The sequence below is a fragment of the Lytechinus variegatus genome, chromosome 2, assembly GCF_018143015.1.
Source record: "Lytechinus variegatus isolate NC3 chromosome 2, Lvar_3.0, whole genome shotgun sequence".
Classification (NCBI taxonomy): Eukaryota; Metazoa; Echinodermata; class Echinoidea; order Temnopleuroida; family Toxopneustidae; genus Lytechinus; species Lytechinus variegatus.
The window spans coordinates 33183410-33240063 of NC_054741.1; the positions used below are offsets into that span (position 1 = coordinate 33183410).

The window sequence follows — 56654 nt, forward strand, 5'->3', positions numbered from 1 at the left end:
TCTCTGTACCATTACAAAGAGTTTGAAATTAAGCATTTTTATTCCCCCTTGTTTATATCCCAGATACAATGTGTTTCTTTTAATTTTATCTTTTCCTCGCCATAAAAAGTCGAAACAAATTTCTTCAATTTCTTTAAAAGCCCATTCCGGCATAGGCGTTAAAGAACTTACATAAATCAATTTAGAAAAAGCATAAGTTTTAAGCAGATGAATCTTTCCAAACAAAGTTAGATCTCTTTGTTTCCACCAATTTAATAACTTCTTAATTTTGCTTAATATTTCTTTATAATTCATTTCTTCAGCAACGTCAGGATTTAATGAAAAGACAATACCTAGAATTTTAACCATATCAACTTGTCTCCCAAAAGGGAAAGGGTGAGTAAGGCTAACAGAGGGTCCTAGAGGCAAAATAAACGTTTTATTTTTGTTCATCCTAAGTCCAGATGTCTTCCTAAATTTTTCAAGAATTAATTCTAATCTATATACTGAATCCAAGTCTTCTACGAATATAGTCATATCATCAGCATAGAGTATTTGTTTAATTTCCGTTTCACCAAATCGAATACCCTTTACTTGATTATCATTACGAATACAGTGCGTTAAACATTCTATACAAAGTATAAAAAGGTAAGGGGAGAGGGGATCCCCTTGTCTTAGCCCCCTCTCGATTGCAAAATAACCGGTCGATTTCCCCCCATTAAAGACACAACTCAGCGAGTTGGTGTAAAGAACGTTAACCCAGTTACTAAAAATTGGCCCAAAACCAAACGATTTAAGCACCCTTTGGAGGAAGGAATGTGAAATTGAGTCGAACGCCTTTTCAAAATCGATTGCAACTAAGTATCCTGGTTTATTAAAATTTGATGTATGAAAAATCATATCGTTTATTATTCTTACAGCATCGCCAATATTCCTATTATTTAAGTAACCTACTTGGTCGCCAGACACAATATTATCCAAAATGGTCTTAATTCTTTTCGAAAGTATTTTGGTTAGGATTTTATAATCAACATTCAGCAAGGAAATTGGTCTATAATTGCTAATAAACATCGGATCTTTACCTTCCTTATGTATAATTGTAATTATTGCTTGTTTTTGTGACGGTGACAATTCTTTATATTTCATAGCATCATTAAAAGCATTTAAGACTAGGTCACCTATTACCTGCCAAAATGTAATATAAAACTCGACATTTAAACCGTCATTTCCTGGTGATTTATTTAGTTGCATTTCTTTTAAAATTTCAATACAATCCCCCTGGTTTATTTTCACTTCGCAATGATTCTTTTGGTTTTCGCTTAATTTTGGTAAGTTACTAGGAAAAAAATAATCACCAGGTTCTACCTCTCCTTTAGAATATAAAGAAGAATAAAATTCTTTGATTTCTTTTAAAATACCAGTTTCGTCCTTAATTACATTTCCATTAACTTTAAGTTCTTTAATAAAACCCTTCCGACCATTATAATCTACCAGTTGTTTAAAATACGCAGTTTCTCGTTCTCCACTTTCAAACCATGGGGCTCGAGATCTGATTTTTATACCGTCATTTAAGTACGCATAAATTGTTTTTAGCTCACTTCTTTTTCTTGCCAAAAGATCAATCAAAATATCATTTGTGTTCGATGGTGTTTGCTGTAATTGAACCTCCTCTTCCAATTTTATAATATCCTTTTCTAACTTCTCAACCTTCTCTTTTCTTTCTTTAGCTTTTTTCTTAGAATATTTTCTCGTAAAATTTCGAATTTCCATCTTAACATAATCCCACAGTATTCTATTATCCATAATTTCTTCAGACAACCGAAGTTTTAGACGAGTTATTTCCTCTTTCATTCCTTTAACATATTCTTCATCGTAACATAGGCTATTGTTGAATTTCCAGTATCCTGTCTTTATAACAGGATGAGTAACGGCAAAATTAACATTTAATTCTATTGCAGAATGATCAGGCGACAGAGCCGGTATTATTTCACATTTTGATACTTTTTCAACAAAAATGTCTGATATCACCCAATAATCTAATCTGCTCTGCATGTAAGGATTTTGTTGATGATAAGTATACTGCATCTTATCGATATTTCTAAATCGCCATATATCTATTGCCTTATGATTATCCAAAAAACTTTCAAAATCAATACTAAGCCTAGATTGTCTTTTATTAATGCTACTTCCTTTGTAATCTAAAAGTACATTCCTCATCATATTAAAATCCCCTCCTATAATAAAAGGTTTATTTTTAAATTCTTTCTCCTTCAAAATCTGGGAAATATTTTGCAAAAAATCTAGTTGCTCCTGTTCTTTACTTCCTACAGGAAAATAAACATTTCCCAGTACAACCTGCTGATTCTGTAATAGACCGATTATGAAAATATATCTGCCATTTGGGTCAATAATTGTATGTTTTATCTTTATGTTGACCCCTCTAGCAATAAGTATCATGACTCCTTTACCATGATTTGTACCATGGCTATAAATGCAATTCCCCTCCCACGATGAGCTCCAGTTCCTAACTATTTCTTGAGTACTAAAAGTTTCCTGTAAAAAGATTATATGCCCATTTTTGTCCTTACACCATTTGAAAATACTTTGTCGCTTATTTTTCTCCCGAATCCCCCTCACATTTAAAGAAATGAAATTACAAACAAACTTATTCATTTAAGGATATGTTGAAAAGATACTACACAGGATGAGAAATGGATGGCTCCCTCCACGGCCTACCCCACCCGAAGTCGATCATGATCAAAGTGTCACTGCAAACTGACCTTAAGAAAGAGAAAGAAAAGAAACAAGCAACAAAAAAGACAAACGACACAAACGAAAACTGACCACGAAAAGACGTACCTAACTCAAACATAGGACACTCTAAGTGTGTAACGCCCTCCCCTCCCTATACCTTAACACCCGATGCTCTTGGTTATTTATCGTAAATACTTAAACAATACACCAGATTCATTCTTATCAGCCTAACAAAAAAGGCATAATCTGATATGAAAAGGAAATATATTATTTTCTGGGAAAAAAAAAACGACTTCACCGCAGCCAAACCATTCAAAAAGATCTACAAATCAACAAGAGGAAGACGAAAAATAGCACCTAAACTAACTTGAGCTGTTGAAATCAACAGAGGAAAAGAGAGATTAACTATCAATAAGGCTCCTGCACAGACCATCAAGGCGCAATATTTTGTTGTTTTACGTAATCTTGAATGCGCAAAATTCCTTTTCTTTTTTTTTTAGAAAAAAAAAGGGAAAAAACAAATAAAATAAAATTTAAAAAAAAAGTTCCAAGCTGCACGACAATATGTCAAATTCCGTCTCTCTATCTATTCCTCTTTCTTTTCCCAAGTTAGCATTTGGAGTTATTGTACAACAATTTAAGGGGTTTCCACCTCTTATTGATTCCATGTACAAAAGCTTGTACGGTGAACTGTACTAAAAACCATTACAATTCATACCAAAAAGATTTGATTGAAACAAATAACTTGGTATGTCAAGTAGCAAGTTTACTGAGGCAAGTTACAACAACTACTTTGCATTCCATCAGATCAATTAAAGTGGGACTCAGTGAACGTTTAAAACCTTTCTATTACTGGTTGATCAGTGAAACATAATGATTTAAACGAAACTGAATGAAATGGATTCTTGTCTAAAATAGATTCAACTATTTCACAAAGGATTTGAATATTTGTATCTTAGTATTGACGTATAACTTTGGTTGTACACAAACGAAATATTCCGTTCAGTATTTTGCAATAGATGCAAGCACACACAATAACCTTTTTTCAAAGAAATGAATGTGCTACATTATCTAATTATACCTTCTTGTTAAGTTAAAGGGAAGAAAAAAAACAACCCCGCTCGTTTGTTTAGCATTATGCAAACCACTTGAAAGCCAGCATGTGACGTGCGAAATAACATCGAGATTACAATAGTAATGTTGATTCTTACAAATATAGAGCCTTGATTGATTCCATGTACAAAAGCTTGTCCAGTGAACCATTACAATACATTCCAAAAACATTTGATTGAAACAAATAACTTGGTATGTCAAATTGCAAGTTTACTGAGGCAAGTTACAACAACTACCTTGCATACCATCACATCAATTAAAGTAGGAGTCAGTGAACGTTTAAAACATTTCTATAACTGGTTGAGCAGTGAAATATAATGACGTATATTTTAAATAGTTTCAGCTTCTTACTTTAGAACCATCGATTTCTTATTGGATTTTTGCATCTCAGTATTCGAATTATAACCGAGCATCCACATATTCTTGTATGGATTTAACAATAGACATACACACAGAAAAAAAATAGGTTCTTAGAGAGGGGAAAAAAAGAGAGGTAATTATCCTTAATAGACGTAGAGCATATGTCTAAATCTATTCTGAGAAATGTTGCCACGCCCAGTTGTTAAACGTTAAAATTTCAATGCAGCTTTCATTACTGGAGACATGCAAATTAAGTCAACGTTACCCTTGCAAGGTTGATTCTCACCAATGCCTCCTTTACATGCTAATTGAAAATTCAAATTAATTCAGTGAACGTTTAAGACATTTCCATGGCTCGTTAAATAATGAATGATGGCGAAGTTGAACTATATGCATAGCAAGCGTAACAAAACCCCATCATGTCAAAGAATAAATTGTTTCTTTCAACTTGGTTAAAGAGAGAGAAAAAAAAGTTTGACTCCACCTCTCATTCATATGTACTTTGCATATCAAAGAGAAAAAAAAATAGGGCATGTCAACCCTCCCCAACATTCAGAGTTTGTCAATATTCATTTCCAGCGTGTTTATGAATCGATTTACATACAATCCCGTGCATGCAATAAATATGGGATTCTAAAACTTAGCCGTTCTGTTTTTTTTTCAAGGATAACCGACCACATTGTTTTGATATGAAATTACCTTAAAGATCTGTAATATAAAAAAAAAACACTTTCTATGTTTCTATAATCAGAATATGCGGGAAAAAAACACCAATGTTTAATGAATCCGCAAACTTAAACGATTACTTGTTACTCAGTACACACTCATGTTCACTGCACACCGGTAGCAATCTTTTGTGAGTTTTACTTAACGACCATTCTTTTTTCCAAAGCTTTCATCGATGATAATTCGTTAAATTAGATCTTTACAAGATATCAAATTCTCTAATGGTCAACAGACGGTTATCCAAACAGATCAAAATACTGTCAGATTCTCCGACCTAATCAAATCTTTTCTTTTCCTTTCCAAAACCAGTAAAAACAAATTTGATAGGCCTGTATATTATCTCTTTTTGTTTTGCGAATTAATATCAACAATCTTTAAAACATCATGTACTTAATATAGGCTTTTCAAAATTATCAACTCTACTATGCAGTGAGATTTTACAAAATAACTTCTGCTCATTTTCTAATCTCATCATCGCTTGAAATAACAATAAAAAAAATTTTTAAAAAAGTTGTTAAACACTAATCATCTTCCAAACAGATCAAAATACTGTCAGATTCCCCGACAGAATCAATTCTTCTCATCCTTTTTTTTCTTTCAAGACCTGTACAAAAAACATCTATGTTGTATATTCTCGATATGCATGTGATAACTGAAAAGGAAAAAATAACATAGATTATTACAATCTGATTTCTCCTGGTGTTCCTCTTTATTTTTTTGTTTAGTAAATTAATTTTAATAATCTCTAAAACACCACTTCTCTCTTTTTTTCCCTTTCCAAAGTTATCAACTCTACTATCATTCTCTTCAGTAAGATTTGCAAAATAACTTCTGCTCACCGGTAGCAGATATTCAAAATAGTTATTACCTAATTTCATCATCGCTTGAATTAATTTTGATTGATTTTTTTGACGTTAAAACTGTTTAAAACAAAAAAAAGAAAAAAAGAAAAAACATTAATCACCTTCCAAACAGATCAAATACTGTCAGAATCCTGGACAAAATCTTTTTTTTTCCAAATTCAAAGACAAACATTCTTCTTGTATATACTCAATAGTCCTGCGTTATCTGAGAAAATTATAAATTACAGATTTTTAGATTCTGAACATTCTCCTGACATGCCTATATAAGTTTCTCCGTATCTCTTTTGTTTTGCGAATTGATGTTAACAATCTCTCTATAAAAAAAAAAAACACACCTGCACTTCTCATTTTTTTTTCTCTAAAGTTGACAAAACTATCAATCTTTTCCTTGAGATTGCAAAATAACTTCTGTTCATTGTCAATACATATTCAAAATAGTAAGTACCATCTATTCCTCCAAATCAGAAACGAATTCTTTTCATCCAGCAGGTTATCAAAAATCATTTCATACATTTATATAATCATCGACGTAAATGTTATTATTCTTAATCTTCTATTGACGTATATAAAGCATTCTCTTTACCTGTTTCTTTACTCGCCGAGTTGGTTAATCACTTCATTCCATCACGATCAAATCCTCCGTGTTTTGGTTCACTTTCATTGTTATTTTCTTTCCTTGATCTTCCTCTGCGATATGATTCATATTCACATTTTCCATTGCTCTCATTCCTTCCTCCGTTAATTGCTTAACATTACCTCGATTATGTCGAGAATCCTTTTCCGTGTTGGTATTCCTGCTTCTATCTCTCGTCGCATTCCTTCCCTCGTCCTCCCTCTCGATGATGACCAGCTTCCACGGTTCTGCTCTTGAGAAGAACGCAATTTTCCCTTCTTCTTTAGCGGCTCGTAGAGCTGGGAGTTGGCGGCTACGCTCCATGCGGACTCTCTTCGGAAGATCGTCTAAGATGTAGAAGGACGTGCCTTTCAGTAGACGGCCATTCTGCTGAACTTTAACTTTATCACTGTATCGTAGAAAGCGCACTTTGATAGGGCGTGGCTTTGTCACTGCAGGTACTCGATGCACTCTCTGATGCTCTATTTCTCGTATCACTCCTTCTTCCATTTTCAGGCTTCTCCGATAGAATTCTCTTACCACTTTGTCTGTATCCTCCTTCTCTGTGAGCTCTGGGATCCCCATTATAACAAGATTCTCCCTGCAAATGTAAGATGAAATTCTGTCTATCTCCTTTTCCCGATTCAGTCTTTCTTCTTCCATTTTGTTTTGGATTCTGTGTATTTCTACCTTTTTCACTTCTTCAATCTCTTTGGAAAGGAAGTTTAAGGACTCCGCAAAGCTATCCAGCTTACTTTCTATCTGCGACACCTTCGTAGCTATTCTGCTTTCTAGAATATCGAAACGACTGTTCAGTTTATCAATCTTTGCATCCAGTAGTTTCTCTATTGCAGGTAGCAGATCCCCTGAGCTTTCCGGTACGGTAGGGCTGGTGGGCGTAACTGGCCTACGCCGTTTAGAACCGGCTTGTCCCTTGTTCATTCTTGCGTTTTTCACTGTCCAATTTTATTCCGTGTTAAGTGTATAGGGATCGGAGCGGAGCATTTATTCGTGTCGTCTTGTGGCCGTCATGGTATGAATGAACAATCGATATCAGTGCGAAGCGCAAGCTGAAAAATGTGATATTTCGATCTGAAAAAATGACAGCTTAGTGGACGTTTTAAATAAAGAACAAGATTTATGTATACTTCTATCCTTGTATAGAGTGTTCGATGCCCTTCACAGGAAGAGCTTTGGAGGTTCATCAAATTTAATTGCAACTCGGAGTTTCACGCAACCTACGTGAGGTGCGATCTTCGGGCAACTGAATATAGGGCGCCATTTTGATGTTAGCGCTTCGTGCTCGCATCGATTAATTAGATGACCATCCTGTTCATGATAACAGAAAGTGCTTTGGATGTCAAAATTTTAAAGAAGATTCTTAAAAATTTTCAGCTCGCGCTTCGCGCTCGCATCAATTGCTAAGTTAGATGACCATCCTGTACTTGATTACCAAAAGTCCTTAGAATGTCAAAATTTTATTTTTTGGCTTGCGTTTCGCACTCGTACAATTATTGTTTAAATGGATACCCATCCTCTTCATTGTCGTACAATAAATGGATACCCGTTCTCTTTATTGTTGAAAAGATGTTTAGAAGGTCTAGTTTTGGGTCAGAAATTCAAAAATTAATTGTCAGCTCGCGATTCGTACTTGCGTAAAATGTTGGGATAGATAATGATGATCCTCTTCATGGTTAGATAAAGTGCTTATATGTCCAACTTTGGGTCGGAACATTAACAATTTGAAGTTCGTGCTTTGCGCTCGCATAAAACGATTTGTTAGATACCAATCCTGTTCATATGATTACCAATATTGCTTAGAATGTCAAAATTTTAGGTCAGAATATCAAAAAATTTCAGCTCGCGCTCTGCTCTCACATCATTTGTTTAGATAGATACCTATCCTGTTCATGGTTACAAAAATGCTGAGAATGTCCAGTTTTGGGTCGGAAATTCAAAATTTGTCAGCTTGCGCTTCGCTCTCACATAAAATGATACCCAGCATCCTATTGTTGATTTCCAAAAGTACTTTAAGATTTTCCTAATTTTGAGGTCAGAATTTCAAAACATTTCAGCTCGCGTTTCGCTCTCTAATCAATATTGTTTAGATATACCCATGAAGTTTAGTGGTTGCAAAAAGTTCTTAGAATGTCCGATCGGGAAACATAATAGATGGAAAGCCCCCCCCCCCTTGGCGAAAGCTGGATCCGCCCCTGGTAAAGAATTACAGCTCCCGCACACATAATGAGAAATTACTCTAAATTGAAACCCAAAGTGCTTAAAATGCAACGATTTCTGGTCGCATGTATTCTTTTCAAAAGGTGGTATTACTACACTATTAATGTATATTTTTTTTCATGAATACATTAAAACAAAAGAGTGGTCTTCTATTGGCCTATTCACGTGATTATGAAATAAGATTATTCATCATGCATATAAGGCCCCTATGATTGCCTCATTTTCCGAAAAGTTCACAGGGGCGCCAAAATTAGGTCGCCCCCCTTAGTGCAAAATCCTAGATACGCGCCTGCATATAGACTTAAAAACGGGATATAAAGCCCCTTGTTTCATTTATTTAAGAAAATAATAATTTCCTCCTCTCCTCTCCCTTTTGGCTGTTGTCAAGCGGTGGTTCCGAAGAACCCAGGGCGTTGTTACGGGCCTAACAAATTAAAAAAAATCAGACAAACAAATCACTGAATATATAATCGAACTAGGAATAACAAAAAATATGACATTCTAATGTTTTTGCATTATATGTCGGCGAAAAATGCATTTCTTCGTGAATAGCAATGAGCAAGACTATATTTATGATGACATAATTCCTTTGCATTATATTATATGGAATTATATCGTTCAGTTTTATTCCTCAAAGAATAAACAATTGAAATTGGATTGAAAAATGATTTAGTGTGTAAGATAATCATTACTTCAACTTATTTTGTTTAAAGGAAGACATATCATACACACATTGTATTAAAATATGTCATAATTATGATTTCCTGTAATAACACAAGAAAAGGGAAAGTGATGGACTTGATCATCAACCCGCCTATATAGCCATGATTGCGTACTAAGTGTTTTCAAAAAATATTGCTAAACTTTAACATTCAATTACCTTGTAATTTCTTTTCAGATTTTGATCAAAATAATTTTAGCACTTTGCTTTGTGAATTCCATGCTTCAAATCTGTCGAGGACGATTCATCTTTTGGAATTTTACCCTGAGAATGAAATGACAAAAACAAAGAAGAAAAACGCCATTCTGGAACATAAGGAGCGAGAAACATTTTTTTTTCAAAGTATAACACTCCCCTTCCCCATCCGTGAAGTGCCGTATACAGTGAAGTTAAATCATAAATTTGTCTATTTTGGTTAAGCGCTCTGATAATTTGCCATTCTTTTAATGAATTCCGGTCTCTTATTGTAATGCAGGAGCGGCGGAGCGAAGTGAACGTGTGTGTGTGTGTGGGGGGGGGGGGCGGGCACATGGAAAAGGGCACTATCTTAAAACAAAGAAAAAAAGACGTATCTACAGAGGCGAAATGGGCCAACATTTTTAGGGGGCTAGATATATTTGACATATCAATCACGAAAATCCACTTATGTGATAGAATTTGACAACAAATATTCAAAAAATAATGTTAGATTTTACCATTCTCCCTTTCTCTTTTTTTTCTTGGTCATGAAAAATTTGGGGAGGGGCAAGAACCCCCCATCTATACACCTCTGCTTATCTACCCCACTCACATGACTCGTAAAGCTTTACATAATCAAGGCACGTAATATGTTACAAGTTTTGTAGTAACATATACAAATGAGAATATTGTTTTCTTGTTTCAAAGGGTCCCTTGTTAACACATAAACTAGGTCTTTCTGAGGTGAAAGGGGCATAGAACACGTTTGTGCGAGGAGGAACTTTCAGTAGAAATTGGCAATGATATACAAGAAATGAAACTTGCTAACATTATAAACCGGGTCCTTCTGATGAGGTGAAAGGGGCACAGAACACGTTCGAGTGCAGGGGGCATTTTCGCCAAATAGCACTTACATAGGCTATACGCGAAAGGGCACTTGGTATCACCTAAAACGGGTCCTCCTCATGTTAAAGGGACACTTTTTTAGTGCTTCACGAAGTGGGGGGGGGGGGGGGATGCCCCCAGGATCGCCGCCCCTGTTGTAATGCATTTGATACTAATATGACTACAAAACCCTATATTGTTTCGACTTTCCACTACTGTATGCAGGGCGGAAATCCATGATTATCAAAGTTCAGGAATTGTTCCAGGTCTACACTTAATTGGAGGATAATGAATTCTGAATTACACTATATATTTTTTTAATCGGGCACCAAATTCTTTTGTAATTTTTAAAGGAGACGGAGAGGTGCCATTGATTGACGTTAAAACACACAATTTCATGTTTCTCTGCAATATGCTACTGTACTTTTTTAAAAATGAAGCTAAAAACTAAGTTTCTGAAATAGCTTGCGAAATAAAGAAAATTTTCTCGCACGATCGCATATAATTCCTGGAGAAATTAACAATACAAACCCCCATCCTGATTGCCAGTTATCGTGAAACGAAATACCATCCCCCAATGGGTGAACTAAATGATTTTGAAATACAATTTATTGTTTCTTCTTTTTTGCTCGGTCGCTACGCTCTCGGCGTTACAATTGGAAATCATTTTTCGCGGGGGGGGGGAGCAAACACCAATTCCTGCTTGGTCCGTATACTGCTATGACAGGCCATTTACCTGTAGCGATAGGGTTACACCGAAACCGAATCAGCTGCGAAGTCTTAAAGAATGGGAAAAGTTAATATATTGCTACACAATTTACATAATATTATAGCCATTTCATAATTATGATCCCGGGGGGGGGCCACTTCCATTCACGAGTGGATACCATGCGCGACCATGGGGTCTCGAAAAGCACCCTAAACACGTAATTTCCATTTTCTGAAAATGCACCCCTTAACAAGTATTGGCGTGTGAAACCCTACCCTTAACAAGTATGGGAAACAAAACGATACTCTTGGCAAATATTCCCTGAAATGAACCCCTAAACAAGTACAGGAATGTTTTATTGTTACGGGTCCTTCGGTCGTCGCGGCTTTACCTTATTTGGTTTAGTACGACCCCACCTTCTACACCTCGCGCAAATCGGACTCTAAACACGAAGTTTTGGGGCAAAATGGACATCCTTTATAAAACATTTAATTTTGTTTTATCATCCCCGCATATTCGACCCTAAACACGTAATTTTCCTAGCGAAATAGATACCCTTTTTTCATTATTTTTGTGTTTTTGACACCCTTATCACGTTACGTACGTAACGTGCCCTATCGTGAAAAAGACATCCTTTTTACGTGTTTTTTTTTGGTCGCGCAAGGTATCTACTCGCCAATGTAAGTGGCCCCCCCCGGATTATGATAAGTTTCCCAATTTTGATCGCAAAAAGCATTTGATCGATGACGTAATAGGGCTGCGATATATCGCGCATGCGCAATGGTCTCACGATCACGAATTGACCTAGCAACAACAACACAGGAAGAAGAAATATGGTGAGAAATGTTGTTTTTATTATATATTTCATGTATTTTCATAGTATTATAGAGTGAAGGTCATTATTCAAATTCGTTCAACAATTCATAAAACACGGTAAATCTGTTATGACGATAGGTGTGGTAGTAAAGTAAAGGAATAACTTAGATGTCGGTTTTGTGTGTGCGTTCGTTTCGCTGTGCAACTCCAGTCCAGTCTCCAACCGGGAGCTCAGCTCCACCGCCGAAGCAACCCCGTCCCTAGACAGCTGGCAGCCGTCTGTTTCAAGGAGTTTTTAACTTTTTTAAAAATTTCTCCTCGTACACAGACGGCTCGCTATCGTGCAGCCACCATCATTAGGGGACTTGCAATGCAAAATCCCCCCGTCGGGGCTCTTCAGTTTTTGTCTTTAATGAATAAAAATTTTGAAAATAAATGCGACCAAAAATAAAAAATGCAAATTAATATTCCCTCTGCCTCTTGGCATTAATTGCCAAAAAACAGAGAAAAATCAAGTTGAAAGGAACAAAAACAGTGACTTACCTCGGCTGTCGCGCAAATTTACTTCCCCGTTTTAACCGATCTTAAGTACATAAACATATGGCAATTAAGTCCCCTGTACAGATCGCGCTAGAACTTCGGTCTCTGTTTTTGGTGAGTGAAGCCAACGGAGTTCAGCTGAACAACCAAAATAACATAGACCAAAGCTTTTGGTCTAGCCCCGTCCCTTGCTGGGCCTTGGTCCCGCGTAGACATAGAGTGTAGCCTAAGTTAGAGCTTGGTGATTGATTTTGACGTGGCCGTGGGGTTGATTTTGTGACTTCAACTTTTTAATCTTAGTTTTACTCTCTATTCAAAATCTAACATTGTCAGCTGGCAGCCGTCTGTTTCGAGTAGTTTTTTAACATGGCCATTATGATTATCGTGGAATTTGTCACCGAGCGGACGAGGCGACACCACTCAGTCACAGTCCATTCACTGCCGTTTATTTCGTCATTAACGGCGGTGACTTCTTTCCACTCCCATTGACTTTGTACACAACGTACACATAAAGAGAGGTGACAAATTTCACGATAAGGCCTTTAACATTAAAAAAAAATTCTCGTACACAGACAGCTTGCGATCGTTTAACCTCGCCCTCGGGCGAAGTTCGGGCAGGCTCCACTTCACTGCCGCTACACTGCGCTCCACCTACCCGAACCTTGGGACGGTGAACTTGATTGGATATTCCAAGTGACAAAGGTGGGATGGAAATGTAATTTATTGTAAAAATTATAGAAAAAAATATAACAAGAAAGTAAAATAGCTTAGTTTCTTACTCTTCACCCGTATTTCACTCCGTGTCCATCCTCCGCTCATCCTCAAAATTGGTGATTTTGGGCCAGTATCTTTTTCCAGACAAAATGGACATGATGGAGCAGCAGCCCGAATAGCTCTTTGCATGTGTATGGTTATGTTGGTTTGATTCAGCAATTTCAATTTTTCATAATTTGGTTAATGCATGATTAAGGATTTTTTAAGAGAGAAACTTTACCAGACATTTACTCAATGTACACATGAAGTTCTAGTTGCACATATTAAATCAACAATCAGTCAAGAAAAAAGCACAAACTGATCACTTTTCATGTCAATAAACTGCATAATTGAAGTTGGAAATAAACTGCAGAATATCGTCCAGCAATTGATGAACTTGATGACACACTGTCATTAAATGATTGATTTGATAAAAATCCCCATTCATTTTCTATCGTCCTATGCCCATCAAGATTATCAATCAAAGGTAATTCATCCTCAGAAAGTCAAATGGATCTGTGACAGAATTGACACATACATGTAGTTTCAGTATAAATGAAACAGCAAATCATTTGATTGGAATTACTCAATTAATAAATTTGTTTTTATCGTGCAATTTTTGTCTCGCCTGCATAGCAGAGTGAGACTATAGGCGCCGCTTTTGCGACGGCGGCGTCAACATCAAATCTTAACCTGAGGTTAAGTTTTTGAAATGACATCATAACTTAGAAAGTATATGGACCTAGTTCATGAAACTTGGCCATAAGGTTAATCAAGTATTACTGAACATCCTATTAGAGTTTCATGTCACATGACCAAGGTCAAAGGTCATTTAGGGTCAATGAACTTAGACCATGTTGGAGAATCAACATCAAAATCTTAACCTGAGGTTAAGTTTTTGAAATGTCATCATAACTTAGAAAATATATGGACCTAGGTCATTAAACTTGGACATAAGGTTGATCAAGTATCACCAAACATCCTGCATGAGTTTCACCTCACATGACCAAGGTCAAAGGTCATTTGGGGTCAATGAACTTTGGCCAAATTGGGGGTATTTGTTGAATTACCATCATAACTTTGAAAGTATGTTGGTCTAGTTCATAAAACTTGGACATAAGAGTAATCAAGTATCACTGAACATCCTGTGCACATTTTAGGTCACGTGACCAAGGTCAAAGGTCAATGAACTTTGGCCATAATGGGGGCATCTGTTGAATTACCATCATAACTTTGCAAGTTTATTGATCTGACTTTTGAAACTTGGACATAAGAGTAATAAAGTATCACTGAATATCCTGTGCAAGTTTCAGGTCACATGATCAAAGTCAAAGGTCATGTGAGGTCAATGAATTTTGGCCACGTTGGGGGTATTTGTTGAATTACCATCCTATCTCTGTAAGTGTATTGGTCTAGTTCATAAAACGTGGAAATAAGAGTAACCAAGTATCACTGAACATCTTGTGCGAGTTATAGTAGTTTTCAAAGTCAGCAATGCTGCTATGTGGAATCGCGTGATGCAGGTGAGATGGCCAGGGGCATTCCTTGTTGTCTATTTTCAACTTATTGCAAAGTTGATAATGAAAATTTGTACAAAATCAATCAATGTTGCTCAAGAATGAATACATTTTTTTTCTTTGTACCAACAGACTTTGGTGCTATCTTTTTAGACTATCTGGCACCACTAACAAATCCAATCTTCTGAAATATACTTTTGATGTAGTTTTTAAAAATTATAATGTGTACATGAGGTTGTAGATTTTCCCCTTTTCTCATTTTTTCAATATAACTGAATTTCATTTACCGGTTATTTTCAATTTTGATTTCAGGCTGAAGTTGAAGATATAGTCAAGAGGTTAATGCAGCACCCTGGCGTGACTGGAGTTGTAATTGCCAGTTGTGAGGGTGAGTTAACTGCCACTATACTGGCTTCGATTTGGGTTTATTTCCTATTCGTCTAATACCAATACGTCCAATTGCCAATTCGTCTTCTAACATTTGGTCTATCATCAGTTTGTTTATTCACCACATGGTCTATTTTCATTTAGTCTAATGCCATAACGTCTAATAGCCAGTTGGTCCAATAGCCATTTAGTCCATATACCATTTGGTCTAATTAAACTAAAGTGTTAATTGTGCAAATGAATGGAAAGAAAATGTGTATTAGACCAACTGGTTATAAGACAAAATGGTAACAGATGAACTGTTAATTAGACAAAGTGATGATTGGACCAAATGGTTGTTAGACGTAATGCTGATGTACGATATGGCATTAGAATAAATGAAGGTAGACCATGTGGTGAGTGGACGAATTGGCAATTTGTACCCCCTTCATCATTTCTTAGTATTCTAAGATTCTCCTGGTTGAGGTTAGGTGAATATTTTTGCTCTTGTTACTCTTGTGAAAGTGTAAATATTAATTATCATGAATCAGTTCATCCTTTTTTCTAATTCTCAGAATATGCTCTTGCTAGATTTTGAAATACAGCACCAGTCTGATGGTTTTGTCCTGGACTTCCGATTATTTAGACCATTTTTTTTTGGGGGGGGGGTATTTTAAGGGTGTGTGAAATTTGCAACTTCTACAGTGCGTATCAAAAAAAGTTTATACTTTGAAAAAACCCTGGGAATTAAAAAATATATAACATGTGGGTAATTTTTTCAACAATAAATATGGGTTTGGGTCTCATCTATCCGATGAAAGTAAAAGTTTTGACAGAATGTTACACTTGAGTGAGCACTGCCCTTTTTTGTAAAGCTCGCAGAAATCTGTTTGCGCAGAAATGCTTGTTTTCACGCTGTGTCAAGGGGAAAGGGCGAAATCAAACTTACCCTGTAACACATTTCTCATACATTTTCTCTTGCACTTTTAGTCAATTGTAATAAAAGGCATACATTCAAGCCTTTTATGACAATTTTTGCCACCCAAATTGAAATTTTAACACTTAGTAAGCACAACCTTTACCCCTTTTGTGCCAGCTAAAGGACATAACTGAATCTGCACAAAATTTTATATCAGACTCCAGCATTTTTTCACTAAGTTTTTATCATTTAAAGTTGACTTACATTTCATTTTTCATTTAATACTTGTTTCTCCACACTTTTCCCAAGCTTGGCAATGATTAACAAAATGAAAATCAAGCCTAAGCCATTTCATGTAAATCACAGCTCAGTGTAAAGCAAATATCGTCACGATGGACTCGGTGTGTGGGGGAGTGGGGTGGGGCGCAATGCACTCTTCGAACTGTTTTGGGCAAGGAAACAAGTTTAAAAAGGTAAAAGATATCTTTAAATCAATTTAATAGCTAATTTCCACGTGTTCTTCATGATTAAGGTCTACTTTTATTCGCATAACTATTTTAAAGTTCTGTGCAAATCATTTTTCACTAACTTTTCAAAAGTAAGTGGTGCTCACTCAAGCGGAAATATTTTTCGACAGTTATATTGTCATTTGCTTAAATGGATCTGTACCAATGCTAAAATGTGGAAAAATCGTCAGGATATTACAAATATATAATTTTACATGATTTTTTTTAAGTGTAAACTTTTTTTGATAAGCACTGTATAAGGCACATCCCTATTCCAAGATTTACACATATGGGATAGGGAATGTTAGAAGCACAAATTTTTTAAAGGAAATTGAGACCAATTAAAAAAGACAATTGGATTGATTCAAACCCTGATTTGACCAATAGAGTCACAACAAACAGCAAAATTAATGTTTAAAGCTACTTCTAAAGAAGTATAAAAGAATACACAGATGCATTATATCCTCTGATGGTGATGGGTGATGCTCAGCTGCCATTTTTATTGGATAAATGAAAAGTGACTTGTGTTTAAAATGTGTTTGAAAAAAATAATTTGGAATATTACTGCTATTTCATTTTATCACAACATGAATATTAAACACATGAAAAAACATATACATGTGTCAGATCCTTATTGTGTCCTGAAATTTGGCAGAATGTGATGTGATAAGTTTTCAATCAGAATTTTTAAAATCTTCCACAAATTTCCAACATACTAAAATTGATGATGAGTTTGATGGAATATATTAATTTGTGATCTTGTGTTGTCAGAGAAAACCGCAATTCCTGATTATTAACTAGGCTACATGACACTGCCACTTGTTATCTAGTCATGAAGTTGCCATTTTCTAATTTACATAACATTGGTGATCTTGTTTTTCAAACATTCATAACTTTACTTTTCAAAATTTATCAAGCTATCAGCATTCCGTTTTTCACGAACTGTTTTTCTCCTTTCACGTACATGTATGTATCTCATAACATAGGTTACATTTTAAAATATTCTAAATATAGACTTTTTATTGATATGCCGTCGTCATGCTTCTCATTTCTAGGAATTCCCATCAGAACGACATTTAACAATGAAAAGGCGACACACTATGCAGCCCGATATGTGGATTTAATCAACAAGGCCAGGAGATGTGTCCAAGATACTGACCCTACAAATGATTTGTCATTCGTCAGAGTCCGTACCAAAGCTCACGAGATAATGGTCGCACCAGGTTTGTAATTATTTGATTTAGTTTGTGTCGTTGACACACCAGGGGGATGTTTCACAAAGATGAAAGTGCGACTTAGGTCGCACTTACATGTAAATGCGGATGCGTACATGATATGCGACGCGCAGTCTTATTGATCAATACGCAGTAGTGCGCATGCTCTTGACATGATCTCACCAACACTGTCATGTCTTTTACACCACGCGCAACTAAACATTTAATTGCGACTCCTATGGGGCGTTGCAAGAAACTTGCGATCAATTGCAAGTCAATTTTCATTCCCGAAACCAAGCATATGCCGTGCAATTAATTGCAAATTTGCGATTGATTGCTATTCTGCTCCATGAAACAAGGAGTGTAATCTGATTTGCCAAAGTTAAAGGTGATCAATCAAATGTAAAGTTGTAACAGAATATTAGTGATTGATTGCAAATATTTTCTTGCAACACCCCCTAAGTCATACTTATATCTTTGTGAAACAGCCCCCAGGGGATGCTTCATGAAGAGAATAGTGTGTGTATTCCAGCTATGTGTACCAAACTGAATGTGATACTTGCATTTCAAGAACTGGAGACATGATTAGATGTCTTCATATAGAAGAACCTTCAAAACAGCTTGATAGTGCAGTTTCTCAACTGATAAACAGAACTTCATGAAACAGCAACAGTATGTACGTAAGAATAATTATTTCATACTACAATAAATAAATCTCTGAATGTATGCTTTTGAGTGAACTATCCCACACATTTGATTGAATAAACTTTAATTTTAAATGATGCTTGCTGTCAAAGGGTATTTCCATTCGTAATTGGTTGATCTTGTAAAAAAATTTAGTAGAAAAAGCATATTACTTAGTGCTTTCCTTATTTTTTTTTCTCTCTCATCATTTCAGATAAAGACTTCATATTGATTGTGACTCAAAAGCCATCGGAGGCATGCTGATTATACTTCAAAGAATGAGACGCAATATTGCCCAGGTGGGAATGGTCGTTCTTTTTCATCCAAATCTCACTTAATACTTACCATTGAGATTCATGCAACAGATATGAATATCTTCGGCAAGGGACAGTCTGTTAATCGGTCAAATCTCAAAAGTACCCCATTCCATGGTCTGCAACATTCGTTCGGAGACTAGTTGAGAGAAAGATAGTTCAAAGTAGATATTGAACTGTGAATGATTGTCACTTTTCTTGTTATGTACAGATGTAATGTATTCTCATTGAAAATGCTTCATATATCATTGTTTTAATGTCAATCTTGAAAATTCCAATAGGAACTCTTTTTTGGTTTTTACCCATTTTTTATTATGCTGAAGCTCTGATGCATTCACATTTGCCCCGTCTATTGTTTAAGGCTTAATACATCCATGTAATAATGATCGCAAGGTTGTGAGTTCGAATCCCCGTTCTGCCATAGTCTCCACTTAGATAAAAAGACCCGAGAGTAATATCTGTCATCTATAAGGTCAGCCAATATGCTTGAGTAACTTAGATGGAAAATATTTCCTATGTAATTGGTTATATACCAGCTTGGCTTTTACCAGCAAAAAGCTGTCCTGCCAGGTTCCTATGGGAATAACCATAAAGAAAAATTTGAGATCGATTTACAATTTCTTTTTTTCCTCAACACCAGGCATTTCAAGAGGCATTATTTCAAGACTACCCCCTCCCCATTCTTTGTGCTTTTGTTGACGTATGCCACTGAATAGTATCCCATTGTTGGTACCTTAAATTCAGGTTATAAGAATCGTAAGTCTAGGAAACGGAAACATTTTGTGAATCTTGATATTAAACTAGGAAGTCTGTAGTAGTTCAGGTCACACGACTATCTGTGCTCCACGAAGCATTAATTTTTTTGGTAATATCTTTGATTACTTTCTTCACTAGAATAAATTAGGTGTATATACTTGTACATTGTATGATATACAGTAGAAAATATTTATTTCTTGTAATTTAGTCCTTGGTCATAAGCAATAAATGAGCAGTCCCCAGTAAAAACATTTTTATTGGAATCTAGACCTATTCTTTGTTTGGGTTCATGGGTTGTCAGGAAATCTTTGCCCCACCAGACTAGGTTTATTCTTACAACACAGATAACCACTAGCAAGTCATACATAAAACGTGTCACAATGTAGAAAACCAAATCCCTGTATTATCAATTTCTGATTCCAGCACAGTTTAATTTGTATTTGATATTAGAGAATGATGACAAGGATTCCAATCAAATGATTGGCTGAAATTGATCACGTGACCTGTAAGTCATAACAGGGAAACTCGCTAATGACTGGTACTAATGACTAGTTTCATTGATCATTCATGGGTTCTGTAACTCAAGGGGAGTGATTAATCGTACACTTGATTTTCACGATTGATTGTCAATGGCATCAATCTTAGAAAATGTTCAAGGATCATTGCTAAGCTTTGTGTTACGGACCCCTGGTTTTGAGATGAGGATGGTTTGTCAGATAACAAGGATCCACATCACTATCTTATAAAACGTATGGTTCATATCATTATGTTTAGGGGATGTTGCAAGGAAATATTTGCAATTAATTGCAAATATTCTGTTGCAATTTTACAACTGAAAGATTGATGTTAGTTCCAGCAAATCAGATTACACTCCTTGTTTCAAAGAGCAGATAAGCAATCAATCTTGAATTTGTAATTAATTCAAAGACGTATGATTGATTTAGGGACGAAAAATACACTTGCAATTGATAGCAAGTTTCTTGCAACACCCCTTTAGAATAATTACTGACTTGTTGCCTTTGAATCGGTCCAAACGCCCTCAGCTCTGCCTCAGGCATGTCAGAATTTTTCCAGAGATACCATTTTTTGTATAATGCTTACTAATGTCCCTGATGATCGGATGATGTGTAATATTTTTTTCCACTAGTTCAATCACTTTTGTTTGTGTACATACACATATAAACTTCAGATTTATGTATAGACATAAAATTATTTCTGGGTGTGTAATTTATATCAAGGAAAGGGAAATTAGAGTATAAATTATTTTGTCCAAGTGTAAGTTCACTTCACATTATCTGTTTGATATAGAAAAAGAACTTTGCATGTCTACCTTTAACATTCAAGATATTTTATTGCCTTGTCTTTATATTATTGTAGGACATTTAAAGGTGCATGTATCTGTATGTAAATATTTTTAAACAAATACATATGAAAAACCAGTTACACTGTAAAAAATGAAGTGCTAATTTAGCACTTATAGTGCAGTCACTATACAAGCACTATAAGTGCTAAATTAGCACTTCATTTTTTACAGTATAGTATGTATCCTTACATCATCAGCCACCAGAATTTTATTTTGATGTGTGATGAACGATTTATACAAGATTTGACAGTGAATCTGTGCAGTTGTTTTGGGACAGAATTCAAATGACCCTGTACAATAAAGAATATCTCATGAAGATATACCTTTAACCCCAAGAATATCTTCCTTACCAAATCAGTATACCATAATCTAAAAAGCAAACCTCAAAGTTTCTCTTTTCTTTCAGTTGCTTCAGGCCCGAGTTGCTTGTACCATTTTAGTATTAGCAATGTTATGAAAAATACACAGACAATTTATGATTCCTTTTTGGATAAAATGAAATAGGAAATTGTCACCAATTTGCACCATTTGTTCATGATGTCGTAAAAACCTGACGAAATCATTTTAACATATTTCCTGCCAATGCCATTTATATAATTGATCAAGCTTTTTTTTTGTTCATGCCATCTTCCAACCTTTATTTGTAGGTATTTATTCCCTGTATATTACTTTTGCCTGCTTGTGTTCAAATAATTTCAAGATTCAATAAGTTTTGTTTGATATTATTACGATCGTTCATTATCATACAAATAAATAATGAAAATGAACTTTTGTATAAAACTTTGTACATTCTTGAAGGGGGGGGGGGCATGGGAAGAGAGAGCGAGAGGGAAAGGGGAGAGAAAGGGGGGGGGGGTGAAGGAAAAGGAGAAGGGAAGAGAAATCAGTCCTTACGATAGTGCCATGAAAATTGATTCATTATTTCTGTAAGTCCTACAACCACATCGGGAATTTTTTGAAGAAGTGTCGGGGTCAGACCACTGTGGTTCACTCCTTGCGTTATAGATCACGTACGAAGCCGACGCGTCCCGCCCTGCGTACGATCCAATCAGTTCCAATTTACTCATTACATCTTCGTATTTCCTTGAACATGGTGAAAGATATTGTTGTTTATTGTCTTTAACCATCCCTCTACTTCTGACTTCAAAACATATAAGATGCGACGCATAATTCCTAGATATTATGTTGTCCCTATTCAACTGAACGTACCTCACTTCCCCTCACTTCTTTGGAAATTATATTCCTTGAATCAAATAACACTGCAAATCGACTTAGACCGGCAGCCCAGAGAACTCAACCGGACGCTGGACAAGGAAATGACCCTATCTTGATGGAATGACTTGCTGGTCACAATCCCCCAAAATGCATCTGTTGAAAATGACAAACTGCAAACTGATCCTTTCACCTTTTTTATTAGACACTCTACACGTAGCCTGAAACCGATAGAGTATGCGGCTTGTTTTTGTTGAAATTTTCAGAAATATATTCTTAATATCGTAGGGCCTCTAGCGCTCCTTTAAATTCTCATGCAAAATTAATGTTTACATAGTAATTCAATTTTGGTCATGTGATTTGCATGCACATCATTAATTTTTGAGCTTTCTAATTGCCGAAAATCGATTAAGACTTTGGTTTTAATTGATACCTTTAACGAGTGCATGTGTAGCCTCTTGTCGAGGCCCTGTCGGCTGCTTTCCGAGCGAACATGGCGAAGCAAGGGATATAGCGAAGCAGAGCGCCGCGAGACAGGCTCGCGCCAGGCCTAATTTGCTTCGCGAATAGGAAATCCCTCGCTTCGCTCGGGAAGCAGCCACTAGGGCCTCGACAAGAGGCTAGTGCACGCGCGGCCCGCGTTCAAAACTGAAAAAAATACCCCTTTAAACGCATTTCTTTTTTGGTCACGAGTGCGTACAGAAGTGGCGTACCGTGGGTCACGGCATTGGGGGGGCACCAGCAAAAATTTCGGGTCACTTAGGGAGCGCGCGAAGCGCGCTCAGTTGTCAGGTAATGACCTAATAGAGATATTTTGAGGACATGCAGTGCCATCAAACGGATATGTATCTCACTGATTAAATAATGCGAGCGCGAAGCGCGAGCTGAAAATTTTTGATATTGAGGGCTAAAAATTGACATTGTAAGCGAATTGTTTTGTAATCATGATACTTAACTGTCTCGCTAAACAAAGAATGCGAGCGCGAAGCGCGAGCTAAAATTTTTGTATATTGACCCTAAACAAGGACATTTTAAGGATTACATTTTACAATCCATTAAGAGTATAAATATTTCACCATAGTCATCCAATGCTATTGCCATCCTTTGCTGATTTTGTTTAGAATTACATCTAAACACAGTCATGAAACACCTTTTGGAGTCATATAATCATGATTATCATACGCATCTTACTAATCAAATACTGCAAGCGCAAAAGCGTGAGCTGAAAATTTAGGAAATATAGACCTGAAGAGGGGCATTCTAAGGGTTGTTTGTAGGAATTCTCTAAGACCCTACGTATTTGACTAACCAAATGATGCGAGCGCGAAGCGCGAGCTGAAATTTTTGTATATATTGACCACAAACATGGATATTTTAAGGACTATAGTAACGAATCAATTAAGTCAGAGTATACATATCTCACCAAAGTCATCTAATGCGAGTGCCAAACGCTTGCTGACTTTGTTAGAATTACATCTAAACACATGGAGCACTTTTTGAAGTCATATTGTAATTATGATTATTATACGCATCTCACTAATGAAATACTGCGAGCACGAAGCGCGAGCTGAAAATCTAGGAAATTCAGACATGAAGAGGGGCATTCCAAGGCTTGTTTGTAGGAATTCACTAAGACCCAACGTATTTCACTAACCAAATTATGCGAGCGCGAAGCGCGAGCTAAAATTTTTTGATATTCAGATCAGAAAAATAGACATTTTAAGGACTGATTTTAGGAGTTCATGAAGTGCAGAAATCTCACCAATCCACTAAAAATGCGAACGTTAGCACGGATAGGAAATGTTTTAGACCTTAATTTCCTACAGCAAGAAACTCATCCACAATGTGCTGCACTCAACCCAGGTGAGGTAAATGGGTACCGGTAGGAAGTAATTCATCAAAAAGCTGTGTGTGCTATGAACGCCTAGCTTAGCCGGGTAATATAGGAGCGCCTTGAGCACCTAACAAGGTGGATATGTGCGCAATATAAATACCCTATATTATTATTATTAAAATAGGGCAATAACTTTCAGTAGTCATGAAAAAGAAGAATATATCACTACTTAAAACAATAATAACTCTAATTGCGAGGAAATATATTATTTTGTTGTATATTGATTTGAAAATGGGAGGCTTTAGTACAGCAGGTTATATATCTCGTTAAAAAGTCTATGCGAGCACCAGGAACAATGAAGACACAATTAAGCAAATAATGTTTCATAAAGTTGTGAAAAATGTTTCTTATGTTATATAATATAATATAACACGATAAACAACAATTTCTTCTTTCCCCCACTACGTTTCTCTTCCTTTTTTCCTCTTTTTCTCCTTTTCCCCGTTTTTTTTTTGCCAGTCGATTGGGGGGGGGGGGCACGTGCCCCCCATGCCCCCCGTAGTTACGCCACTGGCGTACAGCAATATATTTGACTGTCCCCCGGGGTAATTTGACCAGGCGATTATAGGACCGGGCCATAGGAACATACGAAACATGATTCAAACGTTGTTCCACGTACACTGCAAAAACTAATCCAACTCAGCTTTTACTGAGAGAGCACATTCAAATAACCCTTTTCAGTGTATCACTGTGTGATACATTCTATACCAGCGACTAATTTCTACTCAAAGTAAAAGTGATAGTAAGTGACAAAACAAAACCCTAACCATTAAAAAAAACACGTACACACGTTGGTATCAATATTATATAAAGCATTTTCATTTACTTGTTTTACTTGATGCAAGATAAAAGAGCAATGTACATAATTAAGAATGCATTGGTCAAGGGCCATGCCGGGAATCGAACCCCGGACATCGTTGACTTACACTCAGCGCCTTGAGTTATATTTTAACAATCAAGGATCATGCAGTTCATATTTTATATATTTTGACCAACTGATATCACTTCAAAGGAAAATGAAGAAAATGTGGATTATATCAAATCATGCCAGAGAGCAACGAAACTTTGTAAAACAAATAACGTCATGTCCGCTATCTACAAAAAAACAAAAAACGAAAAGGTATAAAGAAATAAATCTTAGTCTATGCAACGTTATAACCATAAAGTTTGTACATAATATGGCTAAAAAAGGAAATTACACCTTCATAATAATGGAGTCGAAAAACGTTAATAGTCGGAAATCTATTAAGTTGAAGAAAGGATCGGCGGCAAATAGTGGAAATGAAATCAATAAAACTAGGGAAAATGCGGGGGAAAATGACGCGAGAAAAGAGCGGAAATAGATATTCCGATCGAAATGTAAAATGAACAAACGTAACCATGAGTAAGCGAGCTGAAAAGTCTTGGCGTCGGACGCCCTCTACGATACGTCAGTCGTTTATCGTATAGCAACCAAGTTCAACAAGGGAAACGGAAAATCTAAACATGGTAATAAACAAATTTCTTGTTCTTTTGCATATACCGGTGAATGTTTTAATGTAATAATCAGCTTGAATCGTATATAATATTGTATAACAGCGAATGGTTAGTTTTTATGCGTAAAACTTTATAATTATCCATTATTATTTCATTAGGCCTGATCCCCTCTTCGAGTCTGATTTGAGGGCATCGCCATCGGAGTTGCGCTGCCCTTAACGCCCAAACCGGTCGGCCCGTGCCAGGGGGAGCCGGCTGGAGGATCTACGAGTCATGTCTGTGCGTGTGTCGACGTGTCGTACGGCGGTTCCGAGCTGGCAGCCGTCTGCTTCGTGTTTTTTTAAACATTTTTTTCATTTCTCCTCGTACACAGCTCAGATGGTTCGTTATCGTGCAGCTGCCATAGCATATACTGATTATAGGGGGTTAAAAATGCAAAATCCCCCCCCCGGCCCGACACATCACAGGGCTCATCGATAAGCAATTTTTGTCTTTATTGTCTCACCTGCGAAGCAGAGTGAGACTATAGGCGCCGCTTTTCCGACGGCGGCGGCGGCGGCGGCGTCAACATCAAATCTTAACCTGAGGTTAAGTTTTTGAAATGACATCATAACTTAGAAAGTATATGGACCTAGTTCATGAAACTTGGCCATAAGGTTAATCAAGTATTACTTAACATCCTATTAAAGTTTCATGTCACATGACCAAGGTCAAAGGTCATTTAGGGTCAATGAACTTAGACCATGTTGGAGGAATCAACATTGAAATCTTAACCTGAGGTTAAGTTTTTGAAATGTCATCATAACTTAGAAAATATATGGACCTAGTTCATGAAACTTGGACATAAGGTTAATCAAGTATCACTGAACATCCTGCATGAGTTTCACGTCACATGACCAAGGTCAAAGGTCATTTAGGGTCAATGAACTTTTGCCGAATTGGGGATATCTGTTGAATTCCCATCATAACTTTGAAAGTTTATGGATCTGATTCATGAAACTTGAACATAATAGTAATCAAGCATCACTGAATATTTTGTGCAAGTTTCAGGTCTCATGATAAAGGTCAAAGGTCATTTAGGGTCAATGAACTTTGGCCAAATCGGGGGTATCTGTTGAATTACCATCATAACTTTGAAAGTTTATTAGTCTAGTTCATTAAACTTGGACATATGAGTAATCAAATATCACTGAACATCCTGTGCGCGTTTCAGGTCACATGACCAAGGTCAAAGGTCAATGAACTGTGGCCGAAGTGGGTGTATCAGTTGAATTACCATCAAAACTTTGAAAGTTTATGGATCTGATTCATGAAACTTGTACATAAGAGTAATCAAGTATCACTGAACATCCTGTGCGAGTTTCAGGTCACATGATCAGGGTCAAAGGTCATGTAAGGTCAATGAACTTTGGCCATGTTGGGGTTTTTTGTTGAATAACCATCATATCTCTGTAAGTTTATTGGTCTAGTTCATAAAAAGTGGACATAAGAGTAACCATGTATCACTGAACATCTTGTGCGAGTTAGAGTAGTATTCAAAGTCAGCACTGCTGCTATATTGAACCGCGTGATGCAGGTGAGACGGCCAGAGGCATTCCACTTGTTTCATATTAAAAATATATGAAAAGAATGTTATTCTGTTTTGGCCTGAAATCACCAAAATGGGGGAAAAATAAAAGGACCCCCCCAAAATATAAAAGGACAAAAAAACTGACTTTGGCTGTCGCGCAACCAGACGGTGGACTGTACTGTTTCGAGAAGAAGAAGAACTTAGACTTTCAATTCCGTGGTTTATCCCACTCATTCAATGAACAAGGTTATGATATAACCTTGTTCTCATATCTCCATGTGTGACAAAATAAGGGTGGCAATGTTTGGCTTATTTTCTCTTTTTCATTGGGGCTAATGCTTGATTTTTTTACACTGACAGTTTCCATTACACCTATTATTCATACAACTTGACTCTTATTTAAATTATTTTTTTCTCAATTAAAAATAGAGATAAAAAAATGAAAATTTTCTTGCCATATTACTTTCTACCAATAGAGGGCGTACACAAAAATATGCCAAAAATTCAAGTTTTTGAGCGCTCTGGTGAATACAAAAATTATTCCCAAGTTACTATTGAAAAATAAATTGCAACTGTATGGAAATTACTAATTTTGGTCACAAATGCGATATTTTAATGATTTTTTAAAGTGTGTGCACTGTACAACATTGGCATATCATAGTCCTACCTGTAGATTTCCCACAGGCAGGGTGGTAGCAGTGAACAAGTGGTTTATCCTAACTTAATACCGGTACATATATTATAGATCCTATGCCCTACATGTATGGGCCATTGATTCCCTGTACAGATCGAGTTGGACATTTGTCTTTGGTCTCTGTAATTGACGAGTGGAGCCAACGGAGTACAGCGGAACAACCAATAAAACTTTAACTTAGATCTGGATAAAATAGATATGATTTAAGGAACATGGAAGACTGCTACTGCTAGAGTGCTAAATAAAAAGAGTGGTAGGCCTAGATGATCTATCTAGACTTGTCATGGTGAGGCTTGGAGCAGAGCGACTGAGTGGGGGAGGGCGCAGAGGCCGAGAGGGGGGCTTGTCCTTCCACAAAAGTTCCAGAAATTTTGAAACTGTTTTGGGAAATTTTAACTCTATTTGAGTCCTTGCCACTTCTGCAAGGAATGAATCTTGTTTTTTTGTTGAATTATCATATTTATATCTAATCTGATCAATACTTTGGACATTATACATTAGATCTACTTAGTTTATCTTGAGGGGTTTCATTTTTCAATTTCCACCGAATAGACCCAGAGGCCCCTACTTATCAGCTGCAGTCAAACTCAACATGCCGGATATAATTGCTGCAAGCGTGTGTGGCTAGTGATGATTTTGCATTAATAATGATGTGGGACAGTGTATGCAGGAACAAAGACCCGATGGAAGTGACCGAATCCATGCTTATTTTGCTTATTTTTCAGCAATTACACAATTTCTTCCAGAATCCTTTTGCACATATTTTTTTATTCATACAAACAGACACGTGGGTGGTCATTATATTAGATTCTGTAAAAAGTCATTTTGAGATCGTTACCAAAACTGGAATTTATCTTTAAATTAACAACTGTCTTTTCTTTTTATTTCAGTCTGAAGCTGAGGAAACAATGAAAAGGATTACTGCCCACAAGGGTGTGGTAGGAACAATTGTAATGGACAATGATTGTGAGTCTTACCTTTATAAACATCTTACAAAATTTATTTGGAACATTACAACATGTTTTTTCAATTATAACAAAAATAAATTTTTTGATAAAGCCCAAAATGAAATTATTGGAAAACAAACAAGATAAAAATGTGAGGAGTCATCTGAAAAAATATTTACAGGTGCCCTACAAATTTCAAATACATTTACATAGCTTTGAAGATAATGTAAAACATTCTCTTGAGGTAACTTAAAAAATGATATACTTATCACTGTCTTGCTGATGTTATAAGAGTTACTTGATTTTTTTAAACATACTATAATTTTTTCAAAGACTGTTGATCAACAGTCAAAAGTTCAAAGGTGACTCTAAGGTAAATCACTCAAGAAGTGATTGCCACTTTAAAAAAAAAATAATTACTAGATTATGTGAATCTGTATCATGTGAAATAGTCATGATTATGAAGGATATGATAACTTGTTCCATTTTAAATGAATATCTATTATTTGTTGGGTGCCTGGTTAAAAGAAAATATCTTTTGTTACAAATTTTTTTTAATAGTATGGTCAGTGATTAAACAATTTCAGGATACTATCGTAGCTTTCTGATATCCAATCGTTAACTTTTTCGGGACATGGTCATAAAAAATGATTAAGTTCATAAGATACTAATTTATCAAAATTTGAATGTGCACAAAGAATAGTGGTTAAAACAATTTAGTGGAAGATCTCCCGAACAAAAAGTTTGTGAAAATAGCAGAAAAAAATTAAAAGGTTTGAGGGAAATCCTTCAAAGATTAAAAAGTTATTAAGAATTTTTATTTTTTTATTGTGTTATTTATGCAAACAGCTTCTCATGTATCTTGAATAAAAAAAATGAAATGTCATTTTTTTTCCCAAAAATTGAAAATGAGTTTTATTGTACCTTCAGTATATCAACCAGTGTTGTAGTCAAGGCTCAAACCTCCAAGGCCAAGGCTAAGGCCAAGGCTTTAATACCCAAGGCCAAGGCTTCAATACCCAAGGCTGAGGCCAAGGCATGGAAACCCAAGGCCAAGGCCAAGGCCTGAAAACCTCAATACCAAGGCCAAGGCATTTCAAACTTACAATATACAGAACAATGAGCTAACAATGCTTAGGCCGCTAGACATCACACATGGCAAAAATGTATGTGAGCGAGCGGACTGAGCGAATAAAGAATTTCACCCTTGTACATTTAAAACAAAAATAATTTCATGATAGATTTAGACATAATATATTATATATAATATTTTTTTTGGGGGGGGGTGGTTCAGAGCCAAAAAGGCACTTATATACCAAAATGGGAATTTTTGGTGCTAACAGATACATGTATTTTCAAAATGAGATTATCAACTGTGTGAAGTAGTTTTTTGTTTTGTAGAAATTAAGTTGAGCAAAGCCTTTTAAATTTATTTCTTATTGATATTTTGATTTAGGTTTTACTTCTCAGCGAGAAAGTGTAGCGAGCAAGCAGTTTTGAAAAGAAAATCAATTCTGAAGTTGTAAAACTTGATTTTTGGTCAATTATGGGGTTAATGACTGTTAAATCACTAAATCACTGTTGCGTGATGTTGCCGGTACGAACCACGATCTCAAACTTCTGGACATGTGTAATAAGACATGAAAATTAAATATTCTGAGCTGTTTTTGTAATCATGAAAAAGATGTGTATCTAATTAAAGAAATAACGCTAGATAATGTACAGATCAGAAAAGGAAGCATTTAAGGACTGCATTTTTAATAGGATACATAACTCACCAATCAAAGTAATGCGAGCGCAAAGTGCGAGCTAAAAAAAATTGTGATATTCCAACCTGAAAACTGGACATTCTAAGCATTTTTTGTGTGTAAACAGGAATAGAATGAGTACAATAATTGATGCGAGTGCAGAAAGCGAGCCAAAAATTTGTGATATTCCAACCAGAAAACACCATTCTATACATTTTTGTAACCATGAACAGGATTACATGTAATACTGTACTAAACAATAACTAATGTAAGCATGATTCAAAATTTGTGATTTTCAAACCTAAGAGAGCACAGAGCGCAAGCTGAAATTTTTAAATGCTGACTTGAAAATGTGTCATTTTTAGGATTCTTGCCAGTTTTCATGTTTTTTTCTGCTTACAACCACTTTCAAATTTCAATTCTCATTTCTTGTATCTTCTACACCTATTTTACCTAAAAAACCAGAATAAAGAATACTTACAAAATAAAGTTATATTCAAAAGGATACAAAATAAATGGGGCGCACCCCATACCCTTAGTTGGGGGGGGGGGGGTAAATCTTGATTATATCCTGAAACATTTAATTATTCATAATATTGATAATTGTTAATTATATATCATTATTTTAATTAATCATTATTTCTTGAACCCACATTGACACAAAAACAAATACGTTATTTCATTGAATTTTTTTCCTTTGTTTTGTTAATCTGAGACACTATACCTAAAACAAAATGTATACAATTTAGAAAAGATGAACTGCCTATCGTTATTAACTAATTCTGCAGTATGATCTGCCTAACCAGCCACCCCCATCTTTCTTACGCCCTTACATGTTTCTCCTTACAATTTAGAAAAGATATACTGCCTATCATTAACTAATTTTGCAGTATTTTCTGCCCAACCAGCCACGCCCATCTTTCTTACCCCCTTACATATTTCTCTTCCTTATCCTCTCTCTCTCTCTTCCCATTCCTCTTTCTTGTCTGTTCAAAAATATATCAGACCCCCCCCAAAAAAAAAAAAAATGAGAGAGAGAGAGAGGAAGAAGTTCCACCACCAAGAATAAACTTAAAATAGGGGGATAAAGGAAAGGAAAATGTGGAGTAAATTTGATATTATTTCCTTAACATACTGTCAGTCTTTCAAAAAAAAGCTTTTCTTATAGCAAAAGGGTGACAAATTTTTTCACTCGCTCGCTTCAATCGCTTTCAACTTTTTTGGCAGAAATTTTGTTCTATATGCCATGCTTGGCCCCTCTAAATTTTTGGCTCATCATGCCATTGACATAGCCAATTTGGATATAACAAAATTAAAGTCTGTGTACAAGTTTTCCAAATCTTTTCAGAATATAATTAAGACTTAAATCATTCTTGTTGGCTAAAGAAAATAATACAAGGAAAATCCTAATGGAATAGAAATCAACCTTGTTATAAATCATTCCTTAGAGTTAGCTATGTTTACAGTGTGAAAGTTGTTGTCAAAATTGCACTTACTGCTGTTGCTACTGTTACTGGTGACTGGTAGTTTTGACCATTAGTGTCATTAAATATACAGAACAATTGAAACATTTATAATTACTTATATAAAACAAATGAAAGTACAAAATACAAAATGCCTTGAAAAAGCCTTGAAAATGCCTTGAAAATGCCTTGAAATTTCAAGGCTCAAAATCCTCAAGGCCAAGGCTTTGAAAAAATAGGCCTTAAGGCCAAGGCCGAGCATCAAGGCACTACAACACTGATATCAACATACAAATTAGCTCACACCTGCTCCTGAAAAAGAAAATTTTGCTCATAATAAACCATCAAAAATGAAATTTATGTATTTTATATTGCATAACATATTTGGCAGCTGCTCTTATATGGTGTGACAAAACTAAAATAAAAAACTTTTTTAATCTTCCTCAAACTTTCACCAATATTTTTCATTATTTTTTTTCTGCTATTTTTTCAATAAACTTTTCGTCTGGGTGAACTTCCTCTTTGAATGGCCAATACACATTGGTAAGATGGGAATGATAGATGATAATGGAGTAGACCCGATGCCCATCGGTTATTCTTTATCAGAGACCAGCGGACCAGTGGAATGAAGAAATGCATAAATTCTTTGAGACCGAATTTCTATTTCTTTATTTCATCAGTTCAACAGTCTGCAGGAATTGCACCAACAGTTGTGCCATCATTCAGGGACCGATGGACTGACTGGTTTAACACAGGCCTATACCCAAGTAGAATTCACATTAGCCCTTTACCAAAGCTTTAGATGGGCTTTTAGAATGGAGCTGTATTACATCAAAACAAATCGTTGTGTCCGTGCAAGAACGCCCTTAACAAAACATTCTTGCAATGCCCTTACGCAGTGCACTTATGTGTGCTGCTAAGCGCACGTTTTTTGCCTGTGCGCATGCAATGCACGAAAGTGTGATGTACAGGGCATTCTTGCACTGACAGTACAAAATAGCCCATGTTGTGAACATTGGACCAATAATTTGAATCATATTATGATTTTTTTTGTTGTTATTGTTTTATCAGCAATCCCTCTCAAGACAACGCTAGATAATTCCACCACAGTCCAGTATTGCCAACAATACAAGCCTGTGATTGGCCTGGCGAGGAGCTGTGTACGGGATATCGACCCAGTGGACAACCTTGCCTTCCTCCGTGTCCGCACCAAGAGGAATGAGGTTATGGTGGCTCCAGGTTAGTCTTTAATTCAGTAAAAAAAAAACTTTTACTCTTTGGATATAATACAACATTTTTCATAATGCTGAGATATAGTGTGACATATCCCCCAACTTATGATGCACTAAACGCACCAAGTCAATGTTACAAAGACGAACTCATGACATATGATGTCATCACATCATGAGCCATGTTGAATGGTACCATGAATATTATGATTCATTAATCTATTCCCATTCATCTGGCTTTACACAGTGCTTTGTAAATATACCTCCATTTTAGTGGTAGTCTGGTAGTAATGGAAGACATGTTGTTGCAAAAGTTGTAAAACTGAATTTTCCATAATTCTTAGTTGACAAAAATGCTCTCTTGAGTTCAAACTTTGAGTGAAATAAGCTTTATAGGATTCCTAACCGCTGTGGGATGATATTTCATCACACTAAGAGCGATGTTGGCTCAGTCGGTAAAGCATCTGCCCGTCGAACCAAAGATCGTGGGTTCGAGTCCACCCCGGGCGGATGACTGAAGCCAGTGCATTGTGTGTAAACGTCTCTCCCTTGTTTCATAGATGCAGGCTATGTTACAATGGAAAACACTCCGTCCCTCGGATAGGACGTTAAATGGAGGCCCCGTGTAGAGGAGAGTCACCACCTTTGCATGTTAAGAACCCATTGCACTATTCGTATAAGAGTAGGGGGAAACACCTGTGTAGTGGTCCACCTGCATTCTCCCCAATCAATTATATCGGGAGGGGAGACCTGCGGGTCACAGTGATTCAGTTCGCTTTTTGCCTCCCAGGCACAGGTGATGCCAAACAAATAATAATAACAAAATCCCTATTTCAAATCTTTCACTTCAGTGCCAACTTGATTTGAAATGGATATCTTCATTCAATTTCAATTTAAAGTGAACAAAATGGCAATTTCTGTATTCATGTTTCATTACAATCTAGTAATCAGTGTTATTTGTCTAATAATATATGTGATTTGTAATGTGCCAAATCCACTCGGCAGAGTGCCCAAGGCGCAGTGAAAGAAGAAAGAAATAACGAAAGAGAAAAATTACAAATATAATAGTAATAGATTTAGGAACAATTAAGAGTAGGAAGCATGGAATAGACGAGTCTTAAGGTAACGCTTAAATGTATCAATGGACGTGCATACACGGATTGTCAGGGGAAGATCATTCCATGGAACAGGGCCAGCGTGAGCAAATGCCCGAACCCCCCATGATTTAATGGATTTAGGAATAACTAGGGAACCAGAGTTGGATGAGTGTAGGGACCTGACAGGAGTGTATTTGTTGATTAGATTAATATTGTACTGTGGAGCAGAGCCGTTAATTGCATGGAATACAAGAAGGATTTTGAAGATGATGCGATCGTTGAACTTTAACCAATGAAGAGATTTCAGAATGGGTGTAATATGAACATTTTTTTTTTAGATAGGATGACCAAACGTGCTGCAGCGTGCTGTTCAAAACTTCATACTGTGAATTTTGTGAAAACTGAAAAACATTGTGTTTATGATGCCTGCCATGGGCATAAATACTACACAATGTCATACTATTCAAGTGAAGGGAGGGATGACATGATAGTTCATCTACCCCTGAAGAATAGGTGTACCGCTTGAATAATTACAGTTACACCAGTGAGTGAAAAGGTATTACATGTACTTCAGGTATTAATGTTTATGTTCCCTCTTTTCTTATTATTTTTTTTCACATGCAGGAAAAGAGTGCTCATTGCTTGTAATACAGAACCCTTCCGAATCGTAATCTGTTTAACCCACCAAAGCTGGATGATAAAGGATATGAATGATGAAATGTGTTGTTTGAGAAATATTCCTCTTCAGTGGCATGATCGTGCATTGAGAGTGGTATTCTCATATCATCCATTAAAGGAATCCCAAGTTCACTTTGACCACATTTTTTTAGAGTGCCAATCTTCCACTCAAATACAAAGTACACAATCATTTGACCCAGCAGTGAAAAACTTAAAAAAAAGTAATATTGTAATGAAATGAGAAGATTACCACATGTTTCTATGAATCCTTTGATGCTTAATCTTTGTCATGAATGTTGAATGAAGGATAAGAATGATAAAACTTGACTGACAATCCATAGAAATGTGGACTAAAATTATTGTCAATTCTGGAGTAATATGACCCTAGGTGTCAATGAAACACTTGATCTACTAGTCGTACTATGTTTTTAATCTAATGTTTCTTTGACATTTCGTGTTATTAGCCCCAAAACGAGCCAACTGCAGGTTCAAGAATTTGGTGGCTCTATTAACTTTCCTACTAAATTAACTGCAAGTCGCCCCAAAGTCTCTTTAAATCCCAATTCAGAAAGCTAGTTCTCTTTGGACACTGGAGGCTAGCTCCTGCAAGGCATGCAGAATATGAAGTAAATCTTTTTTTGGAGAACATTTCATACTGATATATTTTGTGTAGGTTTTTTTTTATTGAGATATAATCAAATACATAATCAAGGACTGATACTTACTAGTCTTTGTTTCAAAAGGAGAGATACAAATAAAATGGCAGTATTACTCATACATAAACAAGTTACATTAAACATGATGATTACAAAATAAAGAATGAAGCAATTTATCAACAGGTTAGATACATGTACGAGATGTGCAATAACATTCAGGAACTTTCTTTGAATAAATAAAAATGGAAAGAATTAAAACACACAAAATTCATGTAGAATAAGATCTAGCTGTATAAAATATTATGGTAAAAAATATAGGGGAAGATAATATTAGTCAAACAAGCAGGAGTACCTCTTTGATTTTGATGACACTAAAAGATTACAGCAAGTTGCCCCTTCAGCCAGATAGGGGATACTGTTGGGTGTTTCGTAAAGCTGTTCGTAAGTTAAAGGGGAAGTTCACCCTGAAGAAGACTTTGTTGCAAAAATAGCAGAAAAAATAGTAAAAAATATTGGTGAAGGTTTGAGGAAAATCCGTTAAAGAGTAAGAAAGTTATGAGAGTTCAAAGTTTTGGATTTGTGACGTCATAAACGAGCAGCTGCCCCATGTGTTATGTAGTATAAAATGCATGAATTTCAAATTTGTTATGGTTCCTGATGACTTGATTTTGTTTTCTATTCATGATCGGGTGTGAAATGATTTGTCTATTGATATACAAAAGGTACAGTAAAAACCATTTTCAATTTTCTGAGAAAATGATATTTCATTGATTTTTTACCATTCGCTATGTAGGAATGCTGCTCGCATATGACGTCACAAATCAAATAATTATATTATAACTTATTTGATGAATTTTTCTCAAACCTTCGGCAATATTTTTCATTATTTTTTGTGCTATTTTTACAATAAACTTTTTGTCAGGGTGAACTTCCCCTTTAAGAGCGATTTAAGAATGACTGGTGTTCCTTTCTTGTGGTAAATGATATTAACCATTAAATGTTCATTGGTGATTATTTAACGTGTTAGAAAGGATTACCAGTTGTTCTTAAAGCCGCTCTTACGAACGGCTTTATGAAGTGGCCCCCTGATATGGTATAGTTTGCAAGACTGATATTTGTGATTTTATGGCTGATGAAATTTCTTCAGGCTGTTAAATTTTTTATTATCATTATTTTACTTGTGGATTGCCATTGATTCCTTTGAACTTCATTTGAAAAGTTGAAAAATTATTATCCATTCTTTTAATATCGTCCAGAATACTATTTGCAACATGTGCATTTATAAAACATTACAATTGGACTGAGTTTTATTTCCATATTGATAATAAAATATTGAATTCACCATGTATCATAGTGGTATATCACATTGCAAATCATAAAGTGTATTACTTGTAAATATTGTGGATTGTATTATAATGTATGTACCTTGTACATTCCTGTGAAAGTGTTATTTTCAATTGATGTTTGTTAGGAACTTAATTGATACTTCATAGAAAAATATGGTGAATATGGTATATAAAACTTCATTTGCCACTTCAGAATTCTGTAGAGAATGTGCGAACATGCGGCAACACAATTTTGATGTAACTCAGTGTGTGGTATATGGTGGCTGTAAATAGTATCAAGCTTTCATCTTTCTGTTCAGTAAATAAAAGATTTAGGTAAAAAGTCAAATAGACTTTATTCAGACATGCCAACCGTTCCATTTTTAGAGTATTCCTCTTTTTTTGTTATAAATACACCAATATTTTTTCTGTATGATTTGTTACTTTAAAAAAAAAATTGATAGGAGTATGTATTACTCACTACGCGTGACACTAGCGCCGGTCTGGGACCGTCGACAATCCTTGAACGGTAAAAATCACTGTTGGGCCAGGAACTTGTTGCATGAAAAGAACAAGTAAATTCTTGCCTACGAGCACATGTTTAAAAGGGTGAATTATCAATTATCACTACAACAGGCTGGCGATTGTTATGTTGAGGCAAATTTAAAAAAATACTCTTTTTGTAAAAAAATACCTTTTTTCTAAGAAGAATACTTTTTTTGGTTGTAGAAGGTTGGCAGGTCTGTTTATTATAACTGGAATATATCTCATTTTCACATGTTACAGTTAATAAAAATTTCACTTATTTAATTTATATATTTGTTCAGAATCTTATTTTTATTGTGTATTCTCTTGCAATAATCAAGTTGCATATAGTGTACCAAAGTGATGACGTCACCAAAAACTTTTTAGTGTTTCAGAACGTTGATATGCATAAAGTGAAAATAGATGATGTCACACTTCGGTACTTTATGGATGCAGTGATTTGCCAGTTTAATTTGATTGCTTAACATAACAAAAATGATATATTGACGACTGTTTTTGGCATGAATAATAATAATACGCTTTTATATAGCGCTTAATCCATTGGAACGACGTGTCTAAGCGCTTTACAGATATTTTATTACCCCGGTCGTCAGATTCAATCAGTCATTCCCGCACACAATGTGTACACATCCTCCACTCCCTGGGGAGTATTCCAGTCAGTCGCCTGTGAGGCGCACATTACTGGAAAGCTACAATGACTTTCACATCCTACCGGGTACCCATTTAGCACCTGGGTCGAGAGTGGCAAAGTGTGGATTAACGCCTTGCCAAAGGACGCCAGACCGCGGTGGGATTAGAACACACGACCCTCTGTTTTCAAGGTGAAAGTCAGAACAACTACACCACGGCTCCTCCATCATAGAGAAGGTGTACCGGGTACTAATAAATGTCATTCCAAAAAACAATTTGTAGCAAAAGGATTGTCATTATTTAGCAGATTGCTTGTAATAAATGACTACCCTAGATTATAAGTAATTAAATTGATTAATACATTTATAAAGAAGAATGGATATAATTAGGATGAGACAGTTGAAGTAAAGTCTCAGTTTCAATGAATCTAATATTTTCTTCAGTTTTATTTTTGTATGACCAGGGGGTGTTTCACAAAGATCTGTTAAATGTGACTTACTGTAGCGTACAGTGGCACTTAGATTCCCAGTTGCGTGCGGTATATAACACATCCCCGCATTGGTCAAATAATGGGCATGGGATGCGCGCTACCGTGTATCCATCAATCGGAACATGCCTGAAATAGCATGTGTGCAGCCGCGTTTTAAGCAAGACTATTAAATCTTTGTGAAACACCCCCCCCCCCCCCGGTTCATTGGATAGAGTTGCATATGATGTTAAGAGTTGTGTTTGCATCTCTGTGCAACTGGCCACTGAATGGAGTTTGGCAGGAAGACCTGTTGGTTGTGGTTATTAGCGAACCTTTTCTATACCCAGGCAGCCTCTGTAACTCTCATCAAGCTAATACCGGGGGGGGTACTCGTGAATAAGGCTTACGGGGATGTGCTGCCGGAATGGGTCGCTTTTTTGGACGAAATCCCTAAACAGGGTATGGTTTTATGCTGGAAAATCCCTAAAATCACCAATTTTTAGACAATGGCCTTAAACATGGGTCCATATTCTCCTCTAATTTTGGGTGATAACTTTTTTTTTTTGGGTAAAATTTTAATCCTTAATAATGGGTACCGTTACCTCTTTAGCCAAAATGACCCGTAAATATGGGTTTTGAACCTTCAGCCGCACATCCCCGTCCAAATAAAATCTTACACCCCCCTCCGAGCTAATATTGCTTATGTCACATATATTGTAATTATTGGGCTTGTGTCATCACATCAATCGCGTATACCCGACCATTCGAGAAGGGCCCTCTAAATTCCTGAAACGTTGGGCCTAGTTTACCTTACCATTCAAGTTTTGCTATAATTTTCATGAGGCATCGGGTAAACTGGACCCGAGCTTTTGGGAATTCAGGGTGCCCGTTCCTCAAAAGGTCGGGTAAATTGGACTCTTATGTTTGGGGAATTGAGGGGGTCCTTTTCTTGAATGGTCGGTTTATCGTGATTGCTCGACCTGACGTGGCAACTCGATGTCATGACACAAGCCTAATTACTGGTATGTGTATTGGTCTTCTCATTCATTTGTTAATGTACCTCTCTGGATTATCTATTTTGAAATGCTGAAGAAAATGATGATGGTGATGCTGGTGGTGGTGGGGATGACAATGATGAGAATAGTGATAAATCGAACAACTATAATTATAAAGCAACACATGTAAAAATATCACAATTTTTCTCATTCTTTCTATTTTGAAAACATTGCATCTTTGCTTTATTTCATTTCTTCTTCACAGCTGACATAAATTAAAATTTGAGGCATTCGATGAGTTGAATACAGATAAGAGAATACTAAGGGCCTTTTCACACGTGAATCTTGAATCATCATTGTACATGTAATAAAGATTGCAATTCGTCTTTAGAATCATCGGACCTGTCACACGGAAAATTCATACTGAAACTTAACCGGAATTCACCTCCGGAGTAGAATTTGAATTCGTGATTTTGATTAGCGTTTGTGATTCAAGTTTGGTTTCACATGTGCTAAACATTCGTGATTAGCCTTATTTTTCACTGGAATCATAATTCAAATTACAATTTTTTCTTTACCGTGTGAAGGGCGGTTAGTCAAATGATTAAATTAATTGACCTGTGTTTTGGCTGCAAAACAGAATAAGCTCTCCCAACAAAATTATAACCGATTTCTCAAGTTTCATTCAAGCCAGTCAATTTAGAGGTTTCAAGGTAAATCATGTATCTTTCTTGGCCAATAATGATTGGAATGTAAAGAAATCATATGAACCCCAGGTCTGCCCCCCCCCCCTCAAAAAAAAAATCCTATTCATTATATCTTTTTATGCCATTTTCACGCCTAAAATCCTATTTTTCTTTCAAATATTGAAAAAAATCATAAAAAAGACATACACAAGATATATAAATGACTTTCCAAAATGAGTTGTCACTGTATCTCTCCAAAAACAAAAATTCTTTATACTATAAATTTTCTCAAAATATACATGCAAGATAGAACAAAATAAAATATTGATTCCATGATTTAAATAATTATTTACTTGAATTGAAACTGAATTGAAGTAAATGTGCATCCACGATCCATAACTACTATTCTTATATATGAAAAAAAGATTTCCAACTGATACAAAAAGAAATGATCAAATAACAAGATCAATTATTTTTATCAAAGTTGCAAGCAAAGTGAATACAATATTAGGCATTTCTTTGATAGGTATGAACGGATTTATTTATTCCCAGATTGACAGGCAATTGACTATCGTTTCTTTGGGGCTTGGAAAATTAAGATACCACCAGACCTACCTCCATATTCCCACCATATTTTCCCACAGCCTATTATTATATTTGCATATAACCTCATTTTCTTTAAGTCGACATACAACATCAATATCAAAAGAGTTGAAAATTTTCCTAATTTTGCCGACAATTGACACAACAAACAAGCTTTTTGGGTTAGTGATGGAATCATTGAATACACTGAACAATGTTCATCATAAGGTTGTGAACAGAATTCACAATTATGTTACAACATTAATTCTATTCATAAATTACTTGCATAAACTATATTGATTTCAGCTGAATACATTTGCAATTGTACCATACAAAAATACACATTCTTAACTGACTTAGTGTTTCACACATACATGTAGAAATATAAACATCTACATTTTACAAGCAAAATATACAGATAGGTAATGCCAAGAAGCTTTTTATGAAATAACATGTATATGGATTCTCAACTGCACTTAGTCCACCAATATCACACACCTAACTGTGTGACATCCAAATCTAATCAGATCATTGTCCCTTATTTCATTACATAGTATACCATACCTTGATTATTACATTCACATAACTAGTTTGAAGTTTTCTCTCAAATGGTTATTCAGCAATTGCAAGTACAAGGTATTTCAATCCACATGACCTATGACCTTGATACATAAAAACACATATAATTAGCATTCTTATACATGAAGCTGGGAGAAGTTTAAATTTTATTTGTCAAATGGTTCTTTATTTAAAAAGAACAAAATCAGGATGGCGCATGGACAGCAAAAAAAAAAAAAAAAAAAAAAAAAACACCACCATAATACTTCTGCAATCACTTGGTGGAGAGAGCATAAATATATATTTTTCATCAAATAATATTGGCTCAGAATAAAGAACATACATTTCATTAGTTCAACAGCAAAAACTATGTATTAGAAAAAACAGAATCTTTGGCATATTTCAGTACTTTTCTTTTGTTCCTTTCTGGAATGATAAATTTTGCACAGCTATGAAACATACAAACACAAACGCTGAGTTAAACAAGGCAGTATAAAGTAATAATGATTTCTTTAGGGCTGAGAGCTGGAAGACAATTTAAATTTAAGACATTTTTTCCAAAGAGCATTCATAATTCACAAAGAGTACAAACATTAGTTACTACTACTGTGTCTCAGTTAAAAAAAAACAAATAATAAAAGAATAAAACATTTTTAAAGCAAGAAATCAACATGTATTATGTGCTCAAGGAACTGAAACAACATTAACCAGAAACATGTATTTGTAGCACTGGCAATTTCATTTCAAAGTCTCTAATAGAAAAAAAATCTCACAGTTCAAGACACTTTTAGGCCTAAAACAATAGCATACTGATGCTATGCCATGAATTCAAAATTTGAGATGACAAAAGAAAGTTTGAATCAGATTAATTAACTGACAAGCATGCAGCAGTTGAGCTGAAGAATACAAAAGCCTAATGGGCTGAATTCACAAAGCTGGTTTTAAATCCGTACACTTTTGGCAGATTTTATTCTTTGACTGCGCTTAGTTCGGCATCAAGCAATAATAAGTAAATAATATAGGATTTGAAAAGCGCATGTATCCACCTTGTTAGGTGCTCAAGGCACTCCTATATTATCCTGGCTAAACTAGTCTAACGAGTCTGGTGCGCACAGCTTTTTGAGGACTTACTTCCTGCCGGTACCCATTTACATCACCTGGGTTGAGTGCAGAACAATGTGGGTAGATTTCTTGATGAAGGAAAACATGCCATGGCTGGGAATCGAACCAACATCCCTCAGATTGAAAGACAAGTGTCTTAACCACTAGACCAGGACACCTCCCCCCCACATGAAGTAAGCATCCAGTAATGAATGCAGAGGCAAATGGAATCATAGGCCAGATCAGTGCCCTGTGATAAACATGCATTCAATATCGGACGCTTTGTCATTACACACGTATAATTCAATGCATGAAATCTGCATAAACCAATTCCATGATATTTGCTCTCGAGATAACTGCTCTGCTGTAAATTCCACTCACTAATCGAATGACCAACTTCAAACCTGGATTTATGACTATACCCTACTCCTCATCACAACCCTTAACCCAATATGAAAGCCTATTGCAACCCTAACCCTACAACTTGGATAAAATAAGGCCTGGTGCAACTGTCGCAGGAGCATATGTCACGTGACTCATGTCACAGCATACACCATGATTTTAAACCTCTGTTTCAAAACCAACTTTGTGTATTCTGGCCATCAACGTTCTGGACAGACAAGAGAGTGAAAACTTCCCTGAAGAGTAATCTGTTAACATTCCTATCCTCTACTCAACATAATACATCTAAATAGATTTCTAATCATCATCAAAGCATTGCATCTATATGTAAGGTATCCTTGAGATCATTATTCTTCACATCAAGGACATCTAAACATCAACAAAAATGGCCAGCATTGCATCTCCAAGTAAGTTATCCTTGATGTCATTATTCTTCATGTCAAGAACTTTTAATCATCAACAAGGCATGCCATCATTGCGTCTCCAAGAAAGGTATCCTTGAAATCATTATTCTTCATATCAAGAACATCTAATCATCAATAAAGCGTGCCAGCATTGCATCTCCAAGTAAGTTATCCTTGATAGCATTATTCTTCATATCGAGAACATCTAATCATCAACAAAACGTGCCAGCATTGCATCTCCAAGTAAATTATCCTTGAAATCATTATTCTTCATGTCAAGAACATTGACACCAGAGATCAACTCGATGACATCGGTGGTGATGGGTTCCGGCTCCTCTTCTTTGTTTGATCCCACAAGGAGGGCCATTCCTGCGCCATGGTTATCATAGACCTTGGTATCCACCAGGGTTAGAGTTGTCTTATCGTCTTTCTCATCGCTCTCCTGGATCTGTTAATAGAGATAAGAGAGTTTTATGCATCTTACTATGTGTTGTAAAGTGTAGGGTTGTCAGTAGATAATAAAGCTCAATACCAAAATGGATGATAAAGCTAATAATATGCATTGAAGATATCAAATAACTTGATAACAAATAGTGCAAGTAAGTCTAATGGTGACTGTACTCTAAGCATTTCATAATGAAGAAACAAAACATACTTAAATGCTGTTTAAGTTATGAGGTCTACAGTCTATTTCAAAACTCTGCAAGCAATCTAAAAAAATATCTAATATTAAATCTGACTGGAGTTATCAAGTGAAACTTTTCTACAATGGTTAGTCAATACAAAACGATCTTGTATGTTATAAATTTACTCTGAATTTGGGAAGTGTACCATATAGTGAGAAGAATGTTGTAAGAAACCCTTTAAGCGATTATGCGTCCGAGAGTTAATTGGAAGATGAATGAGTATTGACTAATACTTTTGAAATAAAGTTGAGAGTTGGTAAATATATAGAATAAGGTTTCATATGGGTTAATAACTAAGGGAGGAGTCATTGATTGCCCTCAGTCCATTCCAAATGCTGTTTTTGTTAGGTCAGCATTATCATTTTGTCTAGTAATACAGGAAGGGGAAAGATTTGTTTGAAGTTAAACCTACCTCAACCATTATACCAGCCGTTAGACTGTCCTTGGTGATATCAGTGACATCACTCCCATCTTCCTCAGCAAGCTGGTGTAACCCACAACGATGGATGTTTGTATCAGAGATGATAACAGATGAACCCGCCTTGCACCTCAATCCATTCCTCTTTGGAATGAATGGAAGTATAAAAAAAAAATTGCTTACCAGGGGAGTGTTTCATCAATATTGTCTGACAAAATGTCAGGGCCCCATTGCATAAAAGTTACTATTATGGTAACTTTGCCATCCAATCGTAACTTTCATGGAATCCTTGAATTTGATTGGCTGATGAGTATTGTTACCATGGTAGTTACCATTGCATGGCAAAGTTACCAAAACAGTAACTTTTATGCAACAGGGTCTTGATCTGAAAACTTTTCTTGATTTTGATTGACTGAGAAAAACATTTCCTAAGGCAACTGTCGGATAAACGCAGGATTTTTTTGATAAAACGTCTGACAAGTACTTTCAAGAAATGCTCAACAGATGAACATTTCAAAGTTCAGTGGGAGAAATCACAGTTCAACCAATGAGAGTTCAAAATGTTACATTTAGTTGCCTTTAATTCTGGGTTACTCAATCTTATTTGCATTTAGTTTGTGTAGAATGAAAGCATGAACAGGTGTTCATACACACTCCATCCTAGCTATATCCTTTAACCACTTTGATAATTTGGACTGTTTGAAAGTTATAGAGGGTTGATAAAAGATCTTGTGCATTTACGTCATTGAGTCACCATCATAGAGCTTAAAGCCTTTGCCTTGCACTGGTGATCTTTAACTGGTGAATCTCTGACAACTCTGTTTACACATATTCATATATCCTCTGAGGTTATGTCATATGCATAAAGTCTACATGAAACTTCCTACCTGGATGTCTTTGATCTCGCATCCTGTCATCTCTAAAGAACCTCCTCTGAAGACATTAACACCTGTTCCACCACTTTGAAGCAAGCAGCCATTCATCATTAAACTGCCTATTATGAAAGAAAGATCACACAAAATAGGTTAAGGCCACATTATCATATCATTTCTTAATATATTACTTATTCACTGAGGGTTTTTTTTTCATAGAGGGGGCTTCATCTAATGCAGTATTTATCCTTTCAGCCTCGAAATTCAAGGCCTTCCTTAATATGATACTTTTTTTTTCAATGCACAAACTCCAAAACGATATTTTAAGGGCAGGCCGCTTTTCTTTAGAACACACTTCAACATTACAGCACAAATATGAAAATTAAAGAGGGGCAACAAAATATCAATTGCTAATGAAAGGGGCAATGAGGCCAGTCAATAGAACATACAAGAGCATCCTTGTATTCATTTAAGCCCTCAGGAGACATTGTTGTGTAAAAAAAGGCCCTTTGTTGTGAATTTATGTACAAAATCAATAATGAACTGGCTTGCATCTTCAACAGACCTGTCCCATTTTATGCACAATCTCATGACTACCAACCTTTATATTTCTGTTTATTTAATCCCTATTTCACCTTCTTTTTCCCATTCTCTCCGATCAAGCTCAGTGGTTCAAGACAATATCATCCTTACTGTTTTGTGGATGCTTGCAAGTTTGTTTTTTTTTTCCCTTTTTTTTTAGTTTGGTTTCTTTAATGCATTCAAATTCAGAAGGCACCCTAACTGTAAGCTTTAATTTTAGATTTTACTTATCTCTATATCATTATGAAAGGGCGTTTTGCAAATATTGTTAGATATACCATTACCAGTATCACTTTTGAATTTTTCTTGTATTTTCATGTTGTATGATTTAGAAAATAACTGAAACTACATATTTGTGTCAAGTACAAGTTTCATGTATGAAGATAAGGAACAAACTAAGATGAATGTTAAAATACCTCCTGCACGTACAGCAATGAGGCCCTCACTGGTGGCACTGTTATCATCTTGTAAGGTAAGGTTGGAAATCATAGCCCCAGATGCGTCACAGTCCAAGAAGATGTCAGCCAACTCTTCACATCTGATGATAATATCCTCCCTTTTTCCTACTCCTACAGAAAAAAGAATACAAGTACAATGTAAGCATTACACACCAATTCAAATAGCCTTCCCCTTGTAATGATTTTCACTTTGGTTATGACATGTGGTATATGTGTACACATTGGTTACTGTCATCACAGCACTGAATGATTTAACTCTACTTTAGATTATTACATTGTTTTCATTTTTAATGGAGTGAAATTGGTTTAATCAATTTTAGTGTTTCAAAGCAATAAATACAATATGAATGAAATATTGTTAACTCATTGAAGATTGTCCGAATCCTGCTATGAAATATATTCATAAAGTTATGTTTTAAACTGAAATGGGAAGAAAATAAACAAAGGATAATGACTATCAAAATTTCAGGAATTCTTTGGCACTTACTATTTAAACAAAATTCCACAAACATAAGGGCTGAGGTCTCCATTTCACACGGTTAAATTTAAAGAGAATAAAACCACACACATGATGTAAAATCATGCTCGCTTCTTTTTTTTTATTTTAAAGATAGGATTAAATACTGATATATATGCCTTCGAGAAGATGTTCGGAGACATTGTTTGCTTTCCATGGTTGAGATGAATTTGAATCAATTACAACTATAAGATTGAGTCCTAAAATTGTCCCAACTCACCCTTGATAGTGACAGAATGCTGGAGGGTATAGAATCTTTCACCAGTGTAGGAACCAGGGAAGATTAGGATGGTGTCACTGTTGTAGGACCTTGACAGCGCTTCCCCGGGTGATCTGCAGTGCTCTAAGACCACATCAGGACCTAGGTTGAGATTCTACAGTGACAATGGAGTACATAAATGGGCATTTAGATTCAACCTGTGTCCCATCTTATAATGAGTGTGATCTATATATGTATGAGTGCGGATCCCCCCAAAAAATTAAATAGACAACTATGAGAAGATTAATAGTACTATTATATATTTGGCACTTCAAACATGTTCAAGATAACAAAAAAGGGACATTCCTCAAACATTGATGAACTACATTTTGCAGGAAATGAATGCACCTCAAACTTTAAAGAAAAAAAGGGTGAAAAATTATCTGTCCATCAAGCTCTGATCAAAAAAAAAGAAAAAGGAAAAGTCATATTGAAACATACATTTACATAAACTGGTCAGCCCCCCCCTCCCTAGATCAAATTTCTATGAGGAAGGTCTTAATGTCAACATAATGGCTTTCTGTACCTGTATCATACCAGCAGTTAATGTCTTAGTGACTAGGAATGTCTTTGGCGAGCTGTCCTCTCTACTTTGGCTTCCCAAAGTACTCCTCTCCAATAGCATTGCATTTGGGATATCCATCAAAGACCTACGGCAGGAAAGAGGAAATAAAGGGACATAGGAGAGGTTAAGTACATGATGGAGAATAAGAAGGAGGAAGAGAAAGAGAAGAGGAAGAAGAAGATAAAAATAGGAGAAAGAGGAGAAAAGAAGCAGAATAAGAAAGAGGAGGAAAAGGGAAAAGGAAAACAGGATGGAGATAAGAGAGTAAAAGAGCAGAATAAGAAAATATTGACAGATTTTGGGGCTCAGTGATTCTAAGACAAAACTGAAATTCCAGTTCATGTCCCTTTGGAACGGAATTGACCATTTTCAAAGACACAAAAGTTAGGTTTTAAAATAGAAAAACAGAAACCCCATTCCATAGCTTACCTCAAGACAGGGTTCTCAAGTTTCTCCATTTTCATCTTAAGGACTTCAATCTCTTCATTAAGCCCCATGATGTCAACCACCATACAGCTCTCATTCATGTCCAGTTCATCAACACCGCCTTCGCTACCATCACCATCTTCCAGCTGAGCCTGAAGAGAGGCGATGCGGTCGTATTTGTCGAGACATTCTGAAAGAGCCATCTGGTGCTTTCTAACGATGTGGGCTGGAATTCGCTTCTCCTTGACGTCATATACACTACAAGTGTTTTATTCAATAATATAAAATGCTAGCAATGATGCCGTGCACTGAAGGTATAATAGTCATAAGAACGAGGTGTTTGGGCGGAGTGCTTTTGGTAAACATTGTGAATGACTAAAAATGCCTCCATTGCCACTAACATCACACAAAGCCTGTGCATTATTTGATTTATTTAACAGGTCTAGGCACTAATTAGTAGAAGAAATTTTAGAGATGTAGAATTAATTCTCAATCTAGTTATTATTTTTAGACAACATGGTCTAAATGTTGCATTCTTGGGTAGGAATGGAAGCCAGAAATAAATAAGTTTTTACTTGGAGGGGGGGGGTCAATTTGAAGCTTGGTCCACTCTGATCGATGCAAAACTTGCAAAGACATTGAGAGACACGTAAAGCCGGAAGGGTGTCGCTGTGTAATTCATTTTAGCCAGCAAAATTATTTTTCATATACGGTATTCTGTTCATGAAAATGAGATGCATGTATGAATATTTTTGTTATTACCAGTAATTCCCTCTTTTACAAAAACCTGGATGAAAACATTTTCAACAATATGTTGACAAACATTTTGTTTCATTATGCATTGTTTTGTCAATTTCATATGTACTTCACTGTTTTTATTTTTACATATTTTAAATATTTTTAGGACTGATTGGGTTCTAAGATTTATATTTGATCAATCTTGAATAAAGAAATATTATTCAAATGGCATGGGATCGTGTGAATTAACAGTGCTTTGTAGTAATTTATAATTTCAATTCTATAAGTTTTCACAAATTCCTGAAAAAATACTTTATGGAACAACATACAATTACAAACTGCCAACTGACTTCTTGTCCTGATATTCATAATCTTGGTATCAGAAGCTGCACAATATTTAAATTATACAAAAAATAAATATCTGATTGGGTGACGACTGACAAGGTAGGATTGGGTTGCACAGAATTAGTGAAGAACAGGAGATTGACCTCCTCCCTCAGTTCATTTGATTTTATTAAGGGGTATAAGTATTCTGGTACATGTTCATGATCTCCACTATAGGGCGAGGCAAGGATGGGAGAGGGATATATAGGTCATTCCATTAAACGATATGAATAAATTATATATCGGCTTGATGTACTTGCATTGACAGATTGCAGTGCAATACTCACAATTTTAGTCTTGGTTTGAGATATTTATCCATGTACTTTGATCCACTTAGGTCATCCTCATCATCCATAGGTCTCCAAAGATTTTGGTAGAAGAACCTGGCATCAAACACAAATCAAAACAAAATCCAGCTATTTTAATCTGATCTACCGGTATTTCTTTTCTTTTTGTGCGTGAAATTTTATGATTTGTTTTAATTTAATAATAATAAATAATATAGGGTATTTACATTGCGCTCATATCCACCTTGTTAGGTGCTCAAGGCGCTCCTATATTACCCGGCTAAGCTAGGCGTTCATAGCGCACACAGCTTTTTAAGGAATTATTTCCTACCGGTACCCATTTACCTCACCTGGGTTGAGTGCAGCACATTGTGGATCAGTTTCTTGCTGAAGGAAATTACACCATGGCTGGGATTCAAACCCACGACCCTCTGTCTCAAAGTCCGAAGACTAATCCACTGGGCCACAACGCTCCACTTTAATATTTTAAAATTCATTTGTCTACATGTATTTATATATTTATTTATTCTTTTTTTTTGGGGGGGGGGATTCTTATGATTACAGGTATTCAAAATGGAATAATTATCTGTGAGACTGTTATTTGATTGCCAGACGAGCAAATTCCTCTAGATTTATTTCAACTTCTCAACAAGTTTTGATACCTAATGACATTCCCGAAGACCTATTTCTCAATCTGTAAAAATATGTCTATTAAGGTTATCTGTTATTATTTGTATGACACATGTTCTAACAAGATTACAATGATTTCTGGAAAATGGTCCAATAAATTTCCTCACCTAGCATGTTCGATAGCCAAGGCAGTGTTGTCTAGCAGGCCAGTTTTGTTGTAGACAGGATAGAGGTCTGTGAGGTCAACAAGTCCCTCTGATTTCTCTAGAATTCCTCTTATCTTCCTTTCCACTTCATCTCTCTCCCCAGACTTTTCCTCTGTGCAAAGAGCTCCATCAACCATGCACAGGAAGGGTTCACTGATGTGCACTTTGGCCTTCAGGTGCTGCTGTCTGCTTTCTGGATGTGGAGCATAGTCAGTCTAATTTAAAAAAAGTACAGGTAAATCTATTAATTAAACATTCATAAAGTAGATGCATTCATATAATTGGCTTGATGAAAGAAAGATTTTCTTCTGCAAGGCCAACCAAGTTTTGGACTTGTGAAATAGCATTCCTGAAAGTGTTGTTAGAGAATCTACATCTGTCAAAGCTTAATAAACATTGTACACAGAGTCTACTACATATTTCATGAATGATGATGACCTCCTCCATGGCAGAAAGAAGTTTGCTTAGCAGCACACAGTTCTTTCGATATTAATCACCCTTATGGCCTTAGAAGCTCTTAATTTGTCTGCATGGTCAGAACATTCTCCATTATCATTGATAAGCAATTAAGGCTTAAGCACAATCATTACAATCAAGATTATCATCATCTTTACCAGGCATCATCATCATCATCATCATCATAATCAATGTCATCATCAGCAGTCATCATCAATATTCCTGTATAGGTGTCATTATAAAAACATAACCACAGCATATAGTCTGTCATCTAGACAGGAATAACCATCGTTTCTGAAAATTTATTGACATTTTGCTGGTGAGTAAAGCCAAAGCAGTTCAGCAGAAGTCACAGACTAGGAGTCATAGACTGTATGTACCCAGTTGTTGTGTGTGTGTCCGGATGATCAATTTTAGATAGTCATTTGGAAAAATTTACAAGGGAAGTTTTATCATTTTTTAGTACAAAATGTCAGGAAATATTATAAAGAACAAAATAGAAGATAATTACAACTAATGAATTTGTATTTTAGTGTAATGTGTGTTCGGACACCCGACCCCCCATCCTACTATAGATCTACAATGTAGGCCTAGTAGCCTAGATCTATTTGGTCTAAAGCATGTTATCATGATAATCACCATCTTCATACCAAATTTGTACAAAAAACAAACATGAAACAAGTGCTTCACCTCAATAACAACGTCACAATTATTTTCTACTTTCCAGATCCCTGTCCAAAAGTTCACGACTGCTTCAGTCAAGAAAAGATACAATTCCTGATGAATATCAAAACTTCTGTCGTCCCATGATTCCGATTTTGCCAGGAAAATACTTGCATATGCTTGCAAACGTTCAGCATGAGTGAGATTATCTGTCTGAAATATCGAAGGAAATAGATTTCCATTTTCTTCGTCTGACTCGGAATCATTACTCTTGTGTTCTTCATCCGGTCCAATCTCGTCTCCAAATCCGCTGCTGTTTTGCTCCGCAGCAGCAGGCGAGCAAGGATCGTTATTAGTCGGAGGAGTTTCGGGCGAGTTCTGTTTCGCATCCCCATTCAAATCTTCCCGCCTCTCTTCGTCGTTGACATTGCATGGAAGCTGATCAGTCGGTTGACAGCTGAGCCCATGGGATAACGAGTCTTCTTTGGCTAAATCGGTGAGTGTATCAGACACTAAATTCTGCTTTTTTGTTTGTATTACATACGTAGTATCCATTACTGTAGATAAGTTGCTCCGTAAAGTTTGCCCTTCTGTGTAAATGTTTGAATTAGAACCTAATACGGTACGGTAATATAGTTAACGAAAATAGTTTACCAAAATTGATTTTGGCTAATGCAGCCAGTGCAACGATGTCTAGCGCCATCTGACGGGTTACAAAATATACTGCGCCATATGGTGTAGATCTCGTGTGGAACTTACCGGTATAGTAGGCTGATGTATGCAGCTAGCTGCGTTGTTGTGATATCGATATGTTGCTATTTAGTTTACAATTGAGTTAATATGAGGAGCTAGGAGGTGTGTCACCTGACATCATCAAGCTTTTTCCAGGGATTTCGAAATGAATATGAGTTTTGAATCAACGACAATGACGCGACGTGATCTGAAGCACAAAAATTGTCTCTTTTCAATTCCATTGTCATAGACTCGAGTCACGGCATTACCATTCACAATAGAAAGAGCCTGGCACTGCCTTATCGCGTGTTGTAAGCAGTGGATACTTAACTCATGTGGTAGGGTCCATGCTTAACTTGGGCCAAATTGTGGCTGTGGCATGCGGGAACCACTCGTCATATGCTGCAGTTTCCAATCCAAACTGAACAAACTTCAAATTATAAGTGAACTAAGACTTAGAAAATAGGCAGTGTACATACTAGCCACTGTAAGCAGCTATTGTTGATGAGCTAGCAAGGCAGATGGGATTGCTTGTATTGTAGATTCATATCCTGATTGAAGATTTGAGTCATCTGAGCTGTGCCTGTGTAGATAGCTAGGCTTCAATACAAATACAAGAAGACTGGTATGAACTGATGAAAAGCCACAGAAGAAAAATAAAACAGTGTGCTGGGATATCAATTTACTAGTAACATGGAACCGCCACTAAGCAAGTCCACTATCAGAACTAGACTCCTGGAAAGAGATTTCAGTGATCGAATGCATGAGTCAGATATCGCGTTGTTTGCAAGTCGGAAGAAGAAAGCATCTGTTCTTGTGCCGTTGATACTGTGTGAAAATGGAGATCTTGAGGTACTTCTTACAAAGAGGGCAGCCCATCTTCGGGCTGATGCTGGTGATGTCGCGTTTCCGGGTGGAAAGCGGGATGACGAGGATGCAGATGACACTGCAACGGCGCTACGGGAATCTTGGGAGGAGATCGGTCTTCATCCTTCGGACGTCGAGGTGGTGTCCCAGCTTCCACCAATGACCTCTCGACATGGCTACTTTATCACACCAGTTACAGGATTAATTCCCGAGACATTTGAACCTGACATCAACCCCAATGAAGTAGAGGATGTCTTCCGTGTACCCCTTATTGATTTCCTCTTGTGTGATAACCACAAGTCTCAAAGAACCTCGAATAAAGGACGATTTGCTTGGCTTCACTACTTTGAACACATTATCAACGGCAAGGGATTTATTACTTGGGGTTTGACAGCGTATCTATGTATTACTGCTGCTTGTACCGTATACCAAAGAGCTCCAGACTTTGAAATGGAACCAGGCTTTGATCATGAAAATTTAGCTCAGGGATTTATAGACCTCATGGCAAGGGAGAAGAAAGAAGAGGCACTTTCAGCTGATGGAAGCAAATTATGAAGTATAAATTATGTTGACGACCTGATTAATTAACAGATCATGATGTTTTTAAAATATAAGCCTAATTATGTGAAGCAGCTGTAAAATATCTTTTGAATTATCAGTGTATTTGCTTTTGAATAGTGATGTCTCGGAATCATACAATTTTTTCAAAATGTTTAAATTAGTTTGAAATTCCCAGGGCCTAGCAGACTCTACATTCAACTTTGTCCACTCTAATTTACAATTCAAACTTTCAGTTGCTTTTGAAAGGGATAAGGGCTTACTGTACTCTTTATTCAAAGCAATATGTGGCATAACTTGACTTGGTAGCAAATAAACCTAGATGGCCCAACAAAGCCCTGATTTTATACCATCATGCTTTACCTGTGTCAGAAAAGGTTTGGAAAAGGTACACTTAAAATACTAAATACAGTGATTACATGTGTTGTACATTTTAATCACATATACTGATACCATTTTTATTCTATTGAAACTCATCTTTGAATATCTACTTTTTTTAGGGTACGGTAGCTTACTAAAGTTAGCTCTATTTGAACAAGTATGGTTTTCAGAGCAATTTAACAATGCATTGCAATGAAAGATTAATATGTTCATGGGACAAGGCAAAAAGTAATAAACCCAAGTTGCAATAAGAAGCATTATTATTTGATTTGGTGACTGGACAAATACAAAAAGTGAAATAGTGACCCTTGGCCTGGGTAAGACTTGTAGTCAAGTGTATACTCTAATGCAGGCAATACATTATGCACTGTGCAGTGCATGTTGATGTCCATTTCTCAGAGTTGAATACAGCTTGTACAGTGTGGTCTTTCTTGACTTGGAAAGCAAATAGAACTTTGACCAAACTGATGAAGTCGAGTGCTGCATTATTAGTGCAATCAAGGAAAACTCAAGGGGGCAAAGCCAAAGGGAAATTTGGCTAAAAATCTCCTTTTTTTTTACTTCTTGTGTTTTGTACACTAGTCCATTTTCATTTGGATTTCAATTTCATAAGGAGTGGAATTTTTAGTGGATATGAACAAAATGGCCTCATTATAGAAAATATGAGATTCCATGATGTAGAGTATGAACCAGTCTAAGGAAATGTGGGTAAACTAAATGATTTACTTTTCTCGTGAGGTTATATATATTGGACTATTCAATTTGTACTAAGTACTAACTACTGGTCTATGATTCAAGAGAGATGAATAAGAGAATTACATGTATTCACTTGAACTACATATTCTGGCAGTTTTATTTGTTTTTAGCATTTGTTTTTCCATACACATGTGAGTATTGTCATGATTTAATCAGTCTGCGTAAGTAAACTCATTCAAATTGACATCTACCTGAATGTAACATTTTACTAATGATATTGCACATTTGGTTTTGTCAATTAAGATGTTGGACATGAACATGTCTACATGACTCTACGAATATATGTTAAATATAAAGATAAAACTTTTATCATGGATAGAAGGGGACACTAGGTGAAATGATACATCTAGAGAAAATGCAATTGTCAAAGTCACTTATTTAAAGCCTGTGAAGTTTCATATTTTCAAATGGCATCATCATCAGCCATTGAAAAAAAATTCCATGGACAGTTCAAATTTGGAATGTTAGATAAAATTCAAGTACATGTATGTCACAGGTACTGACCTTCTACCAAAACTTTACTCTATTTTGATTGGTATCTGATCAAATAAATTTTCTTGCAAAATTTCAAATAATATCCAATGAAAAACATTTTATTTCATACCCTTAATATCAACTGCTTTAAGCCATACAAATTAATGTTTTGTTATAATGATCGGGGTGGCAACATTCACTTTTGAGGGATTTACTAAAACTAAAAATATGGTAAACTTTAATAACAATAAGTTGGGATCCTGTTTTAGAAAATACGAGTAGTTGAGGAATCGAGATGGTGCTATTGGTTCGTATCTGCATTAAAAGAAACCATATCTCATAATAAATTGATCTTATTAATTTAGTGAAATGCATCACTTTGAGTTCGATGTTCTTTAGATTTTTTTTGCACCTTGAGAAGGAAATGTTATTGCTCTCTGTCAAAGTTGATGACAAAGAGTTATGACTGATCCAATCAATTTCAACTGTTTGGTAATCCATCCATAGAATTTTTTTTCAGTAAATCTGCACAATTTCCTTAGTAAACAAAGACAATCGCACTGAAACTTCAAGAGAAAAATGAATGTGTGTATATACATCATTTCTAGATTTTGACGTTGCTGGCCGTCCATAGTTGAGATTGATCATCAGACCAATTGAAACTCTTTGTGAGACAGGGCCCATCTTCACTCCTTAGTCCTTGTCAAAGTTAACATATCAAATCACCAATCACCATTAATTTTTGTTATCAATTTATCAGTCATTCCAAACTAAATAAGATTCAAGGAGAAGAGTGTTGTTAGCTGTCTCATTAGTAAACAACTTCCTACATGTAGTTCTCCAAAAAAAAATAGTAAAAATGCTGTTACCTTTTTTTTAGTGAAATTTTGGTTAAGTCATTATACATGTACTTTTATGCCAGGCCCAGTATGATTTCTTTAAGTTTTTCAACTTGATATTTCGATGTACTTGACTTTTTGATAATTTACAGACAGGTACAGCCTCTATATTTATGGTTCCAAATACCTGTATGTTTTGATTCTCACATCATTCTTATTTCTTTGAAACAGAATTTAACTCAGTGTGAAAATACACCCCCCCCAAAAAAAAAATCAATAAATAAAAAAATGATGAATGAATGTATCTGGATGGATGGATCAATGATTGACTGATTGATCGAATGAATAAATGAATAGATATAGTATAATGCATTAATAAGTGAATAAATAAACAACGAAAAGAAGGTAAAGGTGATACAAGGAACTGCATAATAAAATTGTATAAATTTCACACAACATTAGATGCCAATCACTGCTAATAGAGGTATGTCGCCATCTATGGTTGACGGCGGAGCATAGAAATGCAGGCAAGCATGCAGTCATTCAGACAGCATGCAGTCATTCTGATGATTGCGTGCTAAAATAATGAGTGGGAGTCGATTTTTTTTTATAATATAATTATGTAAAAATATTTTTCCTAAGGCCTATTATC

The 56654-nt window shown here is 35.9% G+C and overlaps 4 protein-coding genes across 4 annotated transcripts; 3 read left to right on the forward strand and 1 right to left on the reverse strand.

Annotated features, from left to right (window-relative positions):
• Positions 1-11881: 11881 nt before the first annotated feature.
• LOC121407893 (dynein light chain roadblock-type 2-like) lies at positions 11882-19537 on the forward strand. The gene is made up of 4 exons (XM_041599133.1): positions 11882-11974; positions 15077-15152; positions 17611-17778; positions 18668-19537. Exons 1-4 carry the CDS (start codon positions 11972-11974, stop codon positions 18715-18717), a joined length of 297 nt encoding a protein of 98 aa, XP_041455067.1. The 5' UTR covers positions 11882-11971; the 3' UTR covers positions 18718-19537.
• A 5848-nt stretch (positions 19538-25385) lies between these two features.
• LOC121407894 (dynein light chain roadblock-type 2-like) lies at positions 25386-35106 on the forward strand. Its single transcript, XM_041599134.1, has 4 exons — positions 25386-25480; positions 28623-28698; positions 32962-33129; positions 34841-35106. Exons 1-4 carry the CDS (start codon positions 25478-25480, stop codon positions 34885-34887), a joined length of 294 nt encoding a protein of 97 aa, XP_041455068.1. The 5' UTR covers positions 25386-25477; the 3' UTR covers positions 34888-35106.
• A 7878-nt stretch (positions 35107-42984) lies between these two features.
• Positions 42985-52311, reverse strand: LOC121407895 (SHC SH2 domain-binding protein 1-like). The gene is made up of 10 exons (XM_041599135.1): positions 51423-52311; positions 50238-50491; positions 49441-49536; positions 48035-48289; positions 47567-47690; positions 47002-47155; positions 46223-46375; positions 45240-45346; positions 44347-44496; positions 42985-43696 (listed from the first exon to the last, which is right to left on the reverse strand). Exons 1-10 carry the CDS (start codon positions 51948-51950, stop codon positions 43454-43456), a joined length of 2064 nt encoding a protein of 687 aa, XP_041455069.1. The 5' UTR covers positions 51951-52311; the 3' UTR covers positions 42985-43453.
• Positions 52312-52403: 92 nt separating this feature from the next.
• On the forward strand, positions 52404-55536 carry LOC121407896 (nudix hydrolase 11-like). Its single transcript, XM_041599136.1, has one exon. It carries the CDS (start codon positions 52821-52823, stop codon positions 53547-53549), a length of 729 nt encoding a protein of 242 aa, XP_041455070.1. The 5' UTR covers positions 52404-52820; the 3' UTR covers positions 53550-55536.
• Positions 55537-56654: the final 1118 nt, after the last annotated feature.

Excerpts from the sequence above, each read along its gene's own strand:
- LOC121407893 (XM_041599133.1), top strand. Across the intron at positions 15,153-17,610 it reads TGTAATTGCCAGTTGTGAGG|GAATTCCCATCAGAACGACA; the intron begins GTGAGTTAACTG and ends TCTCATTTCTAG. Across the intron at positions 17,779-18,667 it reads CGAGATAATGGTCGCACCAG|ATAAAGACTTCATATTGATT; the intron begins GTTTGTAATTAT and ends TCATCATTTCAG.
- LOC121407894 (XM_041599134.1), top strand. Across the intron at positions 28,699-32,961 it reads AATTGTAATGGACAATGATT|CAATCCCTCTCAAGACAACG; the intron begins GTGAGTCTTACC and ends TTGTTTTATCAG. Across the intron at positions 33,130-34,840 it reads TGAGGTTATGGTGGCTCCAG|GAAAAGAGTGCTCATTGCTT; the intron begins GTTAGTCTTTAA and ends TTTCACATGCAG.
- LOC121407895 (XM_041599135.1), bottom strand. The coding sequence starts at position 51,950 with ATGGATACTACGTATGTAATACAAACAAAAAAGCAGAATTTAGTGTCT. Across the intron at positions 47,156-47,566 it reads TAACTGCTGGTATGATACAG|AATCTCAACCTAGGTCCTGA; the intron begins GTACAGAAAGCC and ends TTGTCACTGTAG. Across the intron at positions 45,347-46,222 it reads CATTGCTGTACGTGCAGGAG|GCAGTTTAATGATGAATGGC; the intron begins GTATTTTAACAT and ends CTTTCATAATAG.
- LOC121407896 (XM_041599136.1), top strand. The coding sequence starts at position 52,821 with ATGGAACCGCCACTAAGCAAGTCCACTATCAGAACTAGACTCCTGGAA.